This window comes from Tripterygium wilfordii, chromosome 23 (assembly GCF_013401445.1).
Source record: "Tripterygium wilfordii isolate XIE 37 chromosome 23, ASM1340144v1, whole genome shotgun sequence".
In the NCBI taxonomy this organism is placed as follows: Eukaryota; Viridiplantae; Streptophyta; class Magnoliopsida; order Celastrales; family Celastraceae; genus Tripterygium; species Tripterygium wilfordii.
This window is the reverse complement of record NC_052254.1, coordinates 9,833,176-9,904,566: the sequence shown is the minus strand read 5'-3', so window position 1 is coordinate 9,904,566 and position 71,391 is coordinate 9,833,176. Positions and strand designations below refer to the sequence as shown.

Below are 71,391 nucleotides of genomic sequence, written 5' to 3'. Positions count from 1 at the left end.
AAACAAGTGCATAATTGTCCCAACTGTGGGTTTCAGCTAATTGATGCTTATAAATGGCCTGCCTTGGGCAAGGAGAACTACCAGCGGATTAGAAATCATGTTCTGCCGGATAAGGATGCCGCCGGTGAGGGAAGAGGTGGTACAAAGCCTCCGCCTGACAAAGGTAAAGGGAAGGCTACAGAGTTGTACGGAAGAGGTGTTCGAAATTCAAATCATCTTACAGATAAGTTGTGGGCCCCTAGAGTCCAAGCCAAAAAGATCTGGAGGCCCATTCAGGCTGGAGAAGGCCCGAGTTCTAATATGGGTGTAGGGCCAAGTTCTAATTTGGGATCAGGCCCAAGTTCTTTTGGACCCTCGTATACCAACCTCTCGTTTGCTATCAATTATTCAGGAGATAAGGAGGTTGGTAATCCAATCAACAGTGATCAGATTGGAAATCAGGGTGGTGACGATATAGTTCTAGTCGATGAAGAGGAGATAGGAGGAAGCACAACCAACGATGGTGATCTCTCACAAATCAGTACTCCTAGATCTTCAAGGTCTATAGAGCCAATCTCTGAAGTGGGCAGTGAGGAGATACAGCCTGCGGTGGTAAGCGAAGGATGGCACTTTCGGGCCAATATTGAAGATTTACTCGAGGATGTCCATGAAAATAATTCCAAGCTAGTGAATTCTGGGGGGAGAAAATCTTATGAAGACTGGCGACTTTTCCAGCGTTATCTAGATCTCCCGCAAGAGGATCAACTCTACATCACCAATCAGTCTGATATGGTTTGCACTTTTCCTGACAAAAGCCTTGAGCCGGTGCCTATTAGAATTGATACTTCCAATGCTATTTATAGGCGCCAGAACAAGAATTTAGGCCAAGAGCTTCTCCTCGAAGCCGGACATGATCTTGCTCTACCTTGGGAGAACGACGCTATGGTCCCAACACCGCTGGCCATTATTACTTCTGAAAATGTAGAAGGTAACCGACTGTTGAACAGGGAGAATCATTCAAGATGGATTATACAGAAGCTCCAACATATGAGGAAAACTCTGGGAATTACCTATTATGGTATGGAGGATGATGCTATTGCTCTCTTGGTTGAAATTGAGCGGAGAAGAAATTCAGATAAGGATAAGAAGGCGGTGACTTCTGACACCCAAAGAAAATCAAGGGATAGAAGCAGGGAACTAAAGAGACTGGACTGGTCAATAAACTATGAGAGACAGTATAATAAGAAGGAGGGATTTACTGAGAAGGGCCAAACTTGTTTCAATGCATATTAAAATCATTAGCTGGAATGTTAGAGGTTTGAACAGCCAAGATAAAAAGGCCATCGTAAAGCATTTTTTAGGTGATTGGAAGGGGCAGATTGTTTGCTTACAGGAAACTAAGCTTACAGAGTTTGATTCCTCTTCTCTCCGGTCGATTTGGGGTATTAGTTCTGGTGATTGGCTCTGCATCCCAGCAAAGGGAGCCTCTGGTGGTGTTGCCTTGATGTGGAATTGCAACCAGTGTGAGATCATTGATCATAAAATTGGAGAGTTTTCTATTTCAGCCATCTTTCGATCGAAGGATGACTCTTTCGAGTGGGCTTTTTCTGGTGTGTATGGGTCTCCTTCCAAGAGGAATATTGTGTTATGGGATGAGCTCTCTATTTTCAGATCTTTGTGGAATGGACCTTGGGTCATTGGGGGTGATTTTAATGATGTTTTGTACCCGCATGAGAGAACTGGTGCTACTGGTGAATCAGCGGATATGAGGGACTTTCAAAACTTTGTTTTCAATAATAGTCTCCGGGACCTCCCCCTCCAACATGGAAAATTCACATGGTCAAACCTGCGTCTTCATCCTTCCTTCTCCAGAATTGATAGATTCTTCATTAGTACTGATTGGGAAGATCATTTTGGGAGTGTTGCGCAGTCCCTCCTTCCTCGACCTACCTCAGATCATTATCCAATCCTTCTAGAGGGTGGTATCATGAATTGGGGTCCCACCCCCTTTCGGTTTCAGAATCATTGGCTGCATCATGAAGATTTGGAAGATCTCATTAGAGAGTGGTGGAACTCTTCTCATATTAATGGTTTTGCTAGCTTCAGGTTGATAGCAAAGCTGAAAATCCTTAAAGCTAAATTGAAGGAGTGGAGCAAAGCTACTTATGGTGATGTTAGTTCGAAAATCAAAAGCTTAATGGCTGATATCAATTCACTGGATGAGCGAGAGAATAGGGAGGGGAGTCTCACGGTTGATGACATGACTTTAAGAGATGCAAATAAAAGAGTTCTTTCAGAGCTCATTAGGGTGGAGGAGGTGGCTTGGAGGCAAAAATCCAGAATCAAGTGGCTCAAAGAAGGGGATAGAAACAGTAAGTTCTTTCACAAAATGGCTTCTATTCACAGAAACCAAAACTATATCAAGTCTATGAGCATTAATGGGAGAACCATTACTCAAGAAAGGAACCTGAAACATGAAATCCCAGCCTTTTTTAAAGGGCTTTTCGAGGAAAACTTTAACTGGAGACCCTCTTTTGATGACTTGCCTTTATCTTCTTTGAGCATGGAGGAGGCCCAATGGCTTGAAAGACCTTTTGAAGAGGAAGAAGTCAAGGCTGCATTAGACAGTTGTAATGGGGAAAAAGCTCCTGGTCCTGACGGTTTCACCATGGAGTTCTATAAGAGATTTTGGCTAGTCATCAAGGCTGATATAATGGAGTTTTTCAATGAGTTCCACAAAAACGCAGCATTTGTTGACTCTTTGAATACCACTTTTATTACTTTGATTGCTAAGAAAGCTTCAGCTCATGACATCAGAGACTTTAGGCCCATTAGCTTATTGGGCAGTGTGTATAAATGGCTGGCAAAGGTTCTCTCTAAGAGATTACGGGCTGTTCTGGGTGGTATTATCAATGACGCTCAGCATGCTTACATTAAAGACAGGCAGATTCTTGATGCTTCTTTGATTGCAAATGAGATTGTGGATCTTTATTCTAAGCTCAAGTTATCTGGTGTCTTGTGCAAGTTAGATATGGAGAAAGCCTTCGACAATATGAACTGGAATTTTCTTCTTAAAGTTCTCGAGAGGAAAGGATTTGGGGCAAAATGGATTTCTTGGATCAAGAGGTGTCTGACTTCTGCATCTTTCTCTATTTTAGTCAATGGGGCTGCAACTGAGTTCTTTCATTCCTCCAAAGGGGTTAGGCAGGGTGATCCCTTATCGCCCTTCTTATTCATTCTGGGCATGGATATTTTGAGTTGTATGTTGGATAGAGCAGTTTCGCATGGTCTGCTTGATGGAGCCAAGATTGAAGGTAGAGCTAATTCAGTCTCAATTTCTAATCTGTTGTATGCGGATGACACGTTGTGTTTTTGTGGAGGCAGTGTGGAGCAAGTAGCTAATCTTCGTGCCATCCTACTAGGCTTTGAAGCTATCTCTGGTTTGAAAGTTAATCTGAGTAAGAGTAAAATCATCCCTGTTGGAAACACTCCAAATGCTGAGCTCCTTGCTGAGGTACTTGGGTGTGGAGTCTCCAACTTGCCTTCAAGCTATCTTGGGCTTCCCTTGGGTGCTAAATATAAAGACCAGAGTATTTGGAATCCCTTGGTGGAAAATTTTGATAAAAAGCTTTCAGGATGGAGGAGGAACTATCTATCTAAAGCAGGGAGGCTATCTCTCATTAAAAGTACACTATCTAACCTCCCTGTCTACATGTTGTCTATTCTCCCCATCCCCTCCTCCATTGCTGGTAGGCTTGAGTCAATTATGTGTAGATTCCTTTGGGGCCATTCAATGGAGAGTAGGAAATTTCATTTGGTGAATTGGAATTGTGTTAAGCTCCCAAAAGAGGTTGGAGGCCTAGGGATAAAATGCTTGATCACATTTAATAAGGCCTTACTGGGTAAATGGCTATGGAGGTTTGCCATCAACAAAGATCAGTTGTGGCGGAAAATTATTGCTTGCAAGTATGGCACTGGTATCTATGGATGGTCCACGAAGCAGATCAAAGAACCATATGGCTGCAGTATGTGGAAATATATAATGAAAGGTTGGGAGGCTTGGTCTTCTCTAACCCGCTTCCAAGCTGGCAGGGGCAACTCAATAAGTTTCTGGAACGATCATTGGGCAGGAGACACCTCTCTGAAGGACTCTTTTCCTAATTTATACACTTTAGCAACACAGAAAGATGCTTCAATTATCCAATTACTTCAAGTCTATGATGGAGGCTTTTCCTGGAATATCAATTTCATTCGTGAGGCACAAGATTGGGAAGTGTTGACTTTCACAAACTTCTGGAGCCTTGTCTATAGTGCAAAGATCAATCCTGTTTGTGAGGATAAAATTTGTTGGGAGGTAGCAAAAAACAATCTTTTTTCTGTGAGTTCATTCTATAAGGAACTTCTGAAAGATAAATTGCACAATGGGCACTCTCATTTCCCTTGGCAATGGCTTTGGAAATCTAAGGCTCCCCCTAAGTGTGTTTTTTTCTGCTGGGAGGCTGTATGGGGTAGAATCCTAACAATGGATAACTTGCAAAGGAGAGGCATTCCGTTGGTAAACCGATGTTGCCTTTGTAAAGCAGGTTTGGAATCTATCAGTCATCTTCTTTTGCACTGCGAGTGGTCTTCTAAAATTTGGGCAAATGTTCTGAGGCTGCTGGGCATTTCTTGGGTCACTAATTCTTCAGTGGACAAGGAATTATTGGCTTGGAAGGGCGTAAGCAGGGACAAAAGGCTAGGAAGTTTTATCCAATTAATTCCAATTTCTGTGATGTGGATGCTATGGCTGGAAAGGAATAACAGAGTGTTCAAAAGCAAAGAATCCTCCATAGACACTTTCTTAGTCACCTGGTTTGATTGCCTTAGGTTCTGGGGCACTTCCTTTTCTGGGAACATTTTTGATCATATGTTTATCCCCCCCTTCTAATTTGTTTGGGTTGCACCCCCTTGGTGCTTGAATAAAACTTTTTTTCATTCAAAAAAAAAGAAATTTAAAAGAAAGGAATTAGTTCGCAGATGGAATATAATATTTTTTTCTGCAAAAATAGAACCTGAAAGACACTGCACCTCATACAGAAATCAACCCAACAGTTTGCAAAGTTCAAACCAACATCTTTTACCTACGAACTTGAGCTTGAACACCTCTAATGTAAGAGAAAAAATATCTAGAGCAGGCGAAGGCAAGCCTCCAACAAAGTCGTACACCAGAAAGTGGGAGCATCAACCTACACCCAGGCAAAACAACTGTGTGACTTCTAGACAAAAGAAACCTTTTTTTTTTCCTTATTTATTCAAGACAATGGGTAATAAAAATATCAAGTTATTAAAAGGAAGCATTTCCGTTGCGCTGGTTCTTTCAGATCAAACTAATGCATCGAACAAGAAATCCAGAGGCAGGAGGATACATCGACAATACGGACATAATTCAAAACACACTTGCTTGAAAAAAAAAACTAAAACTACAATAGAAAGCCATTTTTCAACTACCATCATCTACGGAAAAATAACTTAATTCATTCAAGAACAAGAACTGCAGCCTCAACATGTAAATTTACACAGAAACATAGAAAAACACCAGCTTCATGTTGGTTTCTACTTTCTACATAAATAATTTTCTTGTGTTGGAGAAGCTTATTTGAAATAGAATGAATACCCTTGAAAAATAAAAGGGACACCCCGATAATTGTAACTGGTATCAATCACTCCAGATCTTTTATTTACAAGCAATACTTCCTCATGCTCTGAGATCCTTCCTCTGCAGATTCTAGGACTTGTATCAGCAGTGTAAAGCTCAGAGAATGACGAACAACCTTCATAAGCAGATCTACATATGTTGTGGCTTGAAGATCCTATATATTGCCCAGAAGAAGTGGCCACGGAATCTCCTGAGCATCTACAAAAATCTTGGAGTACAAGATCCTCTGCAGTGCCAACATAATTCACGGGTGAGCCTTTCATCTTTGAAAAATTATGCTATAATAAGAAATGTCAATGAAGCAAGAAAGCTGGTAACAGGCATTGATGTGGAGCAATAAAAAGGATAAAACAAACAAACCACAACATGCATATTTATTATTGAAGTGAAGAACTCACCTATAAAATGAATAAACCGAAGACTTATCGAGATAGTCAATGTCAAGAGATTTGATAAAAAGTCATCCCCTGATGACCAGAATCCAAGACAATCAGAAAGAGCACATGGAGTCCTTGCAGCATCACAAAGGTCCTGATAAGAGGACCAATATTAGACCTGAAACCAAGTTTTCAAACTAAGACAATGACTACAACCTAGATGTCCAAAATGAAAGATCACAAGGATAAATTTCATGAACATGTGGCCAATAATGAAAATTGCTAAGATTGAATTGTGATGTAAGTTTATCTTTGCATTTTGAAATTGATCAATAGGAAGTATTTTTTTGTCTCAAATACATTTCGTTAATGGTTATCAAACTGCAAGTAATCCTTCCATAATAGTTGCTTAACATCTACTTTACACCATCAGAACATAATCTCTATTTATCAAGAGAACTACAATATACACAGTGACAAATGAAGATCCATGATTTCAAGCATAAGGTACAAACACCAAGTCTCTGAGGGAGTACTTAAAATTAGCCTCACCACATGCTCTCTTTGATATCCATGTCTTTCTAGTAGCTGATTTTCACTTGATGCAAGTCCAACCTGATGTGACTCGAACTACAGCCAGAAATACAAGTAGATAAGATACAAAGGAATAAACGAAGCAGAAATAGCCAAAATAAATGTACTGACATATACATGGTGATAAAGGAACTTATAATAAGGCTTACAGGAATTTCAGATATTTCCCCATTGATATATACATCACCCATCACTGCTTCCAATTTCTGTTATCAGAAACAAAAATTACCAAATGATTTAAAAGGCAATGCAGCAACTTTAACTGATCAAAGAACTTGTAAGAGAAATCTACAACGGGAATTAGTATACCAAAACTAGTAACCGAACAGAACTATATAGATTTTGTATACTGTCTACTTTATGACATGATTTCCTTGTTAAATGACCAACTATCTCTTAAGGAGGAGTACATTCGCCTTAAGTAATTATGAGTTCTCATTCTTTTGTGGATTCAATTGGCGCCTGTCTAAGTCTTGCATCTCTAGAATGTGGCCAGACAGGGTCATATTCACAAAAAACAGCATTCCAACCAATTTACAGATGGAAATGTAACTTTTATTCCCTAATTTTCTCTTTGCATTTCACCGAGGAATTGACTAAAGGTAAATCTCATGGAACACTAAAACTGTAATGGGCTCTTTTAGTTTGAGTCTACTCATGAGATAAACAGTATCAAATCAAAGCACTCAGCGGGCTTCCATTTCCACAATCACCATAAAACAAACTCAAACAATGAAAAGAAGACAAATTTAGAGGAATCAAAAAAAATACCCAGATGTAAGAAAGCAAATCCAGTTCGAATAGAAAACCAAACGCCAATATTTAAACAGATGAAACCCATGTACCCAGAAAGAGATCACAACAAAAATCCCCAAGTAAAGAATAAGACCTACAAGAGTGAGATACCAGAATGGAAACCAGAAAAGCAAAATAGAGCCTCAAACCTGCAAAACCCAGAAACAGATCAATCTCTAGAATCAGTCTTCAATGCAATTTATAGAGGGAGAACGAAATAGATCAGAAGAATATCTACACGCCTACATTTCCCCAAAAAAAGAAAAAGCTTCAAAATGGAAAAACAAAAGTGCAAGAAAAGAATTAAAAAGTGATAAAAGAAATCAGTTATATTCCAATATTGGGAAGAATAGGAATTAGGAACCTATTGAAGACAGTCATGGGAATCGGAGTGGAGGAATGGATGATGTTTATCCAGTCTCTTTATCGCTGCAGAGAATGCTATGGCCCACCTCAGGTCGCTCGCTGCTTTCCAATAAAATTCAAATCTCGCTTCTAAAGTCACCATCTTTGGCTCTTTGACATTGAAATTGGGGTTTTAACAGTTTTAACTGACAAAGTTGGCTGCGAATGGATCCCCAAAAAGCAGTCCCTGGCTGCCGCCTGTGTTGTGGCGTGGTGAAGTAATTGCGAAGTTAAGCAATCGTGAAGGGAGCGGGACCCTCGAATCATCACTGATTAGTGGTGGCGCCGCTTCTCATGGAGGTACACGTGGCAGCGAGTTTCCACAGCTGGTTACTCCGGATAAGTGCCATTGAAAATCTCGGTGAAATAGTAAGACCCGAAAATGTCTCCAACCGACTTAAATAACCCGACCCGATAGTGAGGAATTCTCTCTCACCACTTTGAAGTGACTTGCAAGGCATAAACTCATTATTGAAAGGAAACCATGCACCTTAAGCTCTTTCTAAATTTCAATCAAAGCCTTCGATTACGAACTTATATTTTAACCATTGATTTAAAACAAATGAGATCCAAAGTCGTAAGTCACACTTATCATTAACTCATCTACATCTTAAAAAATGATTTGTATTTTAAATTTTTACTTTAAGTGCGCATAAGAGAATTACTCAATAAAATACACCTTATTTGTTTTCATAAGCTATTGATGAGTGGAGACAGACAGAATTCTGGAATGCAAAACGAAGGGAGGGAGTATTGGAAGCCCCAGAATTAGTATTTACACCGTATTCACTGACTTGAAAAGAGTGACTTAATTATTAGTGTTTTGTCATTTATAGAACTGACGTGACATCCCTGTCTTCATTAAGGTTTCTCATTCTCTCTCTTCAATGTTGCTCTGTTCCTCTCCACAGGATGGGTAGATGGTTTTTTTTTGTATATTTATTGATATGTCTTTCAAATAACATAAAAGTCAAATTTAATGTCCTTTACTGTGTGAAGGCCATTTGAATATATCTCTCTGTCTAAAATATACATTTTTTTGTGCACAAAATGAAAAGCCATAATGATACGACATCACTACACCGTTTGACTTTTCATGTTAGAAAATAAATGTAAATACTAACTGTGGGGGTTGCGAATACCCCTTCCAAAGAAGAAAGTCTCTAACATTATTACATTTCCATGTGACAGCATGAGTATTGACAGTTGAAAGGGTGAATTACTCTTGACAGTTGAAAGGGTGACCAAATATGTCCAACATGGTTATATAATAGGGTAAACCTACAACCTACATATATGCATATACTACTACATGATGCATGTTCAAGAGTAATTCATGTTCAATGGAAGATTGAACAAGTAGGGTATGCAATATAATTCAAATCATACAATAAAGAAATCACAAAGTGGGGCTATTCTCCCTTAGGCACAATTAAGGCGAGAACGCATCATAATGAACAATGGGGAAGGATAAATGTTCTCAATAGGAAGACATATTCGAAGAGAATAACAAATGGTGAAATTTCTCTACCTCGCACTTCAAAAATTAGCTATGTAAATCAATACTTAACCTTGACTTTTTCTGGCCTCAACCAACCTACTATTCGGTAAATCCATCCTCCAATCAATATACAAACAACTTCAATTTCACATATCTAACACAAATTAATCCAATAAGTCAAGAACCCATTACCTTCTCTTACCCAAACTTTCCAAGCTCTTGAATTTCACCTACTCAAGCTTGTTACTCCAATCAACAATAGAATCTAGCAATACAACCATAAACAAGTCTAAATCAACCTATTAAATCACTAATTTCATCTAATTTAAAGATTTTCCCCCAAATCTACAAAACCCATAAAACCCTAGAATCCCAAATCACCCAATCTCTAAATACAAGCTTTTAGGTTTAAGAAACTTACCAAGGTTGTAGAAACAAGTAGAAGGAAGGGATTCAAGCTTCCTTTATGCCTCAAATGATGTAGGAACTCATGGGTTGGGGTTTGGGTTCAAACCTTGAAAGATTAGAACAAAGAGAGGAATTTAAGAATATGTAAGTTAGAGAGAGAAGTCATAAATCCAACTTTAAACAAATTGAAAGAGGGCAATCTTACCTTGATTGATGATCTTAGATTGATGGGATGGAGGTAATTTGAGAGAAAATGGGGTTTAGGGTTTGTTTTGGTTGGTTATTTTGTAAGAAATCGCGAAATAGGTGTTTTAAAACAAATTCGCGTGCTGATTTTTAGAGAGGTGTCCGGACACCCTGGGATGCCGTCCGGACACCTCTTGCCTGAAACCCTCCCTGTTGTAGTTTCTTCTATAGCTGTTCGGATGACTTTTAAAAGCTGTCCGGACAGTTACATACGTAGTCAAAATTTTCAGTTTTAAAACCACCAGTACACCCCCAATTCACTCGATATTAATTTCTAATGATTTTACACACACACACATATATATATATACTCAACACATATTGATCCTACTTAATTTCTAAAAGAAAAAGAAGTTTGGGGTATTACACCAACAATATCTCTTTACATGAAACATTGTAATCAAAGAATATGGCAGGCTATAGCAAAACATTTTGTGGAACAATAAACCTGTAAATCTATAATTGGCCAACACACAGCTGCAAGCTATATATTATTTTAACTCCCAGAAGTACCTTCATGAGCCTACTTTCTATGCAATAGAACAACGTCAAAAACAAATTGCATGCAACTTTTTACATATTATTTCACAAACTAAGGCGACTACTCTTTACATCTTCATTGTTTTTCTTCACAACATATGAGCTTTTTTAAATAGTCTTATCTAAGTTTTATTTGATGAACTTTGTTATACCAAATTGAGTGAGGGTCATGTGAAAGTCTGAAAGAGATCATAGTCTGTCGGCTTAGCATGCAAAGAAAATGTTGCTGAACTTTCGTGACACCTTGTCACATCTCAAGATACTTCTTTTCTAGGATTGAAATTAAAGTAACATTTCATTCAAGTTAATTGGGAATATCTTTCTCTGCCAATATTATAGAGAACTAGCTTTATCGCTGAGCCAATGGTAGCTCAATGCGCTTAAGAAATTAGAAATCTACATGTATTGTGTTGTGAATTCTATCATTATTGTAATGACCCTAATCTCCCATCCTACCACGTCATGTACATGTTATGTAACATAGAATATAGGATAAATTTGTACATTTCTTGGTCAATATATCTCCAATTTTGAATGCGACATTTTAAAAATTGTGATTCTTTAACATTGTTTGTCTAGATAAACCCCATGATGTATAAATGGGTCTTCCAAAATGTTTGGCATTTAATTGCTGTAGCAATTGAATTCTTCCACATTCTTGATTTGATCAAGATTCTTTGAAGAAATACCACTTTGTTCTCAATCTTTTGGATTGAGGAAAAGGGTAAGTCACTAAAAATATTTTTTCAATGGATACAAATTTGTTATTAGGGGACTTAGAGTCTTAAGAGATGTTTTTGTAGGTATATATTAAATAATACATAAGAATAAAACATAACTCTTATACAACAACAGAATTTCAGAAGCTTGCATTCAAATCAAATTTTAAAAGTTATACAATTGACATTCACACAATTGAATGTGTTCATTTTCAAAAAACCTCAAAAAGAAAGATATGAAAGAATCACTTAAAGAAGCATAGATAAGTAGTCAGTGTGATTGTGAAGAATATCATGCCATCAGACTATTGAAAATCAGCATTTTCAAATGCGTTTATGAGTTGCGTTTTGAGTCATTTTTTACTAAAATCACACAGATACTTGGCTAAAAATATTTTACCAGATAAGCGTGCGTTGAATTAAGGAAAACATATAAAATGGTACGTGTTTTGAGTTTAATAGTGCTTGCGCATTACAGAATTTTGTCCAAAATTACATCGTTTTAATTATTTTTTAAAAAATAACCCAAATATCTCATCTTTTAGGACTCAATCAACAGCAGCGATACAAACACAAACACTTGTCGATGGCGTAGTCGCAGACCTTAATCAACAAAAGCGTTGATTTATGCTTGGGATTATGGGTGAGAAAAGATAGCGAAAGAAAGACTGTACTTGGGATTATGTGAAGAAAATGAATAGTGAAAAATACTTTAGATGCAAATTCTACAATCACAAATGTAATTGGACTGTTACTCGTTTGAAGAATCGTATAGCTGACACTTATGATGGAATTGCACATTGCAAAAGTGCTCTTGATGATGCGAAGTAGAAATGTCAACTTGCTTTGCAGAAATTAAAATATTATAAACAGATGCAAAATGAGATGATACATGAGATTAGGATGACGGGAGCGTGAGTGAGAGTGTATCTCAAACTCAAACTGTTGATGCCCATGCTCCACAGCCTAGGGTGATGGGGCCTATGGATGCGTTCACAATTTCAGAGCCAAGGCAAGCTATACTTAATGCTCAATGGAAAAAGAAGAAAGGAAAGAGGTTTGCAGAAAAATTATAAGGTTTTGTTTATTCAAAGTATCGTCCTTTAATGTTGTCAATGATCCTTATTGGGTACCTATGTTTGAGAGTGTTGTTAACTTTAGCTATGGGTTTAAGCCGCCTTCAATGCATGAGATGAGAACATGGTTGCTTAATGAAGAAGTTAAGAAGTTTGTCAAATGAGAACTCAAACTGATGAGGGCTTCAACTTTGTGGAAAATTCATCAAGAAACCTCCTCAGTACATATTGCCATATATTGTTATAGGTGGGAGTCTATAAGATTACAAAAACAAATAAACAATACACGCATACCTTACAGTGGAGCGGATAAGATTATCTTGAGATGAGTTGTTGCAAAGAAGCATAAAAGTAACCAAAAGTAAAACAACAAATAGAAGAAAATAGACACCCAATATGAAGAGGACAAAAGAAGCAAGAGAATAAAATCATTACTATATATATGTTCTTAGATATACACAAAATTAATGGGAAGCAAAGAAGCTCACTCTTTTACAGGTAGAAATGGGATTGTGAACCACAAGCTGCCCAACCAAAAAAATTGAGGATTCGGACGACTTCCTTCGAGCTCTCCATCTCCAAAACCCTAGATCTTAAGCCTAACAACTTTCATTAGATAAAGAACATGAAATAGATAGCAGGCCAATCAAGGATTGCATCTCGTTTGTACTTAGAGACTTCGACAAAGGTATAGAATTGCCTCTAATTTCACCAATTCTTACTTTAATTAGTTATCATAAATTCTTATAAAATAAAGAGCTTGTATACATGAAAAACTATAATTAAGGCTTGTAATAGAGGTCATTTGAAGAAACAAAAGTATCTTGTCCATGAGAGACTCTTGCATAAAGAGTTGATATCTCACAATACTGAAAGTTACGGTAACCAAATATACCATTGAGAGGCTAATAGAGGTTTTCTGCTCTAACCCTCCATCTCTGAAGTGCATCCATCACGTCTCCACAAAACTTGTCACTCTCGCTCTCATCATGAATCATTATACTATGATAGGAATTAATACAAAAGGTACCAATGGTGGTCGTCGAGTTGAAGCATAAACTAATAACCACACATATGTGAAGGAAACTCGACAAAGACCCAGACCTGCTCCAGTACCTGACTCTCCCTAAAAGTTCCCAGCACTGCCAAACTTTCAACTCCTATAACCTATATGGCTTGGGGTACAATCCCAAATCGCTTAGAAGTGGGAGTGAAGTGCAAGCTATAATGGTGATCAAACTCCCTAATTACCAATAATTGATTTTCCTGAGGTATAGGCCTCAAGGGATTGGTTGTTGGACCGAGCCTCTTGGGCTCAGTATGAGCTAGTCTTAGGGGACGAAATTTGTGTGGGCTCTAAATGAAAAACTGTTGTTAGTGAAGGATGGAAGTCTTTCTATACCAAATGGTATCGAAGTGACCCATCTTTACGCGTGTGGAGGGTGCCTTCCTTGCACACCAAGTGGTGTAGCGGAAAGGGCTACCTAGACAAATACGGTAGACTCCTAAAGTCTAGAGTGAAGCTATCGCGGGCGTCGACTTTGGAAGCGTGGTGGTATGGTACAATCCCAAATCACTTCGATGTAGGAGTGAAGTGCTAGATATAAGGGAGGCCCAACTCCCTAACTAACAACAACCAATTTTCTTGAGGAATGGGCCTTAAGGGGATCGGTTATTGGACCTAGCCTCCTGGACTCAATATCGACTAGGCTTAGAGGGAAAATTCCATGCGGTCCCTGGACCCTAAGCAGACAAACTATTGTTAATGAAGGAGGGCGGTCTTTCTATACCAGCTTGTTGGTAACTTGGGTTGTCCCAACGTGTTCAACATGGTTCATCAATTTAGCAATAGAGGGTAGATGATGTGAAACTCTATTAAACTTGCCACAGTAAAATAATAAGTCAATAATTTTAGCTTTAGCAATCCATAACATCCAATGTGTGTGAGAAAGTACGTAGGATACATGTTAATTTCTTAGATTAATATATACAATTACGCTCAATTTTAATTTCTTCACATTAAGAGAACCTTGACAATACCATATAATGCAAACATACATAATCCGCACTGGACCAATATGGCTTCTGTCCTTATTGTCTAAGTGAAGGATACCAAAATAAGAAAGTCTACTTCATTGAATTTAGATTTTGGGGAAACAAAGGACATAATGGAATTGATACAATTTATTCAGAACCCTTATGCGGGAAAAATTAAAAATGAGAATGGGCTAAGTCTTTTAGGAAAAACCTTATGGGTAGTAGTCCCTCACATACGACTTTAAGATGGAAAGTCTTGAGAATCTACAAAACACCACTAAACACTGTGGAGTAATTAAACCACTAAAACATTAAGAGATTTTTGGAGAATCAAGAGCAGAAAAAAGGAGAAATTTTTGGTTCGAAAAGCCGCACACGAAAGAAGAAAACTTGAAGAACAGAAGGCATAAAGCCAAACAGAAGGCAAATAAGAGATCAATGACAGGAAAAAAATCCATACCCACTGAGAGTGTAACGGCCCGACCCGACCCGGAATGCGTTACTTTTGGTATCATCTTAATCAATCTACTAATTAATTCAATCATTAAATCATCGAAAATTTCGATAGCACCTCCCCTATTACGGAGGATGCCAGCCTGGAGTCAATGCGCAACAAATATCATAATTTCATCCTCAAACCTAGACAGGGCCTCAGACCATCTAATAATTCATATCACAAATACATTCTCAAATCTAAACAGGGCCTCAGGCCACCTAACAAATCATATCAACAATAAATTCCCAAATCTAGGCAGGGCCTCAGGCCACCTAACAATCGCATATAAATTCTCCACACACAATAATATATATAATCAAACAACCAATGTAAAGAGCAATCCTGCATGCAAAATCAATCATCAGGACACGAAATTCACAAACCCGATTCGGGAGTCCCAATCATACGGAGCACGTCCATCCAACAATCGAATTGAGGTATCACACAACGTGTCTCAACCGAGAAAACAAGTACGACAAAATACTAATAACATAATCAAATTTTAGAACCATCTAGTCCTATTACTCTCTAGTGGCCTATCCATGTCACACACGCTCCTCCTGATCCGCAACCTTGGTATCAAAACTAGACTCACATGTGAGGAGGGAATAAGGAAAAGAAAGGGTGAGCGAAAGGCCCAATAAGGAATAATAAAGAAAGAATGAATAATATAAGGCTGAAATAGTAAAAAAAAAGCATAAATGCAATAATATGATAACTAACATCATGTACATCCTAACACAAGTAATTAACAACACCATACGGGATCCTAACTTGGCCCACTAGCATTCCTATACTCATCGGGACCCTGAACAGCCCAACGGCATCACCGCATGGTGTCTCAAGTACGTGTGAAATCTTGACTCGGCCCACTAGCGTTCCCATACTCATAGGAACCCTGACAACCCACCGGTATTCCACATTTCACATCAATCAAACCTAGGAAATGTAAGAGTCCAAACTCGACATCTACCATGCAACTACAATGCATGTCCAACATGGTTAAGCAATGAAGTATACATACAACCTACATACATACCTCTACATGATGCATGTTCTAGAATAATCCATGCTCAATAAAAGACTGAACATGTAGGGTATGCAATATAACTCAAGTCATATAACAAAGTAATCACAATGGGGTTGTTCTCCCTTAGGGACAATTAAGACGAGAACGAAATCATAATGAACAATGAGAAAAAATAAACATTCTTAATCGGAGGACATATTCAAAGAGAATAGCAAAGCGTGGAATTTCCTTACCTCGCACTTCAAAAATTAGTTATGTAAACCAATACTCAACCTTCAATTCTCTGGCCTCAATCAACCTATTATTCGGTAAGCCCATCCTCCAATCAATATACAAACAACTTTAATTTCACATATCTAACACAAATTAACCCATTAAATCAAGAAACCATTACCTTCTCTTACCCCAAACTTTCCAAGTTCTTGAACTTTACCTACTCAAGATTGCTACTCCAATCAACAATAGAATCTAGAAATACAACCATAAACAAGTCAAAATCAACCTAGTAAATAATTAATTTCATCTAATTTAAGGAATTTCCCCCAAATCTACAAAACCCATAAAACCCTAGAATCCCAAATCACCCAATCTCTAGATACTAGCTTTTAGGTTTAAGAAAACTTACCAGGGTTGTAGAGACAAGTAGAAGGAAGGGATTCAAGTTTCCTTTAGGTCTCAAATGATGTAGGAACTCATGGATTTGAGTTTGGGTTCAAACCTTGAAAGATTAGGACAAAGAGAGGAATTTAAAAATATGTAAACTAGAGAGAGAAGTCATGAATCCAACTTGAAAGAGGACAATCTTACCTTGGTTGATGATCTTAGATTGATGGAAGGAAGGAAATTTGAGAGAAAATGGGGTTTACGGTTTGTTTAGGTCGGGTATTTGAGGAGAAATCACGAAATGAGTGTTTTTAAAACAATTCACGCGTGCAGATTTTAGGGAGGTGTTCGGACACCCTAAATGGTCGTCCGGACACCTCTGCCTGAAACCAGCTCTGTTTCAATTTCTTCTATGGTTGTCCGGATGGCTTTTTAAAGCTGTCCTGACAGTTACACCTGTAGTCACAAATTTCAGTTTTAAAACCACTCGTACACCCCCAAATCACTCGGTATTAATTTCTAATGATTTAAAATATATATATATACACTCAACACATGTTGGTCATTCCTAATTTCTAAAAGAAAAAGAAGTTCAGGGTAATACAGAGAGGAGCTGAATAACACAAGGAACTACGACTGAAACCAAAGGAGTTCACTAGCGGCCAAAAATAGTCGAAGATAAAAAAGAAAGCGGAAGTTCCACAATGACAAACATAACCGAGACAACAACGACATAATCCAGGGATGAACCTTAGTTGAGAACGAAGGAAAACGGTGAGGTAATTCCGAGCTGGGCAAATGAACGAAATGACGTGCTGCGCACACACACATCAAGCTGAGAGCAACAATTGAAGCACTGAAGACATCGCCATCAATTACATCAAGCTGAGATGCTTGAACCGTAGAGCTCAATGCGGATAGGTGAAAAAGAACTACCACATATGCCTTTCTAGAGCTTTAAAAGCATTGTGCTAACTACATTTTTTGCGTGGAAGCAACTAAGAACATCAGGCTAGTACAAATAAGGTAGGCCAACTCGCCACGAAATCACTCCAATCCCACGAAATATTAATAGTATTGATGATTGATTGATGGTATGGCTATTGCTATTGACTTTTTGATGTGAACCAGACATTTCACATTGGACTATTGGAGGGTGCAATAGACGAGGATGAACATAAGACTATGGGCCAAAGTAGAAATATACTAAAATACAAGTGGAGCGGAGAAAATAACAAAAAAAAATGTAAACTGGGCCGGCCGGCTCATATGCAGCCCGCAATATTTGTGGGCGGGCCTCCAATATATAAATATAAGGTCCAATCCGCCGAGTGCCCAGGGACCGGGTCAGGCGGACCCACTCAAGTGGAAAAAAAGGAAATCGAGAGAAAATGTGGTGTATATGCTGTGAATACAATACTGTGAGCGGCAAGGAGAATCTACACGATAATCACATGCAGAAAATGAAAAAAAAAAGAAAAAAAAAAAGAAGGATGGTTTTGAACATTTGGCATACCACAGAGTAGTTTCTGTGGCTTTGTGTTTTGTACTTCTCTGCCTCTCTCTCTATCTACTATTATCTCTGTTTTCCTTGACAATCTCGGCCTAGGGCTTTTGTCATTTCTTTCTCATCAGGTACCTCTTTCTCTTCTTTGTTTCGGTTATTTGTTCTATGATTCTTCAGATTTGTTGATTCAGTAACATTGATTTTTTTTCTATTGTATTTGTGGCTTTTAAGTTGTCTGAATTCAGCTCTTGAATTTGATGAAAGGGTCAATTTCTTTTTCCAGGATTAAGTTTTTGGGTGGATTTAATTTCTTAGGTTTTTGGGCTTGTGTGGATGATTTGATGATTGGGCATATCTGGGTATCTTTTTTTCCCCGGTTGACGAGATGGGGGAAAGTAAAATTGATGAAAATAAAGATCTTGGTCTTTATGCTTCTTATTGAATTTGTTTGTAGAAATTCAAGAATTTTGTTCAGCTAAGTATGTTAAGGTTGATTGATTGGTGGTGTATGCAGTTTCTAGGTGCATGAGAAGTGGAGATAATTAATGTTGGATATGTTGATTCTTTCTGTGTGCTCTATAGGCACTTGGATAGATCTTTAGATTTAATTGAGTTTGCCAGTTCATGAGAAGGGTAGCTGATGGAGTTGTTTATTATAGTTTTTAGAAATTAAAAGGCATATTTTATCCTTTTTTTTTTTGTGAAAATCTAATGAGATGACATGTCAGTGCTATAATTCATCACAGCTTCCTGTTGTACTTCAACTATATGCCTAAGGAAGCTCTTATTTTTGCGACTTTAGGGAATTTCATTCAACTCGATGTATGCTCACTCTTGTTTTGTTAGATTTTGTTTTTTTTTTTGGCTCCATTATTTTAGTAGTGATCTTCATTTCTGTGCTGGAATGTGATATTATAATTGTCTCCTCAGTATCCTAGTGGCAAGATCATGAGCTGTTGCCAATAGAGGAGAGGATTGGAAGAGCTTGCTGTTGAACCATAGTGATAAAATTGATTCCCGAGGATGGAGGATGAACATGGCCTTGAGCTTAGCCTGGGTCTAAGCTTTGGTGGATCATCCAGTAAATGCAAAGGTAAAAGTGGGAGCTCTTCTGAGACAAAGACAGAAGAAGGTGATAAATGCAGCAAAGTAGTTGATGACTTTAGAAACTTCTTTAATGCTAGTGGCCAGAGAGAGGGTTCGAGCACTGGCTCACAAAAAAGTGGCTCGATGAAACCTCAGGAAAACTTCTTCAATGTTCTTTCCAAAGCACCCGTTGATACAGATGCTTCTATCGAGTTGAATGGTAGGGGGCTCTGGGTTGCAAACTATAACAGGTCTGAGGAAACAGATGAAGAAAAAAGGCCAGAAGCAGGTGGTAAGCGTAAAAACTTCTTTGATGAGATTAGTAATCAAAAGAAGCATGAGGGAGAAGCTCATCTTACTGATTTGCCAGAAAAGTCAAAAGTGTCTCACATATCAATTACAAGCGAAAGTGACTCAATTGCTGAAAATGAAGATGTTGCAGAGTCTGAAGTTGGTTCAGCATCAAGGATAATTTCACACCATCATGATGGTTCCAAACAATTTACTGTAGCTGGCGGTTCTTCTGAGGGTGGACCCAAGGGGGTTCATGGGTCAGCCAATTCCAGTGTTATGGACTTACAAGGGCAGAAAAATTTGAACGGTTCGGCAGAAAATGACTTTAGGCTTGGAAACTTGCCATCTAGTGTTCCTATAAACATCATGAATGTCCCTTATCCAGTAACTGTGAAAGATTCTAACGCTGTAAGTGCAGCCAGTACGTTTGGCCATCCTTCTTCAGGCATGAAAAGCATATCTACCCTAAATGGTGATCGTCAAACAGGGAGCCAGATAATGTTTGGCTATCTTCCAATGTTGGATAAGGATAGTTCCTCAGGTTTTGTCTCTCAGCTTCATCAGTTCCATTCTTCCTTTGCTGGTAGAGGCACGCCAAATTCAGATAAATATAATGACAGCTTGACGACATCTCAAGGTCTTCTTTCAGTTTTGTTGATTTTCATTCTATGCACATATATCTACTAGATGAAGATTTTCTGTAAATTAAGCAGTTCTCTTGTTCTTCATGCTCTCACAAAAGATGAAGAAAAGATGGCAAAATACCTAGAAGACGAAAATATTTGTAAATTGTGCATATCACTTAGAGCAACCCTCTGAAGAACTCTTATGTTTGGTATTTCGGTCTTGATTGGTAACTTGCTCAGCCTATGAGTGAAAATGTTAGATTGATTAGTTTGATTGAAGGATTGAACCATAGAATCAAAAGAAATTGAGATACACTCCTTTTCTGTGTGGTATACATTAAAAAAAATTTAACTTTCAATCAGTATTGAATTTACCATGCATTTAAATTTGTAAAACTAACCTTTGGGATACAGTCCTTTTTCCTGTGTGGTAATCATTTAAAAAACTTAACTTTCAATCAACATTGAATTTACCGTGCATTTAAATTTGTAAAACTAATTTTTGGGTTGATCCTAATATTTATTTCTTAGGCTACACCTTGCTGTATGGCTTTGCAGTAATTTTAAGTGTCATTAGTGTCTCTTGATATTAGTCTTCTTTTTTTTTCCTACCCAGTTGGATAAGTTATTTCACTTTATCACAGATTTGACATGAGGTTTTTAACCTTATTCCTCTTGTGTAAATGTAGCAGCCATGCACGTAGTTGCACGAAATACATCTGAGGCTACTCAATATGACGGGAAGAAGTTTGAGCAGGCCAGTGGTGATGGCAAACAGCATGCCAGGGAAGAAGGTTCTTCTTCTCTGACAGAGGAAGAAAGAAGAAACAGCATGAACCTCAGGGCAAAGGAGGCTTCTGACCGGTCAGCTGCAGAAGGTATCTCTTTTGATTTTTCTGCTATAAAACCAGGTATTGCTGCAGATGTAAAATTTGGGGGAAGTGGCTCCTATCCAAATCTGCCATGGGTTTCTACCACTGGGCCTGGTCCAAATGGTAGAACAATTTCTGGTGTTACTTACAGGTATAGTACAAACCAAATCAGGATTGTTTGTGCTTGCCATAGTTTCCACATGTCTCTGGAAGAGTTTGTTAGACATGCTGCTGAAGGCAATGTTAATTCAGACAGTGGGAGTGGTTTGGCGACTTTTTCAAGTGCCAATCCGGCTGCCTCTGCTCAAAGTTGAGATCTGCCATCCTTTCATAACTAGATTAATAAAGTGCTGATGCGTGGTGGACAGAAACCTGGCTATGATATACCAATTGTGAGATTCCTCCTTACTGTTCTCATTGCACTTGCCTAGTTGTTACTATAACTTTTCCTTTTCAATTTCCATCTAATGTTGCAGTTGTATGTAATAATGTGTAGAATCATCCGCTTATCTCACCTTAATGTTATAAGTATTTCTGTTTCACTTTTTGTACTTTTCATCCTTGCATGCTCCTGCTTTAATATTTTCAAGGAAGTGATCTGAACTTATATTCTATGATGGTTATGAAGTTGCTATCTGACCCGGACGCTCCACGTTTTGTGCCAGTCTTTGAATAAGTCATGTCTACTTTACATTATTGATTTCAGCTTCATTGACAATTTTAGTTTGGCTGTTTGGTCAAGAATGAATGACATGGAACTGATTTTACTTAATTGTAGGCAGACATGTATTGAACTTGTTTTCCACACTAGTGGCTGTCTAGACAAGTGTCATGGCATGTCGTCGCAATGTAAATTATATTAGTTGATAGCTCTGGTTAATAGGGTGCTTCTGATATCTGAAAAGCTGCTGCTCACGTTGGTCACTCACATATTAGTTGATATCCAGGACAGTTGAAAACTGATTTGGATTGGTGATATCATCATATCCTATTAGCATCTAGCTTGGAATTTGATGTGATTTATCACCCTCTTTCATAGTTTTAGCTAGGGAGTTCTCTCTCTTATGAATTATCTGTAAGATTGAGCTTATGGGGATGCCTTATGTCTAACACCAGGCCAACAGTTTTCTTATTGGCTGTGGATGTTTTAGCTGTCAATGCTCATGTAATCCATGACCAGAATTTAATGGTGGTTTTTTCATAAGGTGAGATCACCCTCCTACGGGCAGCACTAGATTAAACTACAACTTTTTGACTTCTAATTACAGGCCAAATCCACCTTGATCATCTATTTGTCAAATTAACACGACAACGACCGATGATAATCCCTTTAATTTGGATTAGACATGATGATAATCCTTTTAATTTGGACTATACATGAGCATATCTATCCCAGTTTTTTGAAAAGGTTTAGAGTTTACGGTTTAGAGTATCTGTCATTAAAATATTTATAACCAAAATTTTTGTTCTGAGTCATGCATTTCATTGCCTCCCAAGTCAGAAGGCAAATTTGTGTACAACTAAAAGCAGCTCCACCTCGTCATCACTACTGAATTTCAAACTTAAAAAAAGCCCCACAAACACATTATTATATAACAATTTGTCAAATAAAAACATAGAAAGAAACCAAGATATCTGACGACTTACATAGAAAAAAGAACAGACATATATTTAGAGTCTCATGAACAACAAAACAAACCCATATAAAGCTACCCCTTCGTTTGCTCAGAAGAGATTTCTAGACCCAGAAAACTCCAATGAATCCACTAGTTTTTCTGCTCTCACATCTCTTCTTCTTCTTCTTCTTGTTCTTGGTTTGGCAGATTGAAGCACAATCTTCCTTTTCCCAAGAAAGTTCAGAAGATGTTGTCACAAGCTTTAGACCAAGTCTTGCTGTTGTGATAACAATTCTGGTCATCATGTTTGCTTTAACAGTTATGGTCCTTGTCTACGCAAAGTGTCGCGGGGGTGGTGGTGGTGGTGTCTCTGTTAATCATGCTAGACAGATTGGATCGAGTTCTCGATTCTCGGGGATCGACAAGACTGTCATAGAGTCTCTTCCTTTCTTCAGATTCTCCTCTCTTAAAGGCTCAAAACAAGGCCTTGAATGTGCAGTATGTCTCTCTAAATTCGAAGATATCGAGATCCTTCGATTGCTTCCAAAGTGTAAACATGCCTTTCATATCAATTGTGTTGATCAGTGGCTTGAGAAACACTCAAGCTGCCCTCTTTGCAGGCACAAAGTCAATGCTGATGATCCCACCATTTTCACATATTCGAATAGTATGAGATTCTCCAGAGGCCATTCTGAGCTCCAAGAGGACTCAAATGTTGAGATTTGTGTTCAAAGAGAGGAAGATCTTCGCGGACCTTCTTCGAGATTCAGCTTTCGAAAACTCGAAAAAGGTACTGGTACTACTGGTGGTGATAAGGAAGAGCTTTCATTAATTCGAGACGAAGAAGAAGAAGATGATAAATCAGTACTGCATAAGTTCAATCACCAGATTATAGTATCTGATGCTGTCTTCAAGAACCGATGGAGCAACGTTACCTCTTCGGACCTTATGTTCTTGAAATCGGACATGCTAAACGACATGTCAAGCAACAGATTTGATTCATTGGGTTGGAGTAACAACAATTCAACTACTTCAAGAGCAATTAAGGGAGAGATGGAGATGAAGAGACTATTTGTCAATACAATTAACAAAAGTAGCAACCAAGCCACAATCCCAACATTACCTTCTACATCAGATTCAAGCATTTTGAGCCCAGAAGACAGAAGATCAATGTCTGATATCACAGCTCTTTCGCGATTCGGGAATTCGGGTATGAAGAGGAAAATCAATGATTCTGGAAACGATAATGCTAAGGAGAAAAGGGTTAGGAGGCTTTGGCTTCCTATTGCAAGCAGAACAGTCCAATTATTTGCCAACAGAGAAACAAGAACTCCACAATCTCACTACCATAGGAGCACAACACAACCACCATTAGATGTGTAAATTAGTTTATGCATGTTTTTTTGTTTTCTTTTTGTTTCTTTTTTCACACACATTCACAAGAGGTATTAGAATTTCCAGCTCAATACACATCAATAATATTGTCCACTTTGGATTGTTCGGTTTTCATGGATACATCGGGCCTGCACGGTTTTGCCTTCCCAGGAGGTCACCCATCCCAATAGTACTCTCGCAAAAACACACTTGACTGTAAAGTTACAATCACATGTTTTTCTCCAAAAAAATACGTTGTTGATGGTTAAGAACTGGAATCATCTATCTGTGTTAACAAGAGCTGAAGTCTCATGCAGTTAGTAGTTTCAGTAATATATAGCTGGTAAAGCCTGTGCACATGAAATTTATGATTAAATTTCTTGACAGGGAAAGCATAATGTAATCATAAAAAGATTCCAGGAAATACAGAGAGGACAACTATTTGTTATTGTATATCATATCTGGAATCACAGGCATGACAAGTGGCAATAATTGTCTTCTGTTTATCAATTACAAAAGTGAAAAAAGCTCCCTTTCAGGTGCTGCACTTTGATTTTATATGAACAATTATTGGACTCCACCATTAAAAACAGTAAAGGAAAGGTTCCCAAAATCTTTTCTTAAATGTTGTTCATGATCGATTTTTTTGGTTCGGTTTTATTTTTAATAGAGAAATGTGTAATTTTTTTTTTTAAAAAAATAACCAACCAATCGGTTTTTAATAGAGAAATGTGTAATCATAAAAAGATGTCAATATTCCCAGGAAGTAGTAGTACAGAGGACAACTAGTTCTTGATTATTTGTTATTGTGTATCAGGTCTGAAATCACAGGCATGATAAGAGGCAATAATTGTCATATTTTTATCAATTAGCAAAGTGAAAAAGCTCCCTTTCAAGTGCTGCACTTTGGCTAGCGAATTCTCCTTAAAATTAAAAATAAAAAAAGAGAGTAAAGTTCTCCAATATCTTTTGTCTGATGGTCACAAATGCCCCTCTCAAATAAAACATTGAATCATGTTGGGTTTTTAACCCTAACTGGGCATTTGGTTGGCATTTTGAAGGGGGAATGAGACGAGTCGAGGATGAAAATCACTCATTCCTTCGTTTTGTTGAGTTTGGGAGGGTGAAATTCCAAACTCATCCCACCCTCATTTCCTCCTTATGGAGATTAGCCAAGCTCACTAAAATAGTGAGATTGACTAATATTCAAAAGGGAGAATGAGTTTGATACTCAAAAGATTATTATACCCCTTATTAAGAATTAATCATAACCATTAAATTAATCTATTCTTATTTTTATGTACAAAAAATTGGGTAGTATGGAAATTGTACAATTAAAATTCTAACACTCATACTCACTCTTCATTTCATACCAAACATGGTAATGTTCATCTTACACTAATCTCATGCTCACCTCACACTCGCCTCAAGCTCGCCTCACACTCAGACTTATTGAATTAGCAACCAAATGCCCCGTAATGGTTTATGACAGGATGAGTGGTCAAGATGAATGTGGTGGATATGTTATATATATACTTGGATTATCTGCTATCTGTGTAGGTTTATCTGTTTAGAGAAGAATATTGACGTGAGACAGCTCTTGGTAGAGTGGATCACTCGTTGGTGGACGATCAAACGTCTTCTCAATTGAAGTCTTTGGTAGTTGCCAAATCACGTGCAACTAACGGACTTGCTGTAGTTGTTGAAACATACACTGAATAATTGATGTACTAAAGTGTCTTCGATTTAGAACCTTTGTAATCTTTATTCTCATAGTGAATTGTTTCCAATGTTGGTCGCTTAATAGACTCGAAGCTATTCCCTATTGGGTTTTTCTCGTTATTTTTTTGTGTTGTTTATTGTTTCTTATTCTGCACATTTTCATATTACTTTACTAATAGTTTTGCGATTAGAACATTATTTGGATGTTTTTGGGATGCATGTTGATGGGATGTTTATCATTTTTGGAATCAAAATGTGAGAATCTCAAGCTATTCCATTTTTCTAAGGACAAAAACCCAATACTTGGTTTTGTATTTGTGGATTTTTTTGTTTATTTTCTAAAATTTTCTGTTCTTGCATAAGAATTCTTGCTGCCATGACATAATAGATGAGTCACCCTTCTTGTCGCGCATGAACAAATATGCATTACATCATGTTTGCAGGGGTCTTTTTAATAAATTTTTGACCAAACTTTTGTTGCAATAAAAATAATATTTCACTTAGTTTCCCTAATTAAATAACTAAAATATGTCACACCCGAGTCATTAGTTGGAGTGATAAGGATAATATGTATCATCATTGTGATCAGGTTCGAAATCGCCGTAAAAAAAAACTAAAATATGTCTCCTCTCCCCTATTTTATATTTGGTAATCAGTAAAGTTGACAAAAAACACCACATGATTTTGTACGTCATCGTTTTATCTTCGACCAGCCCTTTGGGTATTGTTTTGGGTTGATCGCTTCATATGACGTTGTAGTTGTACCCTTCCAATTTATACAATTACTTACTATGAAGGTTTTTTTATTTTCAAAAAAAAATGGAATTAATGCATGTCATACGACTAAATTAAAGTGAAATGTTGGAAAGAAAATAAAATAAGAAATTGTGGAGTAGGTTGCTCTTGTGGTCAACGCTTGTATTTCAATCAATTTTCTATGTAGGACAACAAATTATGACATTCAACAAAGAGCAAAACCAGACATGTTCTTTTTTACACAAAAGTGATAGGGATCCCAATTATCCCAATAAATGATGTGCACTCTCTCATTTAATCATTAAGTTTTGTGAACCGGTAGTGCTATATATATATAGGATTTGCATACATAAAACATACATAATGATGTGGCAGCTGACTGGATATGTTGACTGGACAAATTCGAAATTCGAAATTCAAAAATCAAAAATAAACACTACAAATAACTTTTCTCTCTCCTCATATCTCACTTTTCTCTCTCCTCTCCTCTCCTCTCTCTCACGCGATTCTCTCGTTTCTCTTACGGCCAATAATGGACCTCTACATTCCGGCCACCGATATGAACGCCGCTGCCGCCAAAAGAAGCGTCCGGCCACCAGGAGCAACGCCCAGCCACCACTTGACGTCACCGGTTGTTGATTTTGTCGAAAATCTACCATGAAGTCATGGGTATCCACCAAACAAAATTCACAGATCCGACTGATTCCGATGCCGGTTTGGCAGCCCGACACCACCAATGGACTCCCCTACGTGAGGAGCACTTAGCCCAGCCCTTCGTCAACCGAAACGGCCACCGGAATTGGAGACCCACATCGAAGGTATGCTCCAGTGCGTTATTACACTATACATTTGCAGTGTATTTAGCATTTTTTGTTGATTGAACATCTTATGGATTACTTGTGAAGCTTGATAGTGGGTTATTGCACTGTCATAATGAAAAGTGTAATTATTTTGTTTCATGGTTTGTTTCTTGCCTAGCTTACCAGATACTGTATTTTGTAAATAGTGTATTTAGCATTTAATATATTTAGAACATAGTGTATTTAGCGTATAGTGTATGTTGCTGGGCTGCTCCTCTTCATGGTGCCCTGGATTGGTGATTTCTTGGTTCCACAAAATATTTGATTACACTTTCATTTTAGTAATGCATTTGTTTTATACAAAATCAAAATATTACATACACTGGAAGTTCCCATAATGTAGTTGCATTGAATATAGTTTCCTTGCTTGATGGGTTCGATTGGTTCACTGTCAGTGTGCATAATGTTTTTAACATATGTTCAATGTTGTCTTGTTTGGGTATACTCTGTTCGTAAATTTTTGTATGTATGAACAATGCTAGAACTACACTTCCATATTGCCTAATGTATTTGCTGTAAGTAATTTTAATTATGGACAAAGCTAGTAAAATTTGTAGTTATGAACATTGATAGAACTTTTTGATGTCCTCTTATCTAGTTTGATATGCTTGTATCGGGATATTTTTTGATTTGATTTTTTATTCCCTTATGTTGCAATTTCTCCTGGTTTGCTCATTCATACCCTTTCGAAGTTGTTTGAAGGGCTTGATTAGTTTGAAGGTGTTGGTTCAGGTCATGGGTATATATACAGAGTTAAATACACTTTCAATGCGAAATGTAATTATGATTTTGGCGTAAATTCATTTTGATTTACATTGTTGCTGCCAGACAAGATAATTGGGTTGTTATTTACAATTATAAATGAGTTTGTCAAGTTCTTTAGTAGCAATGAGCCATTGGTGATTAAATTTGTCATTGCTTATTTATTTAGCTTTCCAATGGCTTATTACACTGTGCAATTGACAGTGTATTTAGCTCTCTGGTGGCTTATTACACTAAAATCGACAGTTTATTTAGCCCAGCCCATTATTACATTGTGTAATTGATAGTGTATTTAGTTCAGAAAAATCTTAATTATCAAGATAGGGAGTTGAGTTCAAGTTTATTTGGTGTGATAGAGACTCACATAACATGTTGTGTACTCATCACAAATAGAGCCTATTGAGAGAGCAAGCTTGTTAGAGAGAGAGATGTCGAACGAAGTCAGTGAAGAAGGGCAGAACCATGGGAAGGACTACGTGGATTCTGGCTTGGGGGGGGGGGTTTGGATTTCTTTTTGATGTTCTCTTATCTAGTTTGATATGCTTGTATTGGGATATTTTGGTGTAATTAGGATTTTGGTGTAAATTCATTTTGATTTACATTGTTGCTACCAGACAAGGTAATTGAGTTTTTATTTACAATTATAAATGAGTTTGACAAGTTCTTTAGTAGCAATAAATCACTGGTGATTAAACTTGTCATTACTTGCTTATTTAGCTTTTTAGTGGCGTATTACACTGTGTAATTGATAGTGTATTTAGCTCTACAGTGGCTTATTACACTGTAATTGGTAATGTATTTAGCCCAATATGTTATTACACTATGCAATTGACAGTGTATTCTGCCAATCACAAACTTGGGAGAAAAAAATGAAGAAGTAAAAGAAGTGAGGAGAGAGAATAAGAAAGTTGGAGAGAAAAAGAAAGAAGTACAAAAAGTTAAAAAAAAAAACAAAAAACAAAAAGCAAAAAGCTAGTTTGATGAGAGAGAAGCGGGAAATTGAATATAAGAGGGTTTTTAAAAAATAATCTATGTGGCATGCCTAGTTGGCATGCCACATAGATTATGTATCTTATGTACCCCATATATTATGTATATAAGTCATTTTCCTTTGTGAACCCGATGAGAATCCCACATCGGAAGATGGTGGGTTTGGAGTCTAGCTTATAAGGGAGGACAAACCTCCTATTGTCAACCTGAGTTTTCAATAGAGAGTTAGGCCCAAACTTGTAATGCTAGACTTGAGCCCCCATTTCTTGTGGCGGGTATTCATCAGAACCCCTACACTTACATCAATCAAGAGACAAGATTCACTATTGGGATATCCCTTTTTCTAGGATCCCTAACACTTTTGTTTTTACGGCCATGTTTTCTCTTTAAATATGGATGTAAAACAAACAGTGGTGTACATGAGTTTTCGGAACTCTCAGGCGAACTTTAAACATAGGCTCTCTTGAGAAAAAATTTTAAATGTTGTATATTACTTAAAAATATGTATCTTGTAACATTTTGAAATGTAAAATCAATAATTATATTAGTGTAATTAACATTTTCCATCAAATCACTTTCAATAGACAATATAGCTTACTCATTTAGCATTTCTTTGACTACTACTATTATTATTAGTCTAGTGGTTTTTGTCAAAAATATGGGACCCCAGAGATTTGGGGACCCTAAACGACATGCAGCCCGTCCCGCTCGCCCCAAGAACGTTTCCAAAAACAAATTGCACAAATAGCTGAAGTTATTAAAATGAAATGATAATTTTTATTTCATTCTTTTTTTTTAAATTCAATAAATATGCCCTATCTAAAGAGTGCATGGTTTATTTTAAACTAGTCGATTGATTGGACCTCTAGCACTTAGTTGATGTATTTGTGTATATTTTAATTAGCTTTACTCTTATGGACGTTTCTGATTGGTTTTGTAGAAAATGGGCTTAATTCAGGCGAATTCAGATGTTTGGAGTTGTTTGTGTAATGTAGCAGGGATAGAAAGCTATTTTTGGGCATTTTTGCAGTGAGGTGTCTGGACACCTCCATAGCATTCTGGACAATTGCTGTCCGAACACACAGTTTAGCCATCCGAATACTTTTTTCACAAACTGAATTAGAGCCTTCAAGAACAATTGACATAGATTAGCAGCCCGAACACCAAAACTTGCTTTCCGACACCCTAAAGCATAAACCAAGATGGCAGAGTCTTCGCCAAAAATTTGATAAAGGTCTGCTGTTCGGACACCTCCAGGAGCCATTCAGACAGCTGTCATGGATATGAAATTTCTGCACATAATTGTCATGGGTTTTTTTGGGTAAATCTTAGTTGTAACCAATGAGGGACGATTCATCATTTGTAACTTCCTTTAAGCATTTTATTGCCAAAGTTGCTTCTCACCATGAACACAAGAATCATTTTGAAGCTCACGTTAATGGTGTGAAGCAATGAACCAAGAGATTAATGCTCTTAATGAAAATCATACTTGGTCAGTCGTTAAACTTCCTGAAGGAAATCCATTGGATCAAAATGGGTGTACAAAATCAAACATAATACATATGGATCTATGGAGAGGTAGAGGACAATATTTGTAGCTCAAGGATACAGCTAACCATATGGTTTTGATTACAAAGAGATCTTTTCTCCTGTGATCAAAATGGTAACTGTCAGAATATTTTTGGCTCTTGTTGCTGCCAACAATTGGTTCATCCACCATTTGAATGTCCATAATGCATTCTTGAATGGAGACCTTCATGAAGAAGTCTAAATGAAGATGCCTCCGGGCTACGAGACACACAAGGATGGTTACGTTTGTAAATTAAACAAAATCTTTGTATGGCTTAAAGCAAACCTTTAGACAACGAAATGACAAGTGATAACAAGCCTTGCTGAAATTTGGTTTTACTCAATCAAAATGTGTCTATTCCTTTTTGTTTTTTACAATAAAAATGTCTCTAAGGTCATGTTACTCTTATATGTTGATGATATGGCTATTGGGAGTAATGATATTACTCTGATAAACAAAGTGAAGATTGTATTAATTCTTATTTCAAAATTAAAGATTTAGGAGATTTGAGATATATTTCTTGGATTGGAGATTAAAGAAAGTATATTCTAAATTTGCTTGTTGATTATATTGTGATTTCAGAAAATGTAAAGCCATAAATACTCCTATTGACATGAATGCAAAGCTTTTCATTAGTTAGGGAGGAATTCTGGAAGATCCAATGCTCTATAGAAGGCTAGTAGAAAATGTTGGATTCAAATGCATATAATGATAAACTGAGAACCTACAAAATAGTAACATAGAACTATTACAGATACATTAACATAGCAAATCCCATGCATAACACAATAACATATACGTATTCAGTAACACGGTACAATATATGAATACAGTAGGTATTGCTTAAATTAAAAATACCAAAATCGAAAACAATTGGACAGGGATTCAGTCGAACCAAATATATACAACGCTCCACTCCACGCGGGTAAGCGGCACAACAATACTGGTGGATTCAGTCGAACCAAATATAAACAACAAACAACAACTCTCAGGCAGAATAGAATTTTGGTAGAGTTCGTGTCAACTGGTGGATTCAATCAAACCAAATATAAACAACAACTCTTAGAAGAATTTTTCGTGTCAACTGGTGGGTTCAGTCAACCAAATATATACAACTCTCCACTCCACACGAGTAAGCGGCACAGCAATACGGGTGGATTTAGTCGAACCAAATATAAACAACAAACAACAACTCTTAGGCAGAATATAATTTGGGCAGAGTTCGTGTCAACTGGTGGATTCAGTCGAACCAAATATAAACAACAACTCTCAGAAGAATTTTTTTTTTCGTGTGTTTGTAAAGGGAGACAACAACTTTTAGATAGAATAGTTGTGTTTATAAAGGGAGACATCAACTCTCAGATAGACATAATAGAATTTTGGCAGAGTTCGTGTCAATAGAGAAGAAAATTTTTTCGTGTGTTTGTAAAGGGAGTTGCAAGAATTCATGAGTGGATTGGAGCAACCACTTGCCCAGAAAAATCAGAGGCACACCTCTTGATCAGGAACTGACATGATCCTTGACCCAGTTGCAACTCACTATTTCGGGTCTGACTAGAGACTAACACAAGCCCACCACGCGCGTGTGTTTTTAATCAAAGGTCATAATGGGGAGCCTCTCCCTCCTACAAAAGCTTGGGTGCCCTTAGGCCTAAAGTCTTATTACAAAGCTTGAGCTTATAAACACCACATCCACATAATATTTTCACTTTGTTCACCATGTTCATCATGGTCACTTTGGAGTCTTTTTACATTCAACCAAAAAATAATTTGGTCACACTAATTACTCCAATTTATTACCCTTATAACAAGGATTAATTACCCATAAATTTCATTCAATAAATATTATTGAGCTTTCAATTAATAATGGTCAAACTATGGTTGACCATCAATTTTCCAACAGAAAAACTGATCTACTTGACTATTACAAGACCAGACATCACCTACATAGTCGATACTACTCTCAGCCAATTCATCAAGACTCCTACATCCCAACATCTTAAAGCAGTTCATAGAATCCTGAGATATTTGAAAGGTACCTCAAGCCAAGGTCTGCTGTTTCCTACTGGTGAAACGACTGCCCTTACTGCATATTGTGATGTAGACTGGGTAGCCTACTCAGATACTCGAAGATCTATAACATGTCACAATATTATGCTTGGAAACTGTCTTGTTGCTTGGAGATCTAAGAAGCAATAGACTGTCTCAAGATCATCGGGTGAATCTGAATACAGAGTCATTGCCTCTCTGTCACGAGAGAACTGACATGGATAAGTGCCATTCTTAATGAACTGAAGCATCCGGTCAAGAAACCTATCTCTCTGTTCTGTGATAGCAAAGCAGCAATTCACATAGCAACCAATCCGGTTTTTCATGAGAGGACCAAACACATCGAGATCAAGTCACTTTGTTCAACAGAGAGTTGAAGACAATTTGATTGTTCTGCAGCATATTCGAACTTTACAACAATCTGCAGATATGTTCACCAAGCCTATGAGTCTCACCCAACTACAGAACTTCAAGTCCAAGCTTTGCATGATTGACACTCACGCGGTCGCGCCAAGCTTGAATGGGGGTATCAAGTATTAACATTGTCTCTCTAAACGACTTCGTTTTGTTTTAGTTCAACACGTCATCGTTTTGCTTCTCTTCTTTTATACATCTATGCGATGTCGTTTCTTTACAAATCTTGTCCTTCTAGCCGTTGTAGTTCAACATGACAGAGAAGCTTCTTTGTCTGTCCTTATGAACGTTGTATTGGTTATATATATAGCTGCTCTTTTTTCTGTCTGTAACAATCTTTACTAATATGAATCAAAGAAGCTCTTAATTCAAACTCTATGCCTTAGTTTTCAAAACACTTTCACCTTCAACCCACAAAAATAAAATTAAAAGTTATAACTTCTAATAATTACCAAAAATGATCAAGACGGTTAATAATAAAGATTTGATGGAAATAAAAACAAATATTGTTACGAATTAAGAATATTATTTTCATACTAAACTTAGAAATACAAAAATCGTTGCATATCGACACGATTTTGATCATCCATTGTGTGAAGCAGTGTTCTGCAATCCGACCCAAGTTTATTTGTATTAGTTCTCAGTTGATTGAATTCTATCCAACTAGCATCGTCAAGCCCGAAGGTATTTAGGAAGGTAAATCGTCGTACTGAGATGCATTCCCGATTTATTTTTATTTTTGAGTTTAGGTTAGATTCTTAAAAAAAAATATCAATCAGGCCCCTGCCTTTCTGTCTGACTCTCTGTCTCACGAACTTATCAGTTATCACCACCTCCTCTCTCTCTCTCTCTCTCTCTCTCACAAACAGACGGACAACATAAAGGCCGCGGATAGGCAGATGGTGAGGATACTGCATATGGCGTCTCCAATTCTGCCTTCTCTCTCGACGTTCAGGTTCGCCGGTAGCTCTCGCTACGGTGTTTCTCTGTCTTCTTACAATCCTTCACGACGATTCGCCTATCTTGGCAGTGGTGAGACTCTCTCTTGACCTTTCTAATGTATTCATTTAAACGCTGTACAGTGAATTTTTTTTAAGAAATTGATTGATGAATAGGTATCTGTTGATGTTTTAGTAAATTAGAAGACTGTAGTGATGAGGACCCCGTAGCAGGTGGTGGTGTTGGATTGCCTGTGGCGCAATGAGAGTATTCGGATTCAGTGTCTAATTTTTTTGGATAGAACAATAGAATGAGATGTTTGTTCATGCGGAGCTCAATGTGTTTAGTGTCAGTGAGACTGAAAACGGCTGTCTATATCTTGTGAAATTGGAGTAATGTTGTGTTTTGTGCGGTATTGGCTGCACCCTCTGAGGTAGAGTCTGGAATGGCTTCACCAGATGTGTGTCAGTTCTTTGATTTCTTATTTTTTATCACTTTCCAAAACTAATTTTCAAAACACATCTTTTAGATAGCTGTTTGGCTAATGTGGGTTTTTCCGAATAATTCGAACTTTGCTTCACTGGAGAATCATGAATATCATGTAACTCAAAGATGTTTCTTGTAATTGATGAGGAATTCATGTAATACAGCTTAAATTGTGGTTGATGTAAAGTGTACTTGCTTTCTGCATTCATTATCATTTTCCTTCTTGAGATATATTTTGAATAAAGGCTATCGTTAAGGATAAACTCGACATACTGGTAGAATGGCTTAAATGCAATATAGGGAATGCGTGCAAACAGGTGGTCTCCAGGAAAATTACAATTTATCATTTGGCTTGAATATCTAATTGAAGGAATAAGAGTGAGTTTTGATGTACTGCGATATTGGAAAAGATTCAGACATTTGTGATGCACTGCAAACTGCATATGAGTGTGCTAATAATGCTGGATATGTTGACCAATTTGCATAATTCTGATTTGTTTTACTTTTGCAGCCATTTCACAGTCACATGTATTTGGCTTGAAAGCTTCCAAGCTGTTGAGAGGTGAGGGTACAAGCATTGGGGTGGTTGCTAAAAATATAGTACAAGCAAGCACATCTGCTGCTCAAGAAAATGTTCTGGAGTGGGTTAAACAGGACAAGAGAAGAATGCTTCATGTTGTTTATCGTGTTGGGGATTTGGACAGGACAATAAAGTATACTTCTTGCTCATTTTTTTTTTATAAATTTTTTTTCCTTTTATTTGATATATTGTTCCTTCGTGTCTTTTCAAATGCTTGGGGTGAAATGATCATGTGATGACTGCAGATTTTACACTGAGTGCTTGGGGATGAAGTTGCTTCGGAAGCGTGACATTCCAGAAGAGAGATACACTAATGCTTTTCTTGGTTATGGGCCTGAAGATTCTCATTTTGTAATTGAACTCACTTACAGTAAGTTATCTAATTACTGTTAGGTATTGCCAGCGTCTTTTAACATCTGTTATGATATTGTGTGCACCTTTTAGCCTGAGTCACCAGTGTGCTAAGATAGATTCATGGAAGACTAAAAGTACATACTGTCATTATATGCTTCGACTTATGAATGCTTGCAGATTATGGAATTGACAAGTATGATATCGGAACTGCTTTTGGACATTTCGGTATTGCAGTTGAGGATGTAAGTTCTTGTTATTGATATTATCTATCCATATAAGAAAGATCCTTTTTCTGTTTTTTTTTTTGTATTTGTTAAATTATCTCAGCTGGCTGCTTATGAGTTGCTGACTCTTATGATTGGATGTATGATGTATCTCTTGGTTTGAATTTCACTACCTGCTGGAAAATTGGTTTTTAACAACGGAAACCTAGGTTTTCATTTATGTGGTTCTTTGACTAGGTTTCCAAGACAGTGGAACTCATAAAAGCCAAGGGTGGCAAAGTAACCCGGGAACCAGGAGCTGTTAAAGGTGGAAATACTGTAATTGCATTTGTTGAGGATCCCGATGGTTATAAGTTTGAACTATTGGAAAGGGGACCAACACCAGAGCCCTTGTGCCAAGTGATGCTTCGAGTTGGTGACCTTGATCGTTCCATAAACTTTTATGAGAAGGTAATAAATTTGTTCTGGACTATATCATATCTGCCGTTAAAGGATTATCTGCTCGAACTTGTTTCCTTTCTTGCATTTTGACTCACTTATGCATTTGGTTCTGATTTTGGATCTTCCTTTTCCATTTAGGCCTTTGGCATGGAGCTTCTTCGCAAACGAGATAATCCAGAGTACAAGGTAAGAGCCTTGTTTTACATAATCAGGAGATTTTATATTAACATGACCATCTCATTTCAAAAGTAGAAAATGATATTAGCATGAACATCTTAGTATTTTATGAGATTTCTGAACTAGTGTATAGCTGTATTGCCAGGGGTATCTTTCTGATGCCTTCCATCTTGAAGATTCTTATTTATGAATGATCAGAGAATTGTGACTAGAGCAGATCATGCCTAGTCTTACTGGCAACTGAGAAGTTTATTATTGGATTTTTTCTCTGATATCAGACAGATGAGTCTTATGCTGAAAGGGAATGGGAGATTTGAAATTGATGTTATGATGGCCATGAAGTGTCAGTGCCTATGTAGAGTTGCATTTTGCTTGGTCTAAAAGGAGAGTAATATAAATTTTGGAGTATGTTGGAAGAATTTGCAGAAATTCTACATCGCTTAATTAGTTTATCACTTCACTGGATGCTGCCATGATCTTTTCGATGTGAATAAAATGGAAAAGTGTTTTCTTTTGAGAGGAAAACTTTACTTCCACCATTCGCTTAATAATGTAAATAAGCTGAACATTAGTTTTTCTTTTGAGAGAAGAGAACTCTCATTTTTGAGTTAGGAAGGAATAGCTTAGGGGAATAATACAGGAAATAATATAGTCAGTGATGTTTCTGCTAGATTTGTTTGATCATTAATTTGTTTCTAGTCTAGCATATTTAGATTTCTTTTTTCTTCTTTCACATGGCACTTAATCCTTTTCGTGTTTATCAGTTGAGTGCATCCTTTTTGGAGATTTTGTTTGTTCTGCTATGCTGAATGCTCTTTCTTTTTCTTTTTTTTTTCCTTTCTATCTTAAGTGCTTCAATTCTTCTATTTTTAATAGGCAAAGTTTCTGTCAAAGACAGGTTTTGTCAGTATTGATTGACAAATATAATAATAATGATATAGTATGTTCTTCTGCATCCAAAAATCATTGTGCTTTATGAGTTGAAAAACATTAAGATTTATTTGGTCAGACATGCTACTGCAAAGAAAATCACTGTTCTAATAGCAGCCCTTTAAAATTTATGCTAATTGGTAATTGCAATTTCTTTTTGTCTGAAGCAGATCTGAATTGATCTATGTAATAGTATTGTTGCTTTAAGAATAATATTTTTTTGGGTTAACGTGCTTACTCATTTTGATTTGACATGAACGATCCTTTTTTATTGGGCATTGTTGATACCACTTTGTTGACATGCTGTGCTTATGATTCACAGTATACAATAGCAATGATGGGATATGGTCCTGAAGATAAAAATGCAGTGCTAGAGTTGACGTACAACTATGGAGTTACCGAATATGACAAGGGGAACGGTTATGCTCAGGTGGTTTTACCCTTATATGGGTGTGAATGCTCATGCTCATGCTCTTTTCTCTTAAATAATTGGTTTTGGTAGAAGGATTTGTTTCTACTGTATATCAATGTTAATATTGGTTGCATGTTATAATATTTTGTGCACTATATCTTCATGTTTTCATGATTTATTTCTGCTTTCGAATAATGGAATTGATGATCTGGCTTCCTGCCTCTATAAATCCATTGAATTGTGTCACTGATTTCTTGTGCCTTGACAGATTGCGATAGGAACAGATGATGTCTATAGAACTGCAGAAGCTATTAAACTCTGTGGTGGGAAGGTTACTCGGGAACCTGGACCGTTACCTGGTATCAGCACAAAGATTACTGCTTGCTTAGATCATGATGGATGGAAGTCGGTATGCATTTATAGACAGAATTCTCTCATTCTTATCGCCCGAGGGTTCTTTGTTTCTTTGTTTTTGCTTGTGTGTTCTCTTTTCCCTCCTCAATAGGATGTCTTACAAAGTCAAATAATTCGGCCTTCATTCTTAGTTCAAAAAGTCTAAGGCAAGAATACTTAAGTCGAAGCCAATATAAACCAAACAGTTAATCATCATTTAAACATTGTTATGCTTGATATAGCCTGGCAAAACCCCTTTTTTTCATAATTATTAGAAGGTTAGGTGCTTTTGTGCAACGTGGGCAATATGTCGTTTGATGCAGGCACACGATCTACCACATGGTTGGTGGAGTTCACAACTGGGAACTAGCCGATTGATATACATAGCATGCTGTAGTTGAGTGATGGTTTCTTTTCATTTTTCTATGATTTGTCTATTACTCGGGATATGGGAAGAAAATTCCTGGGGTTTCATGGGCTTGTTCGTTCAGGGTAATTCTCCTCTTCCCCCGAGCACTTTTGACAAATGGTGGAGTATGATTCATGGATGTTTATGTGATGTAAACGTTGGAGGGCTTGTGCCTGTGGTTGGTATGCCACATGGATACCTTCCAGCTTTTCGAAGACTGTTGGTTTCATTGAAAGCAATGAGACCCCCATTGCTTTGGTCTCATTGCTTTCAAACATTGTGTCATTCACATCACCTACAAGTGTGTTGTTCATTTGGTTTAATTTTCTTTTTTATTATCTTACAGGTTTTTGTAGATAATATTGATTTTCTCAAGGAGTTGGAATAATTTCTCAGATCATCCTAGCAAGCTCACAACACTTGAATCCGAATCTTGAGCCCGAAAGAGTTCTTAAGTTCACATGAGAATGTATTGTCGCCCACTTTTGTAGATAGATATCGTCTCATTCAATGGTTGCGAGTAATAAGCTTCTTGATCAGCTTTGCAGCAGTTTGGTTAGTCTGAATTATTAACTTTTATTGTGTTCCTCCTCTCACTCTCTTCCCTCCAATCAGAATTCCCCCAAAATACTTTGGTTTGATCCAGCTACTTGGTAGAAGGGCTTTGTAAACATTATGATGATGCCTCAAGTTTTGTATCATAACTTTCGAGTTGTACAATGCAAAATCATGGAAATTTATGGTTTTCTCAGGACATTTGCTGGAAACTTGAATGATGGTCATGTTTCACGTATCTTATGAGCCACTGTCATATCCTGGAGATTCCATGTATTGCATCACTATAACTGTCTGCTCTATTTTGCCTTGCCTCCTATGCAATTCAAGATAGACTTCACCATGCAAGTGTTTTTTTGAAGGAATTGTACTTTACATACTGGGTCATAACGGGGCATTTGGTTGCTAATCCAATGAGTGTGAGTGTTAGACAAGTTTGAGATGAATATGAGATGAGTGTGCGATGAACATTACGATGTTTGGTATGAAATTAGGAGTGAGCATGAGTCTTAGTATTTTAATTGTACAATTTTCATACTACCTAATTTTTTATACATAAAAATAAGAATAAATTAATTTATTGGTTGTGTTTACTTCTTAATAAGGGGTATAATAATCTTTTTAGTATTAAACTCATTCTTCCTAGGAGATTAGGTAATCTCACCATCTTAATGAGCTTGACTAATCTTCACAAGGAGGGAATGAGGGTGAGATGAGTTTAGGATTCCACCCACCCAAACTCAATCAAACGAGAGAATGAGTGATTCTCACCCTCGTCTCGTCTCGTCTCGTTTTCCCCTCAAAATGCCAACCAAATGCCCCATAATTGTCAAGCAGGTCTATATCTCGAGCAACTGAAAAATGCTGATTTGATCTGCACAGTTTATGTGAACGCTTTCAAGTGTCCAAAGTTTGATAAATCTCTTTTGGGCAGCTATTATCACAAGACTCCTACAACACAAATGGAAGGAGGTTGTTTTGCAACTTGTACAGTTAAAATCCTCCAGTGACAACACTAGCTGGATATGGTTTAAAAGGTCCTTTCCTTCGTAGTAGTTCAGTCATTCTTTCGAGACAACATAGTCTCTAGTAGGATTACGACTGACCACCAATGGTTAGCCCCTGCCCTATGACCAAGAGTTAATAAGTTCAAATTCACGATCGACATCTTGAATGCAAATAGCTTGAAGCAAACTCTCAAGAGCAAAAACTGCACTGTAAGTTGCATTTACAAGCTAAAGAGTAATCCAGCAATGCCATGTGACAAATCAAATCCTGGACATCATTTCTCCAATCCCTGGAAGCTACAATGCAAAACAAGATGGAGCCATATTGACAGTAAGACCATACGACTCAGACTCTTAACACAGCTTCCATTCGTTAACAGCTTTCATCCAGTAAAATAATATACCTTTAACTCAGATAATAGTGACAGCCTCCGGTTATGTTTTCCTCCCTGTACCTCTGGAAGCCCTCAACATGCAATGCCATGTGATCACAATAAGAATTAATACCTGTTAGAAGTATATTAGTAGTAATCTAATTTGCCGAGCTTTCTTCGAGATATATTTCCTGTGAATGCAAACTTGTGATCTTAAAAGATAAATAGTGAACAAAAAAGCACTCAAGTAGAAAGGTTCAATTAGGCACTTAAACAATAACTACATAAAGCAACAGGCATAAATTACTAAATCACTAAACTATGAAACAGTTTATTTTGGAATGAATTAAAAATGGAAGGTTCATAAAAAATGACATTATTCGAAAACACAACACATCAAATACCAAACACAATAGTAGACAAGCACACGCAACGCAAATGCTACAATTTATACCTCATATAACCATACCACACCACATATTCCATCTCTCAAAGCAAAATTACTGTTGCTACCTTATCTCGAAACTAAATCAAACTGCCATAATGCTTCAAGGGACAAAAAAGGGAAAGAAATCAAAATAGGGGAAAAACCCAGAGGATATACATGAATGGCTCCAAATGCAAATGAGTCTATATCCTTGTGTATGTGGTTGCCAAGGTCCATGTCAGTAAAATTGAGTTGGCCATTCCCCATACAAAAATTTTCCAGGTTTTGCTCCATCCCTTTCTGGACAGGTCTAGCTTACTCGAAGGCATGAGAAACAGTTTGTCCAAAAGAAAACATAATGCAAAAAAAAACAGTCCATATAAAATTGACCACCAATCATTTAACAGACCTACCTCGATCTAAAAAGGGCAGCCCTTCATCACTTGATATGGCATTTGATGCAGCCCAAGGGTTGGGTTCGAAATCTCAAAGCAACTAAAACTCCTGAAATATTCATGTGAAAACAGCCAAGGGTTCAGATTTATAATTCCAAGCATCATATAGCAACATTCACGAATGCAGTTGAACTATCCAACATCTCCCAATTCGTTTACCCTGGAAAAATGAAAGACCTCTTTCCCAACTACTAAAAAATGTGTGATTTGATAGCCTTCTGAAACATACTGTAATAGAATCTGCACAAACCATCAAATCCAAAGGAATAACTCTGGTTTAACAATAAACCAAATAATTGGAGTGCCAAACACTTCAAGCTCCCTTTTTACAGCTCTGCCAAGCAGTTGCCACCTTGAATTCAAATAATCACAGATGAATCCATGGGTGTTTCCCATTCTTCAGGCTCGACTCTCTCTGGAAATGTCCAGATACTCCATTTAGGATGGTGAGGCAACTGGATATAACACAAGTCATTCTACAGCATGAGAGAAGTGTATTCACACACACAACACCCATCTAGAATTGTCGACGCCACACGATAATGTCCATAAAATCAACATTCTATGCCTCATTTTTCATTCAGCAGTCTGGCAGCCAGCCATTCCTCAACCAGGAATTGTCAACATTATGAGGCATAGACAATCTAGTCTTCAAATGACAGGTGGACGCTGTCTGTCATTATCCATCCTTCAGACAATGCCGGAATGAAAAGAGGATCCTGCAAATTACAAAGTATGAACGGATAATTGAGAGGGTAATTTAAAATTGCTTTCATATGATGAAACTAAATATGCTGCTATCCTCTAAACCTTCATTTAGCTAATGAATGGAGCCATGAATCAACCTTATTCCAAGTCATAAGCCAGAGGCAAATCAAAGCTACCATCATAATTTTAAATTAATATTGGGGGTACTGGTAGTGTGCAAGCTAAAAGGTCACAGATTCCTTTTGTTTGTGAGGTAACTGTAATAATATGAAAAGTGATATTTAGACAGAGGATCTCTCTCTCTCTCTCTCACTCTCAATCCATCTCCCCCCCCACCCCCCCCCCCCCCCGCCCCCCCCCCCCCAAAAAAAAAATTACATCCACCCAAAATAAGACCTCCATTTTACCCCCAAATCTATGTGGCATTGAAATAGCCATTGATTACAAAAACACATGTAGGGTCCACTAAACATCCAACACTCCACATTAATTGGGGGTCACATTTTGGGGGTCTCAAACATTATTTTTGTACATATATGATCATAACATAAATAGAAAATATTCATCTTTAATAACTTGCAAAATTTAGCATTCGCCATATGTGTCTTAAATATGGAAACATCTGTTCTAGAAAATTTGGCAATGCATTGCCTAAAATGTAAATCCATAGAATGTCTACAAGCTTAAAATAACTGTGATATAAAGGAAATGGCATGAAAGCACTTCCAAGTTCCAACCATGTTAGACTGTACATATATGATCACAATATAGATAGAAAATTTGTAACTTTAATAACTTGCAAAATTTAGCATTAGCCAGATACACGTCTTAAATATGGAAACATCACTCCTATACAATTCGGTAATGTATTGGCTGAATAAAAATAAATAGAACATCTGCAAGCTTACAATAACAGTGATGTAAAGGAAATGTCACGATAGCACTTCCAAGTTCCAACCATAATTTTTTGGTTCTAAAAATCCCTTCCATGGATTCCACTCTCATTTAATAAACATTTATTTTTTGGGCAAGTAACTCTTCGTAAGAAATCACCTTTATTAGTAGGAAAAATACTTGATAGTTGGGATATAAGCAAAAGAACAATGACCATAAACCTCCCATGCCAAGAATAACAAAGAAATGCTTCAAATGAGAAAAGATGATTGCATTAAAACCATACAATGAAATATAATTAGCTTGAATTGCTAAACTAATTAACAGCCTGGAGAACATCCAGGCTCTGATCAATAAAAATTAATAGTATGTATACAACAGATTTGTCATAATTAATAATCAACCAGAAAACAAATACTGACAAACACCATGAGTACATGGAACCAGTACTCAAGACATAGCAACAAAAGAAAGTTGTCCTCGGGTACTTTGCATTACATGGAGCCATCAATACCAGATTTCCGTCGATCATTATCAAAACTATGTATAGCAGCGGAATTGACTCTTGGCAGACTGTTTTATAACTACCAATGTGTTTGTAGTCACCAAAATTGAAAGGATCAAGAGCAAGGTCCTTCAAATTCCAGTGCCAATTTCAGCCACCATAAATGTACACAAGCGACTTGTTGACCATACAGAAACCAGAAAACATAACAACTAATCACCTACCCAAGTAAATTTATCACTAGAATCCTCATCATCAGAGCAATAGCTAAAAACATAACACATAAAAGTCAACCATAAGGTTAACAATTAACACATATGAGGCAACAAATTGCAATGAGGAAGAGTCCAACTTTATACGTTACTGATGAAGGAATATACTTTTGTTTCACTTGGCAGAATGAACGCGCTGCAATGATGAAATCCAGCTACTCGAAGGACCAACTCTGTTGCCATCTCCATGAACCAGGTTTGGAGCATCAGTAGGAAACATAGGTTTGGTAACATTTCTTTTTGATGGACCAGGGAGTGAAAATGAAGTGGAAGGCACGCGTGCATCATTCAGAATCTACACTAAATCAACATTTATCAGCTCTGTTTTTTAGGTATTTTTGGGGGAAAATATGACATTGAACATAGCTGGAGATAAAGTTCTTTTAGAAGAAAATAACTCAAAAAAGTTCCAAGACATTATCACATGGTTATAAGAGGCAGAGTCCAGAATGCACATGCTTATGTGGATGGAAAGACAATACACTCACATTCTTGTCAACAGCAACAGAATCATGCTTTCCTGTTGCTGATTTGAAGTGCATACGTACACCAGAGCCAGTGGCAATACCTGGTCTTATGCGCTCTGTGCCCTCAGTTGAATATGGAGCATTAGCACCTGCCATCAAGATTATAAGCATCCTTAACATTAATGGGAAGAAATAGTGCGTCTTTAGCAACAAAAAAAATCTTCCATTAAAGTCGATGTCTTCCTGCCTCCCCTGTGTATTGCATATTAGTCAAGGTGTATCCATTTAAATTATTTTACAACCGTGCAACAAAAGGAAATATCTCCTACTAATATATGGTAAAATCCCTGATGCATTTTAATTTCATTAATTTGACACAAACACATAAAATCCATTCTTGTTTCATTATCAATTTATCAACCAACAAGGGGAAAACTAGGCCTTAAGTTACTTCACCACAACTTAGATGCCATAGGTTCAACGAACAGAAACAACGTCTTTATTTGAGGGGCTAAGGCTGCATGAATCCGCTGGCAACAGCCTCTCCACAATGCGTGGTCTGAGGAATATATCTGCCATTCACAGACCCTGCATCCATTGTTGAAGCCTTTTGATTTTTGAATAAGGAGTTACTTCCTTTTTATGGACCAACAGACACAGTGAATGGGAAAAAAAGAACAGACTGAGTGAAGTAAACAGAAATCTTCCACATCAATCTATTAATGACGAGAATGACAAGAAAACCCTGAGTTCAGACATCATATGGAATGGTATATCATTTAGTGAATTGTAGTTTCACATAACCTCGATGAAGATATCCAGTGCATAAGAAAATAGTTAACCATAACAATTTACCTGCTGGCAAATAGAAACTAAGCTGTGGACTTCTGTACGAGACAAATAGAAGTTGGAAATTTTGACATAATTCACTTTTTCAACCTCAGTGTGACTGTTCAAAAGCCTTTTTGTGTAGTACAGTTCTTAACAATTATAACCCACAGTGATTAAAACATTATATCGAATACAACCCAATTTCAACCACTTTCCAAAGAAATTACACTTTCACAAATTGCTGTCGGCAACAGTAGCCTGAAAAAAGATCCATATGGCTATGCTTACATCTTTTGTGATGACGTTAATATACCAGTTTCATTAGCAAAAAGGCCAAAAAAAGGCAAAAATACTCTCCAGCATAATATATTTTATACCTCCAAACTTGGTTGTGAACATAGTGAGTTGTGAACAATCCACTGGATGAACCAAAAAAAAGGCACTGAGAATGACATTACGTCCATGTGAAATACAAGCGGACAATCAAAGCATCTGAGCATCGATTGAACAGAGGAATAAAAGAAAAGGAAATATCTGCTCTTTGATTTAGAAAAGGCAGCTCACTGCAAGTGCCACAATGGGACAATTAATTTCTCCTGATTTTTTTGCCTCAAAGGAAAACATATGGTATTAAGGTGCATAAAGGTCGTACCACCCATGTACAAACTACATTAAGATAAATCCATACCATCTAAGACGTATCAAATATCCAAATTATAATTTCCAAAGTTCCAAAAAAAAACCACGCTCTCAGCTAGGTAGCACGGACTCGGCTGAGTTGATGAAGAGTCCGAGTCCGACACATACATAGTGCGGACTTGGGCTCGACTCGCCCAAGTTTGTGTCAGACTCAGTTAAAACGAGTCGAAACAGTCAACTCGGGCTTGGACTCATCGCGACTCATAGTGACTTGGCACTTGTCCTACAAACAGCGTGATGCTCTCATTGCCGTGAGTGTTCTTCTTCTTACCATCCCCCATTAATGTCAACTCCTCTGTCTTTCTTCCTTGCTGTCTCCTCTTTTCTCTCTCTGATTCTTTGTTCTCTCTCTCAGAGAAAACAAAGATCGCAAAAAAGGCCTTGCCCTTATAAACCTAGTCCGACATGCCAAAATTCAGCACACCAAATCTAGAATTGTTTTGTCGTCAAAAGAAGAATACAGCCAACAAGTATCCTTGAAACTCCAAAAAAGCTTTCCCAGCTATGTTACACTTATTCCAAACTAAAAACCAACAGAAATTACCCTCAATTACAAAATCTATTCGTGGAAACGTGCAAGTGCATTAGCAGAATCTAACCTTGATGATTGTCCATGACTACTGGTGCTGCATGACTGCTACTCGCCCCAGGTACTGGCTGTATGCGCAAGAATTCAATTTAATTTAGCAGCAAACAAATTTACAACTTGTAATCAGAGAAAAAAATAAAATGCATGAAAAATCAGTACCTTAGGTTAATGGTTGGCAACAATACCACAACATCAACCAATGAGTACAATAATATTAGGAAAACCAAGAAAAGAAAATGTAGAAGGCAGCAGAGATACTAACAGATAATCGAGACTGAGTTTTACTCCTTTGGGATTGCTGGTACTTTATGATAGTCCAATCAAAGATGTAGTCAAATTCATATCCTGCCATGTAAAGAGCACCGCAAATTGATATTCACATGACATAAAAGATCGTAGATGACATTTTGAAAAGGAGGATCCATCCGCTGTTAATCGTAATTCAGTAAAAAGCAACATGCCTATCACGAAAACCATTTTGGCTTGGACACAAGGAATACAAGCATCTACTCTGTGTATTTGTGTAAATAGATTACATATTCCATACATTAGGATTACATGAACATATCAATTAATAAATATCCCTACACAGAAGAGGAATAATTATATAGCACACATACAAAACTTATCATACATGCATCACATGTAGTCCTATCACTTAGCTCCTATAGCCACCCCTTCCAAGTTTTATCCAACTTAAGATGCCATCTCTCTTCCACACATCCCCAACACCATTTCCACCCTGCCCTATCGAAAAACTAAATAATAAAAAAGAGCGGGAAACCCCACGAAGCTCTTGCTAATCCCATTACTCAACTCCTAAACCCAAAAATAGAGCACACAAATAGACCATGGCCAAAAAATAAATTTGAGAGAAGAGAATAGGAGAAGGAGAGAGAGAGAGAGAGAGAGAGAGAGAGAGAGTGGTTCTACAGTTTTCATGACACCCTATGGTCCATAAGCCCTTAAAAATACAGAATAGGTAGTAGTAGTAGCATAATGTTAATCTTTATCGAAGCAAGGGAAAAATCTGACTGAGAAACTACATAAGAGAATCCAATTGTTTTCATGCTTAGACTTTTGGTTATATAACCAATGGAATTGAACAGCCATAGCCTTGTAAAGCAATCAAATACGTGATAGCTAGCATTTGTCCACCAATACCTTCACGAGCAAACAAATCACGAAATAAGCGCTTCAAGAATCCATAATCAGGCCGCTGATCAAAAGTCAATGAATGGCAGTAATGGAAGTACGACGCAAACTCCACAGGATGAGACTTGCACAGCACCTTCAGAACAATTACGAATTACCATGTGGGTCTTATTGTAATTTAAATCCAATAAAGAACTTTCAACAACTTATATATGCAAACCTCAATAGGAGTTGATAACTTTTTTTCACATATCTTGTCATACTTTTGCTTCTTTGTGGCAGCTTTTAAACCCTGCCATGGAAGGCTTTATCCACGCAGAAAATTTTAAAAAAAAAGATCAGTTTGAGACAAATCATATTAGTAATACTAGTAAATTTTTTTGTTGTTGTTATTATTATTATTAAGTGAAACAAACTTAAGGGGACAAAATAATCCAAAACTGTAACTCTGGTACTCATCATTCTCACAGATAGAGAAATCTCACCTCCCTCTCAGAAAGTACAGGAGGACATAGCCAAGTGATTCTAAATCATCTCGACGACTTTGTTCTGTAAGAAATGAACAAAGGAAGATGGATAAGAGCTTTCTGTTATGGAGAGGAAATTTATATGTGAGTCTGCATGAACTATGATGAGCATAAAAGATGAAAAAATAGTATAAACATAATGTTGGCTTGATTACCAATCCCAAGATGAGTATTGCAACTTGCATAACGCGCAGTCCCTGTCAAGTTTTTGTTCTCCCTGTGCCAGAAAGTAATTAGTTGCATAAGATTAAAATTGCTCAGCAAAAAGTCTCCTCTGATTCATTTTTCCTTCACCTTCAAGCAACAAGAGAAGGCACTTCACACTTGGGGATGCTCAGATGACATCAAACTAGTTGCACAAACTTTTTTTCCAGTTTTACATTTCATTGGCTTACTTAAAATGTTAATCAAGTAAACAAGCACAAACTGAATACTCCATTTCAGTAAACATGACACTATCACAGTAAATGAAATAAAAGGAAAATAAAATTGAAGATGAAAAGAACCTATAAGGGATGTGGCGATTTGTTGTGGCGTCCCGATATCTTTTTGCAAGGCCGAAATCAATTATATAGACCTGATAAGCCAAGAAGAAACGGAAAACAATTTAGAAAAATATCCAATTAAAATAGCAAAAAGATTAAAGTCAGCAGACAATGAGAGAAAACTGCGAAATTCCTACCTGGTTTGCTTTCCGGCCAAGACCCATGAGGAAGTTATCAGGTTTTATGTCTCTATGCAAAAATCCTTTTGAGTGAACATATTCTATTCTCGTAATCTGAGAGAGAAAAAGAACCAAGTGATCAACTGCTTATACTAGTTATACTCCCTTAAGCAATGACAATCACATGCCATCATAATTGACCTGTCGTACAAGAAAAAGAACTAAAACAGAAGCTCATAGCTGTAATATGAAATATATCCACAGACGATTTCCCTCCAACTAACCAGCCAAACTACCAGGAACTTGAACACTAGAATTTTCTGATAAGTATTATGAACAAAAACAAAAAGACAATGGCAATATACTCAACCAGCTTGCAAGAAACTGACAGTAAAGGGTAAAAGAGATAGTAAGAGAAGGACGCACACAAGAACCCAAAATCTCCAACAGATACTGAGGCCGAAAACTCAATGACTTCCATGCAATGATCCTTATGAAAAAATGATTCAAAAAATATAAATGCATTCAAAATTAATTGTATGGCATAACGTTCGCATGAGCTTCAGCTGTAAGAGAATCAATAACAATTAAGAGGAAAAAACTTACCATTTGATCAGCTAGCATAAGCACTGATTTAAGTGAAAACTTCCTCCCACAATACACAAACAGATCCTCAAGACTTGGTCCCAGCAAATCAATCACGAGCACATTGTCCTCCCCATCGACTCCAGACCATTTTATGCTAGGAATACCGCCTATTAAATTCAAAATGTGTACATTTGATCATTTATCCTAAAATCAAATTACTACCACCACCACCACAATGACTCCCACCCTAACAGGAGAATGGTAAACGGTGAACAACTCCCGTACACAAGACCACCACAGTGGGCGGGGTCAGTGACGGGCAGAATGTACGAAGACCTTACCCCACATAATATGTGGAAAGGTTGTTTCCAGAAATTGAATGTGTGACCTCTATGTTGCATGTTTGCAACTCTACCACTGTCATATGCTATGAATATAATGAAAATAGGGGTAAGACAGAGTACAAACTTCCTCCCTGAAGAATATTGTACAACTTGGCTTCATAAAGCAGCTGCGGGTGCTTTGTTCTGTTGTTCTCCTGTGGAGCACATAAGCAGACAAATAAGTATGATATATTCTTAGCTAAGGAGAAGCTGGAGCTGGTGCCTCACCAAGCAAAGAGACACAATTCGATCATGATTACATCAGTAGTAGTACCATCCCTCGCCTCCAAAATAAATTATAAATGAAATGCGAGATAGAAAATCAAAATACAGCAAACAAAATTGCGAGAGATCAACTGAAACTTACGATCTTAATAGCAACAATCTCGAACGTATCGATATGAGTAGCTGCCCAACAAAAAGATCAAAATTCATGGAGAACGGTAAGCACCAGATAAAAGCAACGAAAGTGTATATACAATTGTATCTAGAGGTGAAAACTGACCAAGATAAATTTCACCAAAAGATCCACTACCGATCTTGCGACCGAGCTTGTACTTTCCCCCGACGATCCGCTCCATGCTCGATCGAATCTCCGATGGTGAAAGAGCAGGGAGAAGGAAATCGCTTTCAGTTCTGAAGCCACAAAGATGAGAAAACACGGGCACAACAAACCAAAGGACAGGGAGACACGGGAATTGCGGGTTAGAGAAGGATGATAGAAGGGAAAAATTCACAGGGGCAGTTTCGGTATAAAGACTAGGTAAGAGACAGTTGACTTTTCTTACTAATGAGTTCGTAAGTAATGAGCTCATTACAGGCTTATGCTCCGTTTAAATAAGCGGATAAAACTTAGTATAGTATAAAATTATCGTTTAATAAATTTATCGGGTGTTTGTATGATTTTTAAAATATTTGGGATAGTATAACTTTATACAAAAGTTGTTCTTATATGATGTCGGTCGTATAATATTAAAATACCTCCACCTCGTTTTTATTTTATACGGAGCGTTTAGGATAAGAAATAACATGTCAAATGATAAAAAAGACCCTCACTCTCACTTTAATTAGGGGTAATTCAGACATATTACCTCAAATCTTATACTATACAAGCCTAATATCATATTATTTTCAAACACCGGATAAGATTAAATTATACATCAACTTATACGAGGATTAAATTATACATTGAATAGGAAAATTATACTATTCTATACGGAGTTTCAAACGGAGCCTTAAGGGAAATGTATTTGCCCTTTTATTTCCTAAACGCGGAAGGAATTAGTTAGTACCTTCATATTGCTTGGAGGGTATTTCAATCATTTTATTAAAAATTTTATGTGAAGAAATGCCAGTGGAGGCGGCGGCTCGTGCATAATTTGGACCGTCGTTGGAAATTGGATGTCATTGCAATGCAAAAATTATTACTATGAGTTTTGAAACAAGTATAAAAAATTTTATTTGTATACCATTAAAATATTAAGAGTGTGTTTGGTTTAAAAAATATTTTCTATTTTCATTTTCTATTCTCTATTTTCATTTTCTGTTTCTATTTTCTAAGAATAGAAAACATGTTTAGTTTGAAATATTGGAAACTATTTTCTATTTTCAATTAATCATATTATGTATTTACCAATAATATTATCATGAATCAACATCTTTTACTTAAGAAAATGTCTCTCTTGAAGTAGCTATTTCTTATTTCTAGTATTCCTATGTCCATATTTTGATGTAGTTATTTGCAAAAAAAAGTGCAGTATCTTTCCCAAAATGAAGAAAGCACAAGTAGTCATATTGTGAATTTATCCAACGTGCAGTACATTCTTGAGTTGAGATTACATTGTGAATTTATCCGACATGCGGTACATTCTTAATTGGAGATTGAGTGACTTGAGCAAATAGGTTTGCTTCACTCTTACTACATTACAGTATACTAAAATTCAAATTAACAAGCATTGCTCAAAAAATCAGCCCACATTTCCGTTGCGATTTGATCTATAACGAGTCCCATTTGAGCATTTTGAGTGTCATCAAAGTCTATAATCGTTGTACTTTGGCTCAACTCTGCTTCGTCCTGCTCGACTCCCATCATCTCCGATGAGTATTGAGTAAACAATCTATCCAAAACATGCTTTTGACATATGAAATTGTGAAGTGCACTACATGCAGTTGGAATTTTTCTTTGTGTCCTCACAGGGTAGTTTGACATTAACTTCAAAATAGAAAATCTCGCCTTTAGTACTCTAATGCAATGTTCGATGATGTTGCAGCATGAAGAGTGTCTGTAATTGAATAATTCATCCTTATCACGTGATCGTCCTTGTCCGCAATAGTCAAGTAAATGATATCTTTGACCTCTATATGGGGCAAGATATCCTAGCATGTTTGGGTACCCTGAGTCAACTAAATAAAATTGATCTAGTAAAAATAAAATCATAATTAATCTATGGTAGTTAATGATAATTGCAATATATAATAACAAGAAAAATATACCTCCACGTGGTTTAGGAAAGTTGTTTGAACTCCTACTCAAAGCATCAATGAATACCCTTGAATCATTTGATGTTCCTTCCCATCCAGCATACACAAAAGTAAACATCATATTAAAATCACAAGCAAGCATCACATTTTGAGTAATAAGTACTTTTTTTCCCATAAAAATTCGTTTGTTTTGATGCTAAGACCCATGTAGAAATGTGTGTACCATCAATAGCTCTAATACAATCCTACATGACAATATTAATAAGGTATATGTAAACATATAAATAAATAATAAAAAGATTACATAAATAAATTACCTTAAAATATGGGTGATATTTGGGATTATAGAGAATGTGTTCATGAACACTAGTACAATGTGTTTGCTTGATAATGTGCGTACCTAACTTACAAACAACTCTTAACACTCGCTTGAACCATTTACTGACAGTATAGATGGAATGTTGAAAATGATCAGCTATAACCCGTGTCGATCATTATGCCCAACTATTCTTAAGAACATTACAACTCCCTCCTCCATATTGACTTTTTTTTCCATCTCTCAAGTAACTCATATCTTTCAAAGTATCGCATAGATTTCTAAACACATGTTTCTCCATGCGTAACATTTCATGGCATAGAGTGCCGATGTTCTACATGGCATAAGTTCTACAAATTGTTTTCATATTCTACAAACAGCTCAATTGTAAGAAGATCCTGTAATTGGTCTTCTTGATCATCATGATCAGAATAATCATCAGTAGTAGAAGATGATGACATATCTGTACATGAAGTTCAACTACATCAAACAAAATATAAATATTCAAGCATAAAAGTTCAAACATCATTAGGTAAAAGAAAATTCCACAAATTGTTCAAGCACAAAGTTCAAAAATCATTACAAAAATAAAAACAATAGTTGTTCAAGCAAAAAGTTCATAGCTCAATTAGAAACTAGTCAGTAAAGCAAACATCATATGCAAAGCATTAATCAAAGATGTTCCAACCAAGGTGTCCTCCTACTCAGCTCCATCTTCACAAATGCCATTCTTTTCAATGGATTTTCGAATGCCAAAGTTGCTTTGTTATAAGTATCATCATCCAAATGATCCATGTTGTTGATTATGTCCAAACACACTTCCATGGAGAGTATGCATCATTTTCCTTAGTAATTTGACAGCTCCTATATTTTTCATCCTTAACAAGAAAGTATTCATTTGTTGTTATTGATTCATCACTCTTGATTGTAGCTGAAGTTGTAACTGTAGCTGACCATTTGTCAATGGTTGCTTCAAGTTTTTCAAGTGTAGAGGAGTGAGATACTTTCAGTCAATGGGAAGTGGATGATTGGTCATTCTTGCGTTTGTTTAAACTATTATCACCTTCATTCTCATCAGCTTTCTCTATGTTAACATGCACTCCTATATTAACAAAATCATCCTCCAATTGTTGTTCTTCCTCCAATGTTGAAGGATTCTCAATTGAAGCATGGTGTAACTCGCCAGTTTCTGAGGTGCCTCAAAATATCTCACCAAGTATGGGGTAATGCTCACAATCTTCTTTTCTAAGTGACTTGTACTTTTTTATTTTTCTACAATAATGTAAATAATTGATGTTAATATTACATACCTTGTTAAATTTAAGCAATAATAAAAAGCAAAATCTTAATATTACATACCTTGTAAAATTCACACCACATCTCTTCAAGAGCATTGACTTTGTTCGTGTCCGGGTCCCATGTAATCCCTGTGTGAGCGAGCAATGTAGAAAACAATCGATGCCTCATCCGCAAACGATTGTACTTTCCCTTTAATTTATCAACCCCAGAATCTTTCCCTAGAGCAATTATCTTCTCTTTGTTTATGTCATTCTAATTTAGGCTTAAAAGTAGAGGTTTGCAACTTCCCTTGTTTCACTTTCTCATAAAGAATCGCAACAAATGTAGCTACATTTTGTCTGGGCCAATCAGTTTTGTTCATACTAATGTCACTCTTGCCGCCCATATTGTCTATTGAATAAAAGTAAATTCAACTATAATCATAGAAGCGATAATATCATATATCATTGTAACAATTCAGCTACTACAAACCATCATGAATGTTCTAATAGTATCAGTTAAACCAAGTTTGATAAATGCTAAAATCTATGAAGCAAACTAGACAAAGAAATGATTCACAATCACCAACAGTAAAATAAGTAGGCAACAAGTACTTAATTTACCATAGATTGTTAGAAAAACCGAGTTATTTGAGTTGATTTTCAAATTTACGTATACTAACTCAAATCTTAATGGCAATGTGTATAAATTTATCAATGTAAAAGCCCATAAAAACCAAAAATTGGATTTCAAAGGATTTGCCTTTCATAATATGACTGCTAACTGTACATTCAAATTATATGTCCACAATAACAACAAATTCCACATCTCAAGAAGTAGTTCACAGAGATTCACAAAATCAACAACAAATTCCACATCCAACAAATTCCACATTCAAGAAGTAATCATAATAGGACCTTGAAATAGCACTAACACTACCTTCTTAACACAGACTATGCAAAATAGTATTCAAATTCAAAATTTACTAATTTAGGTAAGTGAGTTTTCATAGATATTTGTACTAACACTACCTTCTTAACTCAGACTATTCAAAATAGTGTTCAAATTCAAAATCTACTAATTTAGGTAAGTGGGTTTTCATCGATATTCTACTACAAGATAATAAGGATCAGAATTTCAAGTAATGGCTTCCTTACCATGACTTAGTTATCTAGATCTCATTTCTTTGCAGTCAATGCAAAGTAGGAGATTCACAAAGTTAAGGTAACTACAATATAACTACAGAATCAAACTCATCTCAGGAATCAACATAATTGATCGAGATCGAGTATCAAGCCCATGAATGAACGAAGAATAGCAATGGATAAAAAGGAAGGACCAATCACATCTTCAACAAATAAACAAGATCGTAACATCAAAACCTAATAAATCCATAGAAAAGGGCATGGATGTTACCTAGCAGATATGAAGAACCGAAGATGAAGGGTATGAGAGGGGTTTTGTTTCGATAAGAGCTTCACCCATAATCGAAGATGTTACTTAATTCGTAATTAACCGTCTATACAATTAATTTATAATTAACCAATAATAGCTCAGTATCCACAATTAGCATTAATAGTAATAACAATAATGTCATTGATGTAGATCTCTATCGCATAGGAAAATTGACCATGATATAAATTTGTTCCCAAATACTTCTCGACAATGACCACAAATGTACTATGCATATTGTGCTTTACCTGTTGAAATCAAATTAATTGATATCTAAAAAGAAGTACATCATTATAACATAAAAAGGGAATACTAGTCACAATTAAACATAATAGTAACTCATAATATAGTTTAATTAGAAAATATTCACCATTAAATAATATACTTATTGATAATTTATTTCTTGCTTGTTTAGGTTGATTTTTTTTTGTAACAATATTCTTATCAATTGATGCCGATTTAGATATTTGTAAAAATTTATCAATAATGTATCATCCACGAGTTCAAATACAAACGGTGCTTGGCCTGTAGACAATCATGAATTCGAAAGTCTTCCACGTGTTTCATTTTGTCATTAGGCTATGACAAGTGTGTTGTGTTCGGATAAAAAATCTCTAATTTTTCTTGCATAATATGGTCACTTTGAACTATCTTCCTTCAATACTTGCTCCATAAATCTAATAAAACCAACCAATATAAAAATAATTAAATTAATTGATTGTCAAACACATATAATTAAAACTCTTTCTCATTGTTGAAAATTTACCTATTTAACTCTAGAATTTTCTGAAGATCAGGTGGTATAATATGAAGTCGGGTTCAGTGTGTTCGATGCAGATAAAAGGATTGAAACATCATCTCGCATGTATCGAGCGAGCTCATCAGAGCGTGGAATACCATATGTATGTCTTCTCACACAACAACACAATTCTGATGGTGCACATGAATTATCTAGAAACTTTAGCTACTCACTGATAAGTTCAAGAGTAGAGATGGATACAAATCCTCAAATATCTTTGAAAAGAGCTGGTAAAAATTGTGTTGGACTGCAGTCTTACTCTTTTCAAACAAGGCCTTTATCTTAGTAGAATGCAACTCAAACAGTGAATGAATCTTTAACCATGAAGATTCAAAACTTCCTTAGGAAGAACTCAATTGCCACTTAAGTTTTGCATGTGCTTTTTCAACTCTGTAAATAAATAAGAAAAAAATATACTTGAAATACTTAGTAATTACACAATATATATGTAAATAAATAAAGTGATGATTTCATTACCTATTTGTCATCGTATTGTCAAAATGCATGTAATTATTCGTGAATGCAGCAACAAACCTCTTTTAGTAAGGACTTAACCATGTATCAAAGACATATTTAACAGGAGTAGGATTTGTTTTAAAATTAGTCATAAGATCATTTACTCTAGTACATAATCAACCTCATTGTTTGTCATAACCATAGAACCCTATATACTCATAAACATCTCCTATGTGTCCTTTTCCCTAAACATCTTCTTACATTTTGCCATAATATTTTTGTTGATATGCCATCGACATAACAAATATTGAGCATCAGGAGAAATAGTCTCGAGGACACTCATAAGAGACAACTCCCTATCCGTCATAATCACCATTGGAAGTTTACTATCATTATCCTCCACAATTGATCGAAGCCTCTGAAGTACCCACAAGTAATTTTCTATAAGCTCACCACCAATGTAGACAAATTCAACTGAAAATATAAGACCAATTGATGTAATCTCAAAACCTCTAACAATGACATCTGATATCGGTTAGTTTTGTACGTACATTCTAATAACAATACACGTGAAAAAGTATGTAGTAAATAAATGCTCGTCAGATGGGCCCACATCAAATCAACGACTGTGTTTGTACTGTCAATGGAAGATCTATGGTGCTTAATAATAAATATTGCATTTGTGTCCCTTCCCACCTTCTTGATGACTTTGTTCCTCTAGTGTGCATTATAAATAGTTCTGAGTGTGGTTGCATTTAATGGAAAGCGATTTTTTATGGTACAAAAAATTTCCTTTCACCACACCAAATTCTTAGACATGTCTACCATCAACTCTGTCTGCTCATGTGTCAATCTCCCAACATAACTATGCCCCTCATAATACTTAGCAGAAGGATGATTGTGCGTTCCATTTAGAACTTCCAAAACCCAATCATCCATTGTTTTATTTGTCTTTTCTTTAAGTAAATAACGGACAACCACACTTCTTGGTACCTGTAGACAGATGTTTCTTGACATTCTTTGAATCACCACTAATCGTGGGCCTACATGAACCAAACAATTCACAAGCAAACAATACTCCTGGCTTCCTACCATTTCCATCATCATCAGAGACTCTAATTATAAGGATATGTCTACTTCATATAGCAACCCCTCAAGCCCAAGAAATCAAATGATCTTTACTTTTATATATTTGATAGAGAAAAATAAAATTAGTGTATAAAAATAAATGACTAAAGTAAATATTAAAAATGATAAAGTCATATCACATTATATGTGATAAATTCGCTTGTATAATAAGTCTTTATTAATTCACCACTTATTGTAATCTCTTTTATGATTTCCTACAAAGAAAAATTGACGAGTGATTGTTGATTTTATTATAGTAAATCAACAAGTACCAACTATTTTTTAGAACAAAAGAGGATGGGTCAAGTCATTTTTATTCTTTGTAAATGACATCTTATGTCATTTTTTGTTCCAAAAAAGGGCAAGCCCTGTCATCTATCAGATAAAAAAAAAATGGTGAGTGTTCATGGATCGTACAGATAATTAAACAAATCGTAAAAATCTTACCTCTTCACCATGACCATTCTTTTCATTGTGGACAATGTTGTTTCGAGATGTTGTAACTGATATTTATTCATATAATCCTTCTGTAACTCGTCATCTTTCATCTTCTACGATTTTTCAATGAAATCGATCTTACTTTTGTAAAGTTTCTTGGTATGTAAACTTACTTTCTTTCTCTTTGGAGAATTCTGGTGTAGACTTATGCTCCATTTGTTTCACGGAAAATTGTTCAATAATGAAAAATATTCTACAAGAAAAGAAATTACAGGAAAATTATTACTTTTCTGATATTTGGCCAAGAATACAAAATATCTTTTCCAATGTTTGTTGGTCGTAGGGAAAAATATTTCATATCAGAATTTGTAAAACAATATACATATATACATTCATATGTCCCAGAACAAATCCCTATTATCATTCCACAACCTTTATTTAAGTCCCTAAAAATGATTAGCATGAACATAAAAAGAGATCATATGTTCCATAAGAAATATAACTTACAAAGATTCACTTTCCAACCAGAATAAAAAATTACATGAGAGTTACAAGTATCATCCTTCTAAGAAAACTTTGATTCCCTACATAACCTTCAAAAACTACCCCTTCGATCCAAAAAAATTCTCAATCCAAATCTTCGTTAGGTCTAGAATTTTGCCATAAATGCCTTACCTTGCCCTGCTTACTCATTAGCACCAAAAAAAACTAAATAACTCTGGCAATTATAAATCAACTGAGAAATCATTCACAACAATTTTAAAGTAAATAAACTAAGTCTTAAAAACTTATCAGAGCATAAAGAGAGGGTTTTATTGACCGGGTATGATGAAAGATATTTAGCTCATGGTTGCTGAATGTTCTGTTTGTTAGTAGAACAAGTATGAAACAATCTCTCCTCCTTGATTACTCTAGTCACTTTCCATTCCTACTCAAGTCTGGAAGGATATCAGTATGAACTTCATAACTGATTTACCTCTATGGAGAGGAAAATCAATCATTATGGTGGTGATGGACAGATTGACTAACTACAGTCATTTCATTGTTTTATCTCATCCTTATACAACTATTATGATAGCTCACTTGTTCATTGAGAATGTGCTTAAACTGCATGGTATGCCTGCCACAATTGAACATGACAGAGATCCCATCTTTATCAGTGATTCTTGGAAAGATTTTTCAAGTTACAAGGTTCCAAACTGTGCATAAGTTCTTGTTACCATCCTCAGAGTGATGAAAAAATTGAGATGGTAAATAGATGTTTGAAAACTTATCTCAAGTATTTTCCTTATTGATCATCCTTAGGGACAAAGATTATGTTTCAAGAGAGGGGTAGTTGATATGAACTCATCTTTCATTTGCCTTGATTAGACTAATACAGTCTGTTATAGTTTGATAATCTATTAGTAGTGAGTTTAGTTTGTTAGTGTGTGAAGTCTCCGTTATGTCTATTAGTTGGTTTCCAGTGCCGTTAAGTGGTTTCGTTAGTCTTGGTTAATTTCTTGGCATAATAACATACTTTGTTTAGGTTTGGTAAGGTAGTTATTTACTAATACAAGAGACTAAAGTTTGTTCTTCTATTTCCTCTTCTCTGTATCAATCTCTTCGCCATTTTCTCCATCCTCTACTACGTCATGGTCGAAAGGGGTTTAACACTTACTCTCCTCAAAATCACCCCGCCCATCGAAACTCCACCAACGATTCCTAGCTTCACTTAAGAATTGGCTTGGCCTTCTTTTATTTTCACAATACTCACTCCCATTGTTTCTAAATATGTATGCCTCTGCTACTTTCTTTGCTATCTTTAGCGATAGCTGACTATTTCGATAACCAATGCCTCAACTTTTGCTGCTACGATAGTGTTCAGTATGCTCCTCCGAGAAGAGACATGGCTTGGCTTCGACTTATTGGGTACGGCTTGTATTATAATTGGTGTTTAGCTATGTTTGCATGATAGAGAACTGAAAATCACTTGGGGGTCGGCCAAAGGTATTATAAATACCAAGTTTGGCCGGCCATACAAGATACAACACATACAAGTGTGTGAAAATTTCCTCCTAAGGTATTCTCTCATTTTAGTTCATTAGTTTGGTGCTAATGATCTTTGTTGTAGAGACCACTCTCCACATCAAGGATTGATTCTAGGGAATAAGGAGGAAGATTTGCAAGTCATAGAAGTTCGAATCTCATCTACAAACACCGGATTTGGAATCAAGTTTTCAAGGATTACAATCAATAGATTGTTGAACTCTCCTTGTGAATCTTCATCCGGAAAATCCAAAATGTATTTTTCTAAATCACATAATTAGGATTCTGCAAACTTGGGTTGATTGAATGTAGTTCTAAAAGGATCATGGACATGTATGGAGTTTTAGAAAGCTTCCGTTGTATAAACAAAAATTTTAAAACCTAAAACTCTATTTTATAAACGATTTTTCTAACAATTTGTATTTCAGTTTCCCACTCTCTTTTGCTTTTTATCTATCGTATCTGCCCATTTCTTAATAACTTATTTAGCATTATGTGAATTGAATTTTCGAATGGTTAGATTTTGTTAAGGATTTCATGGAGATGCTATGATTTCATGAGATATTTCTCTTTTGGTGTTGTTTAGAATCTTTAGTACTTCACGTGTTACTTTCTAAGAAGACCTAATTCGCGCAATTGGGGATATCATTTTTCTTATAGTAGTGCTAGGTGGTCCATATAGTGGTAGCCTAGCTATGGGAGCTCAAGTATCTTAAACAAAATTTTAAAACATTGTAACTCTCAAAATACATGTTAGATTTAAAAAAAATTACGTATTCGGAATCAAAGCATAAAGCTCTTTCTAACAATATCCATTGTCGATGAGTTTTATCGGATAAATCTTAATTTCATTGTTTTTTTCAATGGAATTTAAAAAAACAATGAATTAAGAACTAAAACAATGAATTCTAGACTGTATTTTAAAAAACAATGGAATTTATATTAAAATAATAAATTTTGGTCAATGAATTATGGGATAAAAGAGTGGAATAAAGTTATTCAATTGATTAAATCAATGCTCGAATGGTTGAAGCAATAACACATGTGACAAATATTAGTCATCATATTTTATAAATTTTTTATTTTTAGTGTTATTTTTTTTGTAATTTCGAAGGTATAATTCATAGATAACCCAAAAAGAATTTCGGCCGTGCTGCCCCTGGACCCATGCTTAGCTTTGCCTACATTGTCATCAAATCATCTGTCCATCACTATGATCCCCTCATGTTAAGTCCTGGCTTCGCCCCTAGCTGTGATTGTTCCGACGAGTTTATAGGAACTAACTTGATTTACATTTCAATGCTCCCAAACAAGAATGGTCTATGGATTGGCAAGCTTAGCCTGAGAAGAAGACAAACAAGATGTGTAGTCTTCTTGGTAATATAGTTGTTAGGTGTTTGTTGCTTTGCATGCGAACTTATACATCAATTATGGATTAATTCAAGGGCTCGCCAGTTGTGATTAACATTTGGTTTTCCTTTTGATGTTATATTAGGGAAAGAGAGTTATGACTTCTTTCACGAAAGAAAGAATATAGAACCAAAACAATTAGTTATAATAATGATGGAACTAATTATAAAATTCGAGCTTCACAACATAGAGAGACAAGTCTCAATACAAGAAAAGAATGAAAAAAATGGTTACCATGAAACACAGAGAAGCTTGAACTAGCTTTTCTATCTCCATGCCATGCCAGTTGAAGAATATTTTGCTCTACAACAGATCATTATCAATTTTACTTATGTCTTGAATCAACTCTTATGTGATACGCACCCACACACCTTCACTGGGCACACCCTGTTGCACAACAAAGAGAAGATAATACCCAGGCGGAGCAACCTTACCAGATGGTGGCGCCTCTGTAGTAATTTTATGATACCCATCATTGCTGGTCACCTCCATCAACCCCAACACTATAAGCCTCTGGTTCATTGAAATACCATGAGTAGTAAAAGGTGGTGCATACATTGTCACCTGAACATCCCCTGTTTCAAGTCTCTCTGCACTTGACTTGATCTGCACGATAAGCTTCTTTCCATACTTGAGCTCAGTTTGCAGCTGATCAACCACAATCACCGGCCTTTTCTCTGCCAATGACGGGTTCAGATAAGGGGGCGAGAACTTCTCGACCCTCAATTCGGTAGGGAATTCAACATTATACAGGTAACCATTATTGGTATTACTTCCAGCGACAAGGATTTTACCATCTGGTAACAATGTAGAGGTGGAATGGTACATTCTAGGAATATTTGTGGGTGCTAATTCAGAGAATCTCTGTCCTTTCTTGAGCTTAGGACGGTACAATGCAGGAATGAAATTAGGGTCTTTTGCCAAACCCCAACCTGATGTGCCCAGTTTGGCTCCATTAAGCAATAAAATATCTGCGGTTGGGAGAATTACCATATCCCCCATCACGCGCGCCGACGGCATCTCCTCGATCTTCCAAACTGGTTTCGGATCTGTAATCCTCATCCTTCCACAATCCTTCAATGCCGGCATGAAATTCTGTTTCCTCTCGGCTTCTCCATACGCTTCCGGCCTCGCTCCGCCGCAGATTAAGACCTCGGCTGGGATTTTCCTATTCTTGTCTCCAGGGTGGAGTTTTATGGGGAGGAGTACAGACGCCGCGTTGGCAGGGTAATTGCGAGATCCGCCGGGGAGGATAGGGTAATGTTGAGTGATTTGGTTTGATTTAGGGTTGAGGAGGACGGCACGGTTGTTGGCGAAGATAAAGATGTTGCCGTCGGTGGAGAGATACACGAAGGGGTAAAGGTTATTTTCATCCATTTGAGTGGTTTCGCGGAGGAAGGGGAAGTCATGGGGTTTTAGGTTCTGATGTTGTTTACCATGTCCGGGAATGTACTCGTAGTTGAACTCTTGGCGGCCGCCGACTACGATAAAACTGGCGTCAGGTAAGGTTGCCTGTGTCGAGTACCTTCATTAATTATAAAAGAAAAAATTTAATTAGTTAGTCGATTTTTCAAATTAATTACTTAGTCGATTTTTTGAATACAGGGGAATGGGAGACTTGAACTCGAGACCTCTATAAGATGCCACACACGTGAGTGTCATTTGAACTACTCATGATTGTTAATCAGTCGATTTTTTTTATTGAGAATTTGGATTCAAAGATTGAATATATATACCATCTAAGAGAAGCAAGTGCGGTGGGATATTCCTCCCAATCGCAAGTGTCACAGTCTCGGAGGTATCGAAGAGTTTTGGCTCCACCTTGAAATCCACCTGTGCTCACTAGGGTTCCGTCATCTGTCAATCCTCCTGATGAGCACCATGTGTCTGTATTAAGCTGTCATTAACCAAAAATGAATACGTTAGCGCCTATTATCTAGTGTTTTAGATATTGTACCGCACGGTTCAACTTGGTATTTTTAATTGAATCATACCGATGAGCAATCCTATACCCATTTTAACAGGTTCAATCGGTATGTACTGGCCGATATAGAAAACATTGCTATTTCTATTTTCTCGAGATTTTTGTTTGAAATTGCGATAGAAACTAATTAACTGGGAAAATTTGGAGTATAATTTAATTACCTCAAGAGGCCTAAGATGACCATTGTTAATGTCATAAAGGACAGAGTGATAATAGCAGTCTTTTTCACCGGTCTGCTTGTTAATCATTCTACAAGGGTGATCAGCAGGATAGGGCAATTTGGAAATCCTCCAAATGGTGGCATCATACATCAAAACCTTGTTGATTTTGGGTAGCAAAATGGCATGCATTGCCGATACACCGGAGTTATCGGAAACTAGCTCCCATTGACCTGTAAACCCTGCAAAATCAACTCCTCCTCCGACACCAACTCCTCCTCCGACACCAACTCCTCCTCCTCCTCCTCCTCCTCCTCCTCCTCCTACATTCACATCTCTTGCTGTTGTCATATCCACATGATCTCCTCCTCCTTCCACATCCACATGATCTCCTCCTCCTCCTCCTCCCACATTCACATCTCCTCCTGCTGTCATGTCTACATCTCCACCTGCTCCTTCCAAATCGGGCACTTCTTTGTGTGGGTGGTTGGAATTTTGTGGTGATGAATTATCTTGCTGCAGTCCGTCATTGTTGATTTCTCCATTAATCATGTGACTCAAAAAAAATGGACGGAATAAAGGGAGAGTAGCATGAGATGTGATGAACAAGAGAGAGAGGAAGATGATTAACAATTTGGTCGGCATCTTCGCCACCATTGCAAGAATTGGCAATTGATTGGAAGGTCTTGGTCCTTCGATTTTGGTTTGCTTCCTTGGAGGGGGTTTTTATATATATATATATTCCTAGAGTTTGTTGAAGAGATTTGCCAAAATAGCTTGTGTTTGTTCCTTGTTTAGAGGAGAAATACACACTTGATAATTTACTATTTAGAGTCTACAAATGACAGGATTTGATGAAAAAGCGGGACAAGAATTCCTAAACAAACTTTGAAATGCATATATATATATATATATATAGAGAGAGAGAGAGGAGAGTATGTGTGAGAGAGAAAGGAAGCGAGGGAAGGCTTCAATGACACCGGCCATACATTATTCTACTTTGAACATTCGATATGGCTCGGACAATACTTTAATTATTAGTAATCTACAACCCAATCAAACATAACAAAACTAAAAAGGATCGATAGTACTAATAAAATGAAAGATTACCTAAGTTTCCTTATCCTCTAAATATTAACATATGATGGAGAAATAAATGTCGTAAATATTCTTAACATACTATAATCTAACAGATGTCATGGAGGCCAAGAGAGAAAATAGTTCTGTTGGACAATGAATTGAATATTTAATCAAGGAAAAAAGGGTAAATTTTGGGTACCTCGAATTGATAATCGTTGTTTATATATGTATGAAATACACACAGATTGCCACTAATTTTCAGTTTTTTTCTTTTTTCTAACAATATTACATCCCTACTAGAGGCTTATCATGAGTGATATTAGAAACTGCAAAATGAAATTTCGGAAGGTCATTTTTAATTATGCTGTTTCTCTCCATAACTATATCACCCGGCTCAAGTAGGCGAGGGCCACAAGATTTTCCAGTGTCAAGTTTGGTAGTGCTAAGTGAACTACCGAGTGGCGATGAGGTTAAGTATCTTGTCCTATATTACCCAGTAGAAGGTGCAAATTATAGAATATAATAGGCCAAACTTTCAAATAGTAACAAACATTTTTCTTGGCTCAAAGTAGCTAGTATGGATTGATGCTAGGCTTAGGAAGACAAAATCGTGCATGCCACTATGGGCTAACACCACAAGAAAACATATTTTTTGTGACGAAAAAAACAGTGAATAATTTTCTGTTCCAAAAACTCTCGTCGCAAACTAATAGAGTAAGAAAATAATTCCGCTGCTAATTTTACAAGATTTTTGCAATGGAAATTTCGTTGCTAACTCTATCATTTTTTTGAATTTTTAAATTTTTTTTACTTGAATAAGCATTAAATTTGTGACATAATTATTTGGAGCAAATTTGTCATGACTTTTGCGATGGAATTTTCGTCGCTAAATATTAATTTTCTCAATTTTTAAATATTTTACTGACTTAAATAAATATATGAAATTTTATATAAGAACATATTAGTAACGAAATTTGTTTGACAATTCCATCACTAAATATAGTATTTTTTGTTTTTTAATTTATTTTTTTAATAATGATTTTTAAAGTCTATATTATTATATTTCAACTATAATTATCAACTAAATAATATCATTAAAACTATATTATCAAAATGTGTAAGAAATAATATGTAATAAAAATTTCCTCATATGCTCAATTTTTCTTCCTCTGTTCCCTTTCCTTCTTGTAGTTACGATACTCTTTATTGCAGCATCATGAGCAGAGTCCCGTGTAAATTTAATCTTCAAGATATAAAAAGTTGACAACATTATCAAGCATTGGTGAGAAAATATATTAAAAGAGAACACTTTCAATTTATACTTTATACTTACCTTAAAACTCCTTAAAATAACGTTCTTTTTTCCTCGGGAGTAAAATCACTTCATTTTGTCACGGCATGTTCATACTTGGTCTTTATGATCTCGCTTATCTTTTGAGTAATATCAAAAGGATCGAAACTATGAATTAAAGAGTAATAACATATTAGTGACTTAGATACTTTTGTAATCAGTGTATACTAAAATAAGAGTAAGGAAAATTGTACTGATAGAGAGTCCGAAACAAGTCGTATCAATATAGGGCTATTATGAGGAGGCACAACCCCAACATTCTAGGATGAAGAGCCACTGGCACCCTGTGTGCCCAATGGTTAGCTCTGCATTGTGGCTGCATGTGGGATATGGGGGCTAGGTGGAGACCTTGCAGCATATCAACAGTGACGTGACTAGGAGATGATAACGTAGGATGATATTGAATAGTTGGTTGAATGGCTGTTAATAAATAAACACACATTGTTAATCATCAAATAAATAAATGCACATTGTTAATCATCTTCGAGTTCTTCCTCTGTCTCAGAATCATCAAATTCTTATTCTTCTTCTTTATCATCATCATCTGTCTCTTCCTCAATAATTTACCTTGTAGAATATTCGTCCACTTCATCGGGTTCAGGTTCATTGTCGATGAGAGACTCTATTTGATCAGTATCTCCTCTAACTGTCTCAACTGGTACTTCACCATCTTGGAAGGCATCATCCATCTGCTTTGATTATGCAGTAATTGTGTGCCTCGCTTTCGTCTTAATCACAACTTACCAATCTTGTCGATCACATATCCCTTCCGGATAAGGAACAAAGTAGACTTGCTCCTCTTGTTGTGCAATTATAAATGGATCAAACTTCATGTACCTCCGTCTATATTTCACATCGACAAGCCCATACTGTTTATGGATTCGCATACCTCGATTAGGAGTTGGGTAGAACTACTCACAATTAAAAAGAATAACTTTTTTCTGTAGTCCTAGAAAATCCAATTGAACAATCCCTTTCAGTATTCCGTAGTAGTCATATTCTAGTTGTCCATAATCGGTCCCCGATATGCATAAACTGCTATTGATTGTTGACTTGCCTTCACTTCTGGCATTAGTGTCGAATTTGTAACCATTGACATATACGTATGCCAGATTTCAACTCTCCTCACTAGTCCTCTAGACATGTCTCAGATGAGTTCATCGGTAATCTCGTTTTGTGGCTCATAAACCTTAAACATATAAAAGATAAGTTAATTGACAATATATTGATCCTATTAAATAAAATCATATCATGTTATTAAAATAAACGGATACTTATGTATTGTCTGAACCATGATGCAAAACCTTTCTTAATTTGATAGTCGACTTCATCATCATTTAATGTAAGTGTTGATGCTCGGACGAAACCTGTAAACAGGCTGCAACACATATAAATTCACATCCATCATTCGCTTAAATTATGATCACTTTATAATTCCAACACAATTTATAGTAGCTTACTTTATATAAGGCTGGACAATATCGTAATTCAGAAACATGTATAATATTGTAGCATTGTATTCTCTATCAGTGAGTTAGCCAACCTCACCAACAAGACAATCCGGTTGATTGAAGATTGAAATTCTAGGGAATTTTGTGTTGAAAGTACTATCGTCATCATTTCGAGGCACTCTGGTTCGTCGAGAGCTCACATGTGGTTCAAAGTAATACGAAGCAAATGTCGATGTCTCTTCGACTATATATACTTCACAAATAGATCCTTCCACGCGAGCTTTATTTTTAATCTTCTTCTTTAGGAAATGAAGGAATCTATTATAAAAATCAATCAAACGTAATATTAATTCAATTGACAAATCATACTAATATGAAATAAAAGACCTATCAAGAAGATACATCTATATGTATTGTACATGCCTACCCATTATTGCTTGAATGGTAGATGTACTAGGAGATTTTCCATAGAATCAAAGAAAGATGGGACAAATATACGCTCCAGTTTGCAAAGGATCACAGGAATATTCGCCTCCATGATGATCAATTGATCCTCTCGCTATGTAGTTGAAGATATATCTCTATAAAATTGACTCAACTTAGTAATGGCAGCCCAAATGGGCTGGGACAATGCCTGAAATGCAATTGGAAGAAGCTGCTCCATGAAAACATGGTAGTCATGACTTTTCCTCTTGAACAACTTTTATTCTCTCATGTGTACGCACTTGCCAATGTTGGAGGAATAGCTGTCTGGCAACTTCACACTAGAGACCCATTGACGAACACTTTTTTTCTACTCCATGTTAAGACAAAATTATACTTTCGGTTTGAGAGATTTACGATTGCCAATCTTGGCCTAACTACCCACCAAAGTCAAAACCTAAAAAATATCTAGGAAATAAAAGGTGAGGGTTTTCTTTTTGCTGAGGGGAGACGGCAGAGAAGAAAAGGGAGAGGAAAAGAGAGAAAGAGAGGAAAGAAAAGAAGAAGAAGAAGAAGAAGAAAAGGAAGAAGGTAGAGAGAGTTCTTGACTTACTTGGCTTATTTTACTCTCTTTGTCCTAATTTTGGAGAGCTTTCTCCCATTTTGTTTTGGATTTCTTGCTATCCGAGATAGAAAATCCCATAAACAAGCCCTTCCCCTCTTCGAGAGATTCTGTCTCCGTGTAGAGGATAGTTTTCTGGGCATTTTTCTGGGCTGATTTCTGAGCAGTTTTTGGGCACATTTTTTTGACTGTTTCTGGCATGTTTTTGTGGGCTGTTTTTGGGCAGATTTTTGGGCTGTTTCTAGGCTATATTCTGGGCTATTTTTGGGGCAGTTTATGGAAAGTATTCCGGGCTAATATCTGAGCTGTTTTGGGTTTTTTTGGGGCCCCTTTTCACTACTGTTTTGTGTTTTTTATCTTTATTTTGATTTTTATTTTATTTCACATGTATTGGGCCAACCCCATGTAAGCTTTGTAATAGTGGATGTAGAATAATTAAAATGCATACATAATATTTTTAGGGTGTTAGAAGCATATAGGCATTTAGGATTGAATTTCGTGGATGATGAATGCATAGATCGCATTCTTAGGATTTTAATTTTCATATTATGCCATGATTTATAGATGCATGTTAGGATTGTTTGTCGTACGTCATGAAAATAAAAATGCAACGCGCTGATTTTAGGATTATTCCAAGCCGTCCAACCCTAATAAATGCACCAAAACTAATTATGAAATCCTTGTATTTTGTCTAAATACCAAGGAACCTTCAAGATATTGGGGTTCCATTGTGATTCATTCATAATGCTTGGTTTTCGTGGAACCAAAACACAAACATGTTTCTAGGGATTAGGGGAATTTATTTGGGGTCTTAAAGGGGGGTTTAAAGATATTTGACACATCCAATGAGTCTTGAATGAATTCTTTCTCTTCTCATAAAGAACATGGTTGTAAGTATGACTTGAAATGGATTTTTTCATTGATTGTCAATTCTTTTGGTGTATTGACCGAATCCCCAAAGTTCACTTTAATATCCCGTTTTCAAAATCTTCAAAATCCACACCACGTGGGATTTTTGATCCATTCCTAAACATTTTTGGCAAATCCGGGAATGACCCCAATGATCCCGTGCATCCCTTTTTAAATCTTCAAAATCCACACCGAGTGGGATTTTTCATCCATTCCTAAACATTTTTGGCCAAGCCGGGAATGACCCCAATGATTCCGTGCATCCCTTTTCAAATCTTCAAAATGCACACCAAGTGGGATTTTTAATCCATTCCTAAATATTTTTGGCCAAGCCGGGAATGACCCCAATGATCCCGTGCATCTTTTTAAATCTTCAAAACCCATTCCAAGTGGGATTTTTCATCCATTTCTAAACATTTTTGGCCAAGCCGGGAATGACCCCAATGATCCTGTGCACCATTTTTCTACTTATCATAACCCCCTCCAAGTGGGATTTTCATCCACTCCTAAACATCTTTGGCCAAGTCAGGAATGACCCCAATGATCCCTAGCACTACTACTTTTTCAAAATCCAATTGCCACACCATTAATGGGCCTTAGCCCCACTCAATTGAAATATTGACTTCTAGCAAATATAGAAGCTCATTAAAATAATTGGGACATACAATATCATCTTTGCACCAAAGTCTCAAATTTGCTCTGAATGGATGGTAGCTAGCGTGTCAAATTCACTCCACATTGATGCACCATCGCAAGGGATTGAAAGCTCATTTTAGTACTTTGAGTTTGCTACTACTAGCTTTGTGAAGGAAGAGCAGACTCCAGTGCAACCCCGATTGTCAAAGGTGGCTAAATTTATTGGTAGAATTATGTTGAAGATGGAATTTCGACCAGGAGGTGGTCTAGGCAAAAAAGAGCAAGGGATAAAGAAGCTAATAACCATATTGAAACATGTTGAGCGCTGGGGGCTGGGGTATAAGCTAAGTAGAGCTGACAAGACACAGGCACAGGCTGAGAAACGGGCAAAGCAGACCACTCCTCTTGAGGGGCGAGAATAGGATGTTCAGAAAAAGCCAATCCCCTGACTCTAAGATAGTTTTGTGTTTGAAGATTTTCTAGAAAAGGTCAATCCGCTCAATACTGGGGCAGTTTCGGGGAAATTGACTCTTAATCTTTCTGTTGTTCAAGTTGGAATGGATCAAGCTGGGGCAACTTTTGGGGAGCTGTGTGAGCAGTTTAAGGAATTCCATGTTGTTGTTGTAGAAGAGGATCAAAACTTTACTGCTAAACCCTGCCATGTCATCCCTCGTCCTCCAGGTTTTGAGCTCAACAACTGGATCAGTTTGGAATTGCCAGTTTCTGTCAACAGCCTTCAAGAGTAATCTTCATATGCACTACCATCGGTGGTCTAGCTCACAGCCACTGATTGGTTTTTTTGGAATTAGCATGTCTTTAGTTTATTTTGATGAATTTCATAGTACGGCTTTTGCATGTTCATTATTTCTATGTTCCCATGTTTCTGGTGTTCCTGTTATGCTCATCATGAATAAAAGTCTTCGTTCAGAATTCTCATATTTATTCACCTTTATTTGTCCATCACTTCCAAATTCCAAATCTCACAGATTTCATTTGGTAGGATTGAAATTAATGATAATGAAGAAGATAAACTTAATGAACCAAATTTTGGTGCACCCATTAAAAATATTGAATCTGACTCTGACATTGAGGATGAATTTGAGATATCGCCAAAAATATTGAGACAAGTTAACCAAGAAGAAAAGATACTTCAACCGCACAAGGAAACGACTGAGGTTGTTAACTTAGGAACTAAAGATCACAAAAAGAGGTTAGAATAGGTACAACCTTTGAAGGAGAAGATAGAAAAAGATTGATAGGGTTGTTACAAGAATCCCAGGATGTTTTTGCATGGTCATATCAGGATATGCCAGGACTCGATATGAACATAGTGGTCCATAAATTGCCATTAAAGCCAGATTGTCCTTCGATGAAGCAAAAGTTGAGGAGATTAAATCCAGAGATGCTTTTGAAAATTAGAGATGAAGTAAAGAAGTAGTTTGATGCAGGATTCCTTGTCGTGGCAAGATACCCTGAGTGGGTTGCAAATATCATACCAGTCTCGAAAAAGGATGGTAAGGTTCGGATGCGCGTGGATTACAAGGATC

The 71,391-nt window shown here is 36.6% G+C and overlaps 6 protein-coding genes across 29 annotated transcripts; 3 read left to right on the top strand and 3 right to left on the bottom strand.

Moving 5' to 3' along the window:
• Positions 1–4,967: 4,967 nt before the first annotated feature.
• Positions 4,968–8,186, bottom strand: LOC119992833. 10 transcript variants are annotated; one of them, XM_038839619.1, is made up of 7 exons: positions 7,777–8,186; positions 7,535–7,589; positions 6,795–6,851; positions 6,604–6,681; positions 6,073–6,205; positions 5,633–5,900; positions 4,968–5,204 (listed from the first exon to the last, which is right to left on the bottom strand). In XM_038839619.1, the coding sequence occupies exons 3-7, from the start codon at positions 6,834–6,836 to the stop codon at positions 5,096–5,098; spliced, it is 630 nt and encodes a 209-aa protein (XP_038695547.1). In that variant the 5' UTR covers positions 6,837–6,851; positions 7,535–7,589; positions 7,777–8,186; the 3' UTR covers positions 4,968–5,095. The 10 variants fall into 10 exon arrangements, with proteins under 10 accessions (XP_038695547.1, XP_038695544.1, XP_038695551.1 ...); XM_038839616.1 differs by having other exon boundaries at positions 7,805–8,186; XM_038839618.1 differs by having other exon boundaries at positions 4,969–5,204; positions 7,552–7,589.
• A 9,764-nt stretch (positions 8,187–17,950) lies between these two features.
• On the top strand, positions 17,951–21,440 carry LOC119993239 (ninja-family protein mc410-like). Of its 2 annotated transcripts, none has more exons than XM_038840265.1 (3): positions 17,951–18,136; positions 18,939–20,025; positions 20,704–21,440. In XM_038840265.1, exons 2-3 carry the CDS (start codon positions 19,032–19,034, stop codon positions 21,198–21,200), a joined length of 1,491 nt encoding a protein of 496 aa, XP_038696193.1. In that variant the 5' UTR covers positions 17,951–18,136; positions 18,939–19,031; the 3' UTR covers positions 21,201–21,440. The 2 variants fall into 2 exon arrangements, with proteins under 2 accessions (XP_038696193.1, XP_038696194.1); XM_038840266.1 differs by having other exon boundaries at positions 17,954–18,136; positions 20,707–21,440.
• Positions 21,441–22,311: 871 nt separating this feature from the next.
• Positions 22,312–23,998, top strand: LOC119993240 (E3 ubiquitin-protein ligase ATL42-like). The gene has a single exon (XM_038840267.1). The coding sequence runs from the start codon at positions 22,644–22,646 to the stop codon at positions 23,883–23,885; it is 1,242 nt and encodes a 413-aa protein (XP_038696195.1). The 5' UTR covers positions 22,312–22,643; the 3' UTR covers positions 23,886–23,998.
• Positions 23,999–33,814: 9,816 nt separating this feature from the next.
• On the top strand, positions 33,815–39,145 carry LOC119992559 (probable lactoylglutathione lyase, chloroplastic). The gene is made up of 9 exons (XM_038839315.1): positions 33,815–34,031; positions 34,936–35,137; positions 35,250–35,374; positions 35,536–35,600; positions 35,820–36,032; positions 36,162–36,209; positions 37,453–37,560; positions 37,811–37,951; positions 38,691–39,145. The coding sequence occupies exons 1-9, from the start codon at positions 33,899–33,901 to the stop codon at positions 38,730–38,732; spliced, it is 1,077 nt and encodes a 358-aa protein (XP_038695243.1). The 5' UTR covers positions 33,815–33,898; the 3' UTR covers positions 38,733–39,145.
• Positions 39,146–39,754: 609 nt separating this feature from the next.
• LOC119992877 (casein kinase 1-like protein 3) lies at positions 39,755–50,173 on the bottom strand. 14 transcript variants are annotated; one of them, XR_005466430.1, is made up of 17 exons: positions 49,950–50,164; positions 49,812–49,852; positions 49,530–49,599; positions 49,080–49,228; positions 48,492–48,587; positions 48,316–48,386; positions 47,965–48,026; positions 47,768–47,831; positions 47,503–47,587; positions 47,292–47,418; positions 46,390–46,472; positions 46,138–46,195; positions 44,030–44,157; positions 43,650–43,836; positions 40,885–41,881; positions 40,311–40,413; positions 39,755–40,203 (listed from the first exon to the last, which is right to left on the bottom strand). XR_005466430.1 is itself a non-coding variant. In XM_038839692.1 (15 exons), exons 1-14 carry the CDS (start codon positions 50,023–50,025, stop codon positions 43,657–43,659), a joined length of 1,290 nt encoding a protein of 429 aa, XP_038695620.1. In that variant the 5' UTR covers positions 50,026–50,173; the 3' UTR covers positions 39,755–41,881; positions 43,650–43,656. The 14 variants fall into 14 exon arrangements, 8 of the variants coding, with proteins under 8 accessions (XP_038695620.1, XP_038695614.1, XP_038695616.1 ...); XR_005466431.1 differs by having other exon boundaries at positions 39,755–40,413; positions 41,121–41,211; positions 41,322–41,881; XR_005466426.1 differs by having other exon boundaries at positions 40,311–41,881.
• An 11,214-nt stretch (positions 50,174–61,387) lies between these two features.
• On the bottom strand, positions 61,388–63,924 carry LOC119992780 (aldehyde oxidase GLOX1-like). The gene is made up of 3 exons (XM_038839573.1): positions 63,376–63,924; positions 62,967–63,127; positions 61,388–62,755 (listed from the first exon to the last, which is right to left on the bottom strand). The coding sequence occupies exons 1-3, from the start codon at positions 63,922–63,924 to the stop codon at positions 61,579–61,581; spliced, it is 1,887 nt and encodes a 628-aa protein (XP_038695501.1). The 3' UTR covers positions 61,388–61,578.
• Between the last annotated feature and the right edge of the window lie 7,467 nt (positions 63,925–71,391).

Coding starts and splice junctions, on each gene's coding strand:
- LOC119992833 (XM_038839619.1), bottom strand. CDS start 6,836: ATGGGTGATGTATATATCAATGGGGAAATATCTGAAATTCCT. Junction 6,206..6,603: donor GATATCAAAGAGAGCATGTG/GTGAGGCTAATT, acceptor TCCTCTTATCAG/GACCTTTGTGATGCTGCAAG. Junction 5,205..5,632: donor GTCCCTTTTATTTTTCAAGG/GTATTCATTCTA, acceptor GCCTGGGTGTAG/GTTGATGCTCCCACTTTCTG.
- LOC119993240 (XM_038840267.1), top strand. CDS start 22,644: ATGAATCCACTAGTTTTTCTGCTCTCACATCTCTTCTTCTTCTTCTTC.
- LOC119993239 (XM_038840265.1), top strand. CDS start 19,032: ATGGAGGATGAACATGGCCTTGAGCTTAGCCTGGGTCTAAGCTTTGGT. Junction 20,026..20,703: donor CAGCTTGACGACATCTCAAG/GTCTTCTTTCAG, acceptor GTGTAAATGTAG/CAGCCATGCACGTAGTTGCA.
- LOC119992780 (XM_038839573.1), bottom strand. CDS start 63,924: ATGATTAATGGAGAAATCAACAATGACGGACTGCAGCAAGATAATTCA. Junction 63,128..63,375: donor GTCATCTTAGGCCTCTTGAG/GTAATTAAATTA, acceptor GGTTAATGACAG/CTTAATACAGACACATGGTG. Junction 62,756..62,966: donor GCACTTGCTTCTCTTAGATG/GTATATATATTC, acceptor TAATTAATGAAG/GTACTCGACACAGGCAACCT.
- LOC119992877 (XM_038839692.1), bottom strand. CDS start 50,025: ATGGAGCGGATCGTCGGGGGAAAGTACAAGCTCGGTCGCAAGATCGGT. Junction 46,473..47,291: donor TGATTTGTTTGCTCGTGAAG/GTATTGGTGGAC, acceptor TTTACATGGCAG/GATATGAATTTGACTACATC. Junction 46,196..46,389: donor AAACTCAGTCTCGATTATCT/GTTAGTATCTCT, acceptor TTGCGCATACAG/CCAGTACCTGGGGCGAGTAG.
- LOC119992559 (XM_038839315.1), top strand. CDS start 33,899: ATGGTGAGGATACTGCATATGGCGTCTCCAATTCTGCCTTCTCTCTCG. Junction 35,138..35,249: donor GATTTGGACAGGACAATAAA/GTATACTTCTTG, acceptor TGATGACTGCAG/ATTTTACACTGAGTGCTTGG. Junction 36,033..36,161: donor CCATAAACTTTTATGAGAAG/GTAATAAATTTG, acceptor TTTTCCATTTAG/GCCTTTGGCATGGAGCTTCT.